This window comes from Musca vetustissima, unplaced genomic scaffold (assembly GCF_032173495.1).
Source record: "Musca vetustissima isolate MV318-11 ecotype Yass unplaced genomic scaffold, APGP_CSIRO_Mvet_v1 utg6094, whole genome shotgun sequence".
Lineage (NCBI taxonomy): Eukaryota > Metazoa > Arthropoda > Insecta > Diptera > Muscidae > Musca > Musca vetustissima.
In genome coordinates, this window is record NW_026877178.1 from 126,741 (window position 1) to 198,829 (window position 72,089).

The 72,089-nt window shown below is 33.6% G+C and overlaps 1 long non-coding RNA gene across 1 annotated transcript; it reads right to left on the reverse strand.

The window, feature by feature from the left end:
• Nucleotides 1-5,336: 5,336 nt before the first annotated feature.
• Nucleotides 5,337-49,076, reverse strand: LOC133321779 (uncharacterized). The gene is made up of 2 exons (XR_009754020.1): nucleotides 49,032-49,076; nucleotides 5,337-5,420 (listed from the first exon to the last, which is right to left on the reverse strand). It is a non-coding gene; the product is annotated as an uncharacterized LOC133321779 (long non-coding RNA).
• Between the last annotated feature and the right edge of the window lie 23,013 nt (nucleotides 49,077-72,089).

The window sequence follows — 72,089 nt, forward strand, 5'->3', positions numbered from 1 at the left end:
CAAAACTTGGCAGACATCATTCTCGATCTTATTCATAACTCTGTGTCAAATTTTGTGCACATCAAAAGATTTCCAGGGTCTTTAGTGGACTATTTACCTAAAATCGGGAGAAGTTACATATGGGAGCTATATCTAAATCATAACCGATTTTCACGAAACTTAACATACATCACTCTAGACTTCACTCAGTACGCTATACCAAATATCGTGCAAATCGAAAGATATTTAGGGACTTTGGTGCACCTTTTACCTAAAATCAGACGAAAAAATATATAGGAGCTATATCTAAATCTGAACCGATTTTCACGAAACTTAACATACATCACTCTAGACTTTACTCAGTACGCTATACCAAATATCGTGCAAAGCGAAAGATATTTAGGGACTTTGGTGCACCATTTACCTTAAATCGGACGAAAATATATATGGGAGCTATATATAAATCTGAACCGATTTTCATGAAACTTGGCGGACATCATTCTCGATCTTATTCATAACTCTGTGCCAAATTTTGTGCACATCAAAAGATTTACAGGGACTTTAGTGGACTATTTACCTAAAATCGGGAGAAGCTATATATGGGAGCTATATCTAAATCTGAAGCGATTTTCACGAAACTTTGCACACATCATTCTACACTTAATATAGTACGCTGTGCCAAATTTCGTGCAAATCGAAAGATATATAGGGACTTTGGTACACAATTAACCTTAAATCGGACGAAGATATATATGGGAGCTATATCTAAATCTGAACCGATTTTCACGAATCTTGGCAAACATCATTCTAGACTTAATTCAGTACACTATGCCGGACGGATGGACATTCATAAATCGACTTAAAAAGTGATTCTATGCATATTCTCATGGGTCTATCTCGATTATTTTTGCCTGTTACAAACATATGCACAAAGACATAATACCCTGTACCACAATGTGGTGAAGGGTATAAAAAGGAAATGTAACAGATTTTAGCGATTAAAAAAAATTCAGCCAATCCTGCTACTGAAAACATTTTTTGAGAGAAACAATCATAACCGTAATGCTAATGTCGATGATTATTGGTGGTACCTAAATGAAAAACTTATCAGTTTATGCAGTCGGTTAATTAAATATGCGAATAGCGAACTGCTTTCTCAAATACCAAAAGCTGTACCTGTATTTCATACAAATCACTGCGATATAACGTACTTTTTTATAGCGAACTAGTTTTTGTGACCCACACAGTGATTTTTGACTCATATTTCAAGGTTGATAACGGACTAAGAAAATACATTCATATTCTATATGTACAGTGATATTTTTGACTAGTTTATTACAAATGTATAATGAACTATTTTACATATAAAATGTATAGAAACGCAATGAAGTCCAAAACTATTTACCCTCATTATTTTTTACATATATAGGTTTGACAAATCTTCCTACTTGTCTATAACGGACTAAAATGTCCGGTCCCATAGAGTTCGTTATAACCGTGTTCGACTTTAAGCCAACAAAGTTGTAAACACCGCTATTTTTAAGAACTCCGCTGTTTAATAAATGCAACCCAGCCTGTCTGAGTTGTTCATGTTCACATCTACATCATCACGCAACACTAATACAAATGACTACTGCATTACAGTACAGACAAAGCCCGAAAGCAACAAAACCCCATCTTGTTTTGTCGTTAAGAGCTGAACACCGACAAACGGCAACGGAAAGAAGCCATTATTCAAAACTATTCCAAATGTAGACAGAACAACTTCTGTTTTGCTGCATTTCTAATTCAGCTCACCCTCCCTTCTGTCCGTCTGGCTGGCTGTCCATTCAACCAGTTTTGTAAACCCTACCATGTCCCCATTACCACGCCACATATCGCTATTTCGAATTTAAGATAGTTTCGACTACAACTTTGTGCCGAACAGGAAACGCAAGTATTTTTGCGCTTGGAATGCAATGAACTCGGCCTGTTAGATATTTGTTCAAATATTAGGGAAGATAGTTAACAAAGTGCGATAAGTTGTTGCTGTTGTGGTGCGTGTGTTTGCGTCAAGTGGTTTTAAACATAAATTCCATTTTAGCATTGTCTGGTTGTGAACAAAGAATTTTTGAGTTTTTCTTGTCATTAAAAAGGTTCTCTCGGGAAAATAATTAGATTTCAGATTTCTTTATTTTGAACAATAATTCTGCTGGTTTGTTTTCTTGGTGTTATAAAATGAAGAGCTCTTTGGGGTTAATGCAAAAATAACCTAAAAAGAAAAGTTAGACCTACCAATAATAGGCAGATAATTGTCAATTTATCTAGATAGAACCGACACGACCTAACTTCAGTTTATTGGAACACGTCTATTATTTTAGTCAATGAAAAAAGTGGCGTTCGGATAAAAAAACATCCAGTGGATTTTTAGTTGTCCGACAAGCTATATACGATGATTTAAAGTGTTAGTTATTGTTATCGTTGTTCTCCGGAATAGAAACGCTAAAAATATTTGTGGACGGTACTGTACGTTGGTTGGATAGTTACACTACTAGTGTCCAACTATCCAACCTTGGCGCTGTATCATTATGTTTACCATCGAACTCATTGAACAAGAAGATCTTGCTGAACGAGAGCCATTTTGAAATAAAGGTTGTAGCCTATGTTGATGAGGTGCGACTATTTTTCATATAATAATACATAATGCCTTAATAACTCTGCCAAATTTAGGCCAATTAAATGGTCTGGGGGAACTACACGAAGACATAAATGGTACTTGTCACTAGAAAACGGAAAATCCCGTGGAAAAGGAATGTTTAGGAGCGTACTAAGAAAGGTCTATTGCACTCTACTCATGCAAGAAATCCATAGAAAAGAGCTGGGGACTTACGCCTGAAATCGTGCACTGGCTGTACGTTGCGCTGGTACTCCCTATACTAATTTATGGATGTCTTGTGTGGTGGCATGGAACTGACAAACGAAGTCTCTTGGCCAAACTAAGCTGTACACAACGATCGGTCCTGATAGCAGGATAGTTCTAAATTTCCAACCACTGGATCTCCTTGCCAAATTCAAGGCGACGAAAAGTGCTCTGAGACTCAGAGAAACGGGAATATGGCGATCATCTCACTTTGGTCAAAATTGGTTTCTTATCTTTGCCATTTTGTCAATATATACAGGAAATAAATGGGAAAGAAATAGCTGATGAGATTGCTCGATGGGGGGTCGCAGTCATCCGATCACTGATTAAGGTATCTGTATGACCTCCTATTGACGCAATCCGCAAGAGCTACTTCGGAAGCAGCAAATTATCTGAGGAATCTGTATGCAGGATTTCAAAGCCTGAGTTCACGACGAAGAGCTACTTCGCTGCTGTTACAAATCAAAAGGGACATCAAACCAGATGTAGGGATCGTAACAGGTCAGCTATATACTCAGTAGATGTTCATGTTTAAATAGCAGAAGGCAATCTTCGTCGGAATAAATATCGTACAAATGTTTAGCTTTGTAAAACCTTCAAAATTTTGGTGAGCACTGAGGCCAATTGCAGGCCTAATTTTATAGAAATAATATTTTAAAAATAAAGGCCCAAAAGTGTTATTTTAAATGATAATAGACAGTATTTATTAAATTTAAAATTGTGTGTGTGTGTTTCTTTTAAAAATATGAGAACTCGAAATGGAACACGCTATATCTAGCAAACAATAAATTCATATTTTGTGAGATTTGAGGCACAATACAGACAACATTAAAATCAAATAACATGTGTATGTACAGTTTTGTTAACATGGATCTGATTAGCTCCCGTCTGAAATTAAGACATTTACAAGCCAGAATTAACAGAAGACTAACAAACTCTACAATAAATTTAAATGTCAACAACCCGTTTTGTGATGACCGCCAAATGTCAAACTTTCCAACATTCAATTAGGGTATTTGCAGTGACTTACATTTGGGCTATAATTACTGCGAACAGTGTACCGATGTCATTGTCTTATTCATGTCTTGTGGAAGAGATGCCTCAATTCATATCAACATTTCTGTGTACGTACTTGAATAAAATGTTTAGTTAATTCGTCTACCGCGCTGGAAATGCTAATTTCTAATATAAAGTGTCACTCATCATAATGTTAAGGACAGAGAGGAGGGATGCATGCAATTAAGGGTCAACATACGCAGAAGCCGTATATTTAAACATCTATTAGCATAGAGGAGGGCATTTAAAAGGATGCGGCGACCATGAACTCAGACAAAAAATGTAAATTTACATACATAAATATCTGTGTTGTTGTAGTGTGTTTTTTGTTTAACGCATATAAAATTCCTAAAGTAAAATGTGGTTAAAATGCACGCACGTACACACACACACACGCAGTCACTTAAACATAAGACCACTTAGTAGCGGCTTCATGGGCATTTGTAAAGTTCCACATACAAATGCAAATGAAACTATGGCGGTGTATAGCCTTGAGAAGGGTTCATTCCTTCATTCAAACCTACCAAAGAGGCAATTTATGACATTTTAAACGAACGTTGAACCATTTTTATTAACCGCAATATTTGGGAAGAAAAAACGAATGTTCCTTAAAACGAATAGACAGACCAATTGTAGACATTCGTACATAGTATATGTCTTTATGATAGCAATTTGTATGATTTATATTTAATAATAAAAAAAACAAAGAATATAGCTGCATGTGAGATATAAAGTATCGTATTTACGCACAAAGCAGAATTTCAAATGTTTCCAATTTTATTTTTCACTGAATATTTTGAAGCAATGTGGTTATTTGTATTATTTCTATTCGGTGAACAAGGTCAAGGACACTGCGAATTATGATGTTATCGAAACATTGTAAAATATTGGTATTTTTGAAATGCTGGAGCTTTGCTTATCAACAAAAACGTGTAAACTAAAAAGTAGAGTTTCTAATAAATTTGTTTTTTTTTTCGAAATATTCGTCGGAGATCGCATAGAATATACATATGAGAAATTACAAAATTCCTTTAAAATTCCATAAAAAAATGTTTTTAAAATTTTTTTGCGAGCACATTCATGATTTTTGGTACATTGGTTAAGGAAAATATGCTGATTCAAAATCTGTTCGCGTTCACAAATTCGGATGCTGCGCACAAAAGATACAAAAAATATAAATTAAATTAATTCCTATTTGTTGTAATTCGCAAATTTCTTGACAAATGGTTAAACGCATTTGCTTTCTTTGCATACTAGTCAAATCACATTGAAATACGGTTTAATAGTAGCGAAAAAACAAATCAAAGCATGAAAATATCTAAAAATAAAATTAATTAATTTTTGAATTGCCACAAAATGTTTTTTTTTTTTGTTTTTGCAAAATAGTCAGGCTGAATCCCAGTTTGTTGTTTTTAAAAAAAAAAAAAAAAAAAAAAAAAAAAAAAAAAAAAAAAACAAAAAAAAAAAAAAAAAAAAAAAAAAACAACTATTTATTAGTGGGGAATGTATGGCATTGTTTGCCGAGGGGTAAGGCAGGGAAGACTATAGTTTCGGATCACGCCACTGATCCTCATCAGTTCCCTTAGTTTTTTGTTGGGATATTCTCCCCAGAAGCTATTGCTTCTATACAAAAAAACCTTTCATACCCAAATGTCTCTTGTAACAAAGCGAAGTACTTAGCTGACCAACGACATAAACTGCATGAGAATTTCGCTGGAGCCTCACTTCGAGGTTAACAAGGCATTTACAAACAATACCACACCTTTCCCACTGTTGTGTGTTGTCACATCGCGACAAATGCACACAACGACTTTGTTGGTGTTGCTAGTGTACAGCAACAAACCAAACAGTTTAACCGTGCCTGCGTCTACAACTTCAGTAGTGTTGGCGGTTTATTTGGGATACCATTTGTATTTTGTTTTTGCAAAATAGTCAGGCTGAATCCCAGTTTGTTGTTTTTATAAAAAAAAACAACTATTTATTAGTGGGGAATGTATGGCATTGTTTGCCGAGGGGTAAGGCAGGGAAGACTATAGTTTCGGATCACGCCACTGATCCTCATCAGTTCCCTTAGTTTTTTGTTGGGATATTCTCCCCAGAAGCTATTGCTTCTATACAAAAAACCTTTCATACCCAAATGTCTCTTGTAACAAAGCGAAGTACTTAGCTGACCAACGACATAAACTGCATGAGAATTTCGCTGGAGCCTCACTTCGAGGTTAACAAGGCATTTACAAACAATACCACACCTTTCCCACTGTTGTGTGTTGTCACATCGCGACAAATGCACACAACGACTTTGTTGGTGTTGCTAGTGTACAGCAACAAACCAAACAGTTTAACCGTGCCTGCGTCTACAACTTCAGTAGTGTTGGCGGTTTATTTGGGATACCATTTGTATTTTGTTTTTGCAAAATAGTCAGGCTGAATCCCAGTTTGTTGTTTTTATAAAAAAAAAAAAAAAAAAAAAAAAACTATTTATTAGTGGGGAATGTATGGCATTGTTTGCCGAGGGGTAAGGCAGGGAAGACTATAGTTTCGGATCACGCCACTGATCCTCATCAGTTCCCTTAGTTTTTTGTTGGGATATTCTCCCCAGAAGCTATTGCTTCTATACAAAAAAACCTTTCATACCCAAATGTCTCTTGTAACAAAGCGAAGTACTTAGCTGACCAACGACATAAACTGCATGAGAATTTCGCTGGAGCCTCACTTCGAGGTTAACAAGGCATTTACAAACAATACCACACCTTTCCCACTGTTGTGTGTTGTCACATCGCGACAAATGCACACAACGACTTTGTTGGTGTTGCTAGTGTACAGCAACAAACCAAACAGTTTAACCGTGCCTGCGTCTACAACTTCAGTAGTGTTGGCGGTTTATTTGGGATACCATTTGTATTTTGTTTTTGCAAAATAATCAGGCTGAATCCCAGTTTGTTGTTTTTATAAAAAACAACTATTTATTAGTGGGGAATGTATGGCATTGTTTGCCGAGGGGTAAGGCAGGGAAGACTATAGTTTCGGATCACGCCACTGATCCTCATCAGTTCCCTTAGTTTTTTGTTGGGATATTCTCCCCAGAAGCTATTGCTTCTATACAAAAAAACCTTTCATACCCAAATGTCTCTTGTAACAAAGCGAAGTACTTAGCTGACCAACGACATAAACTGCATGAGAATTTCGCTGGAGCCTCACTTCGAGGTTAACAAGGCATTTACAAACAATACCACACCTTTCCCACTGTTGTGTGTTGTCACATCGCGACAAATGCACACAACGACTTTGTTGGTGTTGCTAGTGTACAGCAACAAACCAAACAGTTTAACCGTGCCTGCGTCTACAACTTCAGTAGTGTTGGCGGTTTATTTGGGATACCATTTGTATTTTGTTTTTGCAAAATAGTCAGGCTGAATCCCAGTTTGTTGTTTTTATAAAAAAAAAAACAACTATTTATTAGTGGGGAATGTATGGCATTGTTTGCCGAGGGGTAAGGCAGGGAAGACTATAGTTTCGGATCACGCCACTGATCCTCATCAGTTCCCTTAGTTTTTTGTTGGGATATTCTCCCCAGAAGCTATTGCTTCTATACAAAAAAACCTTTCATACCCAAATGTCTCTTGTAACAAAGCGAAGTACTTATTTTTTTTTTTATAAAAACAACAAACTGGGATTCAGCCTGACTATTTTGCAAAAACAAAATACAAATGGTATCCCAAATAAACCGCCAACACTACTGAAGTTGTAGACGCAGGCACGGTTAAACTGTTTGGTTTGTTGCTGTACACTAGCAACACCAACAAAGTCGTTGTGTGCATTTGTCGCGATGTGACAACACACAACAGTGGGAAAGGTGTGGTATTGTTTGTAAATGCCTTGTTAACCTCGAAGTGAGGCTCCAGCGAAATTCTCATGCAGTTTATGTCGTTGGTCAGCTAAGTACTTCGCTTTGTTACAAGAGACATTTGGGTATGAAAGGTTTTTTTGTATAGAAGCAATAGCTTCTGGGGAGAATATCCCAACAAAAAACTAAGGGAACTGATGAGGATCAGTGGCGTGATCCGAAACTATAGTCTTCCCTGCCTTACCCCTCGGCAAACAATGCCATACATTCCCCACTAATAAATAGTTGTTTTTTTTTTTTTTTTTTATAAAAACAACAAACTGGGATTCAGCCTGACTATTTTGCAAAAACAAAATACAAATGGTATCCCAAATAAACCGCCAACACTACTGAAGTTGTAGACGCAGGCACGGTTAAACTGTTTGGTTTGTTGCTGTACACTAGCAACACCAACAAAGTCGTTGTGTGCATTTGTCGCGATGTGACAACACACAACAGTGGGAAAGGTGTGGTATTGTTTGTAAATGCCTTGTTAACCTCGAAGTGAGGCTCCAGCGAAATTCTCATGCAGTTTATGTCGTTGGTCAGCTAAGTACTTCGCTTTGTTACAAGAGACATTTGGGTATGAAAGGTTTTTTTGTATAGAAGCAATAGCTTCTGGGGAGAATATCCCAACAAAAAACTAAGGGAACTGATGAGGATCAGTGGCGTGATCCGAAACTATAGTCTTCCCTGCCTTACCCCTCGGCAAACAATGCCATACATTCCCCACTAATAAATAGTTGTTTTTTTTTTTTTTTTTTTTTTTATAAAAACAACAAACTGGGATTCAGCCTGACTATTTTGCAAAAACAAAATACAAATGGTATCCCAAATAAACCGCCAACACTACTGAAGTTTTTTTTTTTTTAATTTTTGATTTTTTAGTATGGTTAAGATAATACGGTTTAGTCTAGATCTTCTACAACACCTTGACGATTTCTTCTACAAATTCTTTTAGATGATTGTTAAATATCGGTAGATTCCTCTGCTAAGAGTTTTGACTTTAAAAATGACCAAATATATTGCAGTCTCAGTATATGACAATTATCAACATTAAAAAACATACATTTCGCGTATTAGTTGAAATCAGTTGACGCGAATGCGGTTTCGTATAAACCGAATAAATCTCTTCCAATAATTATACAGTTTTCGAGGTTTCATTAATCGGCCAAAGTGTGCCGCTCGATGCACTTTACTATGCAAAAACCCTAAAAATGACTAAAAATGGCGCAACGTGCATACGATTTTTATGCGCATCCGATTTCAGTAATCTCCTATGAAAATACAAAAAAGGACACCTTTTTAAAAAAGGATCGGTTAAGAACCGCGGATCGATTTTGGATAAAATACGCATATTATTCGCGTATCGATGTATTTTTGACCTATTTTCACACAGATTCGCGAATATGATAACACAAGAATGAATGTATGTGAAATCAATTCGAAGAAAAATGCGATTATATACGTGAATTAGTCAAAATAAGTTTTTGCAGTTTTTCCTCAATTCAAGGTACCTATATCCGCCGTTTTATTGGGCGGAATTGAACATGGATGGGCTCATTGGATCCGGCACGTAAAAAAACTAAAATCACACGGGGTTCCACGGAATTTGAATGGACTTTCTTAACTTTAGGTTAAAAAAATATGTTTTTTAAATAATTTACGTACCAAATTTTCGTCTTTCGAATCCAATTGCAAAGAAACTACGGTGAACACATTCACGGTACACTAAACGAAGCAAAATCACGAGTTCTACAATCCTATAATTATTTTAGTCCATTATCTAGATGTGCGTCCTAATTATAAGAAAAATTCAAAAAACACCAAAAATCCGGCTTAAAAATGTCAGCATCCATTTTGGGTGGATGCAGTGATTATATCGAAAAACCATTCATTAGAATCCTATTGCCCATGGGGTATTCTTCAACTAAGTCACTGATCACATGTGCGTGCGTTGAGTAGTTTAGCCACAAATCAGGAATGAACACAAAAAACGTGTTGGCTTCAGCACATTTTCACCCATTTTTTTACATTACCACCATCACAGCTTCTACGCAACTTATTATTTATTACCAATATTTTAAGATTTTGACAAGAACATTTCATTTTATAGAAATAAATTTAAATTATATGCAATATGTTCAAGGAATTAGGAATTAGTTTCAAGGAATTTAAAAGATTTTTGTAATTTCCCATATACCGTCTGGGCATACTATTTAAAATATTGACTATTTGATTTTGGACATTTTTGGGGGACATTTTGGGCGGAAAAATTGTTCGAACGGCAACAGTGGTCCCGAAGCCTTATTTAACGCTGGCCCGAAATGAAAAGCTAAATTTTTGCCTCCTTTAATATAATATGAGTACATGACAATGTTAAAAAAACAATGTTTTATTTTAATATAGATCATTTGCACGCATGTTAAATATATTTATTAGAAAATATATGAAAAGTTAGTAATACCTTTCACGATTAAATATATTAAAACTGAAGACAATATTTTATATTCGCTAATGTCACAAATATATATAACTTCATTACTCTCAATGTATTGTTTAAATATTAAATGTTTTGCATATTTAAAATAAACTGTATTTCAAATCGCGATTTTTTAGTTATGTGATCAGTATTAACTTCAAATTTATGCATAGACATAAGAACATAAATGATTTCTGATTTAAATTAAATTAACGTTTTATAATTCTCTCTTACCATTTTCCCCTATTTCTTCTAATAATTATACTATATCTTCTATATATTTATTTGCTTCTCGAAATTAGTAGCAGACCTTTTTAGATTTTCTAAAGAATGAGCAGATGCCCAAAATTGTAGAAAATATTTTTCGAATTTCTCGAATCTTCGAAGCTGCATTTAATCTTAATTTTAAAATATGAAAAGGACAATGAGTGTATAAACAGGAATGAATTTCGATTTTATAATGGTCTGCAAACTGATTACTGTGTTTATTATGCCGGTCGAAAATTATTTTCCTGTTATTATTTTTATCAGATTGGGTGTGAGTATATAAAAAGAGAATGACAACAATATATCTGTATTACATAATAATTAACGAATGGTGAATACTCTGTGATAAAATTTTACAAATATTTTCAATAAACATAGATTTAGTGCAACTTTCGGCTATAAAGATCCATCATCATTGGTACATCCCATAAAAACTGACACAATTTCGAAAAGTTATAAATTGAAGATAATCATTAAACAATAAGGACCACAAGTAAGGCCGACTATATGATACCCTTCACCACTTTGGGTATATGCACAAGACATAATACCCTGTACCACAGTGTGGTGAAGGGTATACAAAATGGTATCCGCACTGTGGTACAGGGTATTATGTCTTGTGCATATGTTTGTAACAGGCTAAAGGAAACGAGATAGGCACATGGTTCCTTTTGAGAATATGCATAGAATCACTTTCTAAGTCGATTTGTGCATGTCCGTCCGTCCGTCCGTATGTCTGTCCATGTTAAATTGTGAACAAAGTACAGGTTGCATTTATGATCCGAATTGGATGAAATTTGGCATAGGTCACTTATTCGGCCCAAGGACGAACCCTATTGAAATTGGGAAAAATCGGTCCAGATTTAGATATAGCTCCCATATATATGGGAAATTACAAAAATCTTTTAGATTCCTTGAAACTGAGGTTTGTAAGGTTATAACTCGCAAAATATGAACATATTGCATTTAATTTAAATTCATTTCTATAAAATGAAGTGTTCTTGTCAAAATCTTAAAATATTGGCAATAAATAATAAGTTTGGTGGAAGCTGTGATGGTGGTAATGTAGAAAAATGGGTGAAATTTTGTTGAAGCCAACGAGTTTTTTTGTGTTTGTTCCTGATTTGTGGTTAAACTACGCAAAGCACGCACATGTGATCAGTGACTAAGTTGCAGAATACCCCATGGACAATATGGTTCTAATGTATGATTTTTCGATATAATCACTGCATCCACCCAAAAAGGATGCTGACATTTTGAAGCCGGATTTTCGGTGTTTTTTGAATTTTTCTTATAATCAGGACGCGCAACCAGATAATGAGCTAAACTGATTATAGGATTGTAGAACTCGTGATTTTGCTTCGTTTAGTGTATATCTTATGAATGTGCTCACCGTAGCTTCTTTGCAATTGGGTTCCAAAGACGAACATTTGGTGCGTACATTTTTATAAAAAACATATTTTTTGAGTCTAAAATTAAGAAAGTCCATTCAAATTCCGTGGAACCCCGTGTGATTTTAGTTTTTTTGCGTGTCGAATCTAATGAGCCCATCCATGTTGAATTCCGCCCAATAAAACGGCGGATATAGGTACCTTGAATGTGGGAAAAACTGCAAAAACTTATTTTGACAAATTCGCTTATATAATCACATTTTTCTTCGAATTGATTTCACATACATGCATTCTTGTGTTATCATATTCGCGAATCTGTGTGGAAATAGGTCAAAAATATACCGATACGCGAATAATATGCGTATTTTATACAAAATCGATTGTGGAGGCACATCCGCGGTTCTTAACCGATCCTTTTAAAATAGGTGTCCTTTTGTGTATTTTTATAGGAGATTACTGAAATCGGATGCGCAGAAAAATACTATGCACGTTGCGTGATTTTTAACCATTTTTAGGGTTTTTGCATAGTAAAGTGCATCGAGCGGCACACATTGACCGCTAAATTAAACATCGAAAAATGCATAATTATTGAAAGACATTGATACGGTTTATACGAAAAGCGCATGGGCGTGTGAAAATAGGTCAAAAATATACCGATACGCGAATAATTTGGATATTTTATACAAAATCGATTGTGGAGGCATATCCGCGGTTCTTAACCGATCCTTTTAAAATAGGTGTCCTTTTGTGTGTTTTCATAGGAGATTACTGAAATCGGATGCGCATAAAAATCGTATGCACGTTGCGCCATTTTTAGGGTTTTTGCATAGTAAAGTGCATCGAGCGGCACACATTGACCGCTAAATTAAACATCGAAAAGTGCATAATTATTGAAAGACATTGATACGGTTTATACGAAAAGCGCATGCGCATCAACTAATTTCAATTATTACGGGAATTCCGTGCTTTTAAATATTGATAATTTTTATGTATTGTAACTGAAATATATTTAGTCATTTTTACAGTCGAAATCAGATGAAAATACCGCATATTTTAGAAGATTAAGGCAAAACCGTATTCCCTTAACCATACTAAAGAAATCGAAAATTTAAAAAACATTTCGATTTAATTAAAAAATTACTTTATTTTCAGATATCTTCATGCTTCTATTTGTTATTCGGGACAATTTTTTCTTTTCATATTAGTCAAATCACATTGAATTACGGTTAAAGTCAATGTGATTTGACTAGTATGCAAAGAAAACAAATGTGTTTAAACATTTGTGAAGAAATTCGCGAATTACAACAAATAGAAATTCATTTAATTTATGTTTGAAATACAAGATTTAAAACCGCTATAACTTTTGTGCGCAGCATCCGAATTTGTGAACGCGAACATATTTCGAATCAGCATATTTTTCTTAACCTACGAAGAAAAATCGTGAATGTGCTCGCAAAAAAATTTTTAAATTTTTTTTATGGAATTTTAAAAGAATTTTGTAATTTCCCATATATTTGTCCGATTTAATTAATGTAAACGGTCCCTATATATCTTAGGATTTGCACGAAATTTGGTACAGTCTAATGATTTAGGTCTACAATATTGTGTGTTAAGTTACAATAATGTGTGTTAAGTTTCATGAAAATCGGTTCAGATTTATATATAGCTTCCAAATATATTTTCGTCCGATTTAAGGTAAATGGTGCACCAAAGTCCCTAAATATCTTTCGATTTGCACGAAATTTGCTACAGAGTACTGAGTAAAGTCTAGAGTGATATGCGTTAAGTTTCGTGAAAATCGGTTCCGATTTAGATACAGCTCCCATATATATATTTTCGTCCGACCTAAGGAAAATGGTGTACCAAAGTCCTTAAATGTCTTTCGATTTGCACGAAATTTGGCACAGCATAATGAATTGGGTCTAGAATGATGTGTGTTAAGTTTCCTGAAAATCGGTTCAGATTTAGAATATAGCTTCCATATATATTTTCGTCCGATTTAAGGAAAATGGTGTACCAAAGTCCTTAAATATTTTTCGATTTGCTCGAAATTTGGTATAGCGTACTGAGTAAAGTCTAGAGTGATGTGTGTTAAGTTTCGTGAAAATCGGTTCCGATTTAGATACAGCTCCCATATATATATTTTCGTCCGACCTAAGGAAAATGGTGTACCAAAGTCCTTAAATGTCTTTCGATTTGCACGAAATTTGGCACAGCATAATGAATTGGGTTTAGAATGATGTGTGTTAAGTTTCCTGAAAATCGGTTCAGATTTAGAATATAGCTTCCATATTTTTTTTCGTCCGATTTAAGGAAAATGGTGCATCAAAGTCCCTATATATATATATATATATATATATTGAATACAGTCTACAATGATATGTGTTAAGTTTCGTGAAAATCGGTTCAGATTTAGATATAGCTCCCATATATATTTTCGTCCGATTAAAGGTAAATGGTGCATCAAAGTCCCTATATATCTTTCGATTTCCACGAAATTTGGTACAGCGTACTGAATAAAGTCTTCAATGATGTGTGTTAAGTTTCGTGAATATCGGATCAGATTTAGATATAGCTCCCATATATATTTTCGTCCGATTTTAGGTAAATGGTGCACCAGAGTCCCTATACAGCTTTCGATTTGCACGAAATTTGGCATATCGTACTGAATGAAGTATAGAATGATGTTTGTTAAGTTTCCTGAAAATCGGTCCACATTTAGATATAGCTCGTACGATTTAATGTAAATGGTGCACCAAAGTCCACATATATCTTTCGTAATGAACTTAGTATAACCTATATGTTCGATATAAATGCTGCACCGAATTCCCCATGTGGGTCCGATTGGCACAAACAACAACTTATTGAAGTTATTATGAGATAACGTGTGGCAAGTTTTGTTGAAATTGGTTCAGATTTAGATATAGTTCATAAATAGTTTCGTCAGATTTTAAGTAGAATGTGCACCAAAGACCCAAAGTTATATAGTTTATATAACCTAGAATGTGGAAAGTTTTATTTGGATAGATAGCCATACATATTTTCTCCCGATTTTAACTAAATGATGCACCAAGAACTGAAAGTGTGGCCGATATTCTGTGACGAGTTTCGATGAAATCGGCTTAGATTTCGATATAGCTTTTACAAATATTTTCGTCCGATTTAAAGTAAATGGTGCACCAAACTCCTCATGTTAATCAGATATGTATCCAAATAATCAACGGGTATCCGACTGATATATGCTTTAAATTGATTTACATAATTTTGTCACATTGCAAAAAGCAATTCTATATCTGACCAAATGAAAAAATTAGTATAGGTTGCAGAAAGATATGTTTATGGGTCCAATTTCATTTTACTGATCCTTGAAAAATGGGACGTTTGTGGTGAAGGGTATCATATAGTCGGCCCGTCCGACTTTACTACTTTCCCTACTGGTTTCCTTCACCAAGTTGTTATAGACAATGGATGATATATATAAATATCACATCATAAGTCTATATGAATTATTTTACGAAAAATAAAACACTTTTTGATCTCTGTCAATAATAATAACTTGGTTTACATTTCTAATTTCAAATTGTGTTTTGTGTATGGTATAATTTGAAATTTTCATAACCCCATTGAAAGGTAATCGACTCTAAAAAGAGTTCATTTTAAAATATTGTTATGAAAAGTGGTTCATGATAATAGAATGCAAATTGACAAAAGTATTAGAGGACATTAAGGAAGACTCATTGTATTTTTTTTTGTTGTTTATGGACAGAACAATGGACCGACCCCGCTGTACTTTTTTAAAGAATAATCCTTGAAGAGGAAACACAAACAACAACAACGTAACGTTCATCATGATGATGGTGATGACTATGGACTATAAGTGAATGTGATTTAAGTAATAGCCCATTGTCAGAATGCAACAGCGAGCAGTAACGAAAACAATTGCAAATTTGCTGCTGCATTAAAAACATCCATCAGCGATATACAAAATTAGCATAATACATAATGAGCTGTATCCATCCACTCGCCGCCAATTAGAGATTCCGCTTTCCGTTGCTGCACAGTGTCTTCGGACAAATAGTTAGGTAACTATTCAATAAATATATATTTTAGAAACAGTGTGCAGAAAAATATACCACTGTGCAGATTTCATATTTTGCAGTCACCCTTGGAAAATTACAACTGAATGCCTAAATGAAAGGATGAATGAGTAGATGGATAAATAAAGCTTGAATTGTTGGCTCAGATAATGAAGGGATGGTGAATTTATTAAATGGTTGAAATATGAATGGATGCAGAATAGTTGGCTAGGAGCCATCATATCCTGTTGATGCTTTCATTAAAATTACATTAATGTCGGTGCAAAAGAGCACCCCACTATAAAAACAAAAGTAACATCAAGTGAGGGAAGGCGTGGGTCGGCTGGATGGATGGCTGTTGCGATGCAATTAGCACTGCCTAGTGGGGGTCTTGTATGACGTGTTAACATTAACACGTTGCATGCCCGCAATTTTCTTCTCGACGAGTGTCCTTCACTGAGATTCGTTGACATGAAGTGGTGTGCAGTAAGTTTGCTCTTTCTATGGGGATTCGCTTCAGCGGTGCACTGTTAATGATGCATATTATGTAGATCAAATCTGATACAATGTTGTTATTTTATTTTCTGATTTTTTTGTGGGGTTGGTACCAATTACCAATTATTTTTAGATTAATTAGTAAAAAGTTGAATGTCATTCATGTCACCGAATTCTATAAATACAGAATGTAATATTGCCAATACTCTGGATGAGACAAAAAACAAAACTGATTACATTCGATGGAGTTCAACACATTACATGACATGTAAACAAATTACATAAAATAATTTCTTAATGGAAAAAGTTCTTAAGCTAAATTTGTTCGTAGTTTTTCTAATGCAGATAAGTGATTTGGTCATTATAATAATAAATAATTACTCTATTTGTGTGCACATAATAAATAAATGTCATTCCTTAAATTGTATTAGAAGATCCGTCGAGGTCCTCGGGAGGGCAACATTGAAGACCTGTGTATAGTGGTGTGATGATGAATTGAAATATCATTAATATTTTTAAAAAACCAACTATTCGCCTCATTTACTTCACCCGGGCACTGTCACTATATATTTAAGATTTCCAGATTTTACCGGTTTTTGTGTTGTAATTATCATCGTACTAATTATTCATCAAACGAACCAATTAGCAGGATGTGTAATGCATTTAATAACCTTTTTTGTTGCATTGATTTTGACATGGATGGTCGTACTGTTAACTCGAAATTAATTTCTTATTTGAATAATTAATAATTTTCTACATTATTCTACTAAAAATAAAATTTTGCAAGACTACTTTAGTAACTTTAATTATTAGGACTATCTATATGCGAGCTGTGGTGCGTACGCGCTTCCTACGTATGATGGTGCGAAATGAAAAAAGTTAAATTTTGCCTTAAACAAATGTATTATTTTAATATACATCGTTTGTACGCAAGTTAAATTTGTATATGTTTAATAGAAAATATATGGAAATGCATTTCTAATCGTGAAAATGTTTTAAAACTAAAGACAGATTTATGCATAGACAGAAAAACGTGGTTTTTATATTTGATTTTCATCTACCTTTTTACTCGACGTGGGGTAGGAAACGTTCTTTAAGCTGATGAACCACAGCTATTAAAATCTGAAAAAATATATTTATATTTGGAAATTGATTTTCGTCACATACTACAATCGTATGAAGTGGATTAAATTAATTTAATTTTAATTTTCCAGAAATCTGCTTGTTATATTTACAATTAGTTCGTTCAAACATGGTACAAGTAATGTAATTCTATAAAATATTCGGAGTTCGAATTCATTACATTTGACCTGAAACTTCTACTTCTTAGAAATAAATCCAAATTAAATCTTACCATTTTCCCCTATTTCTTCCAAAAATTCCACTACCTCTTCTATATTAGTACACAATCATGCTACTCAATCTACGGTGTTTCATAAAATGAATGTAATCATTTGAAAGGTTTATTTGCTTCTCGAAATAATCTACATAAAGTAGCAGACCTTTTGGAAATTTCCAAAATTGTAGTAAATATACTTCAGTTGCATTTTAACTTAATTTTAAAATCTGAAAAGAATAATGAATGTATACTGCCGATATGAATTTTAGTATGTAGTGTAAGGTTCAAAAAATATTCCTCACTCGATTATAGCAAATTTATCCTTTTGATTTCTTAATATACTTACCAAGGACTTTCATCCTCATAAGGATTTTTCTACCACTCAAAATGTTGTTAGAAAATGTTCGAGTAAAAATTGATAACATAGAACCTGACCCTCTTTGTTATATTTTCGCAGCGTATAGTTTCAGAAATGTAAAGTTTATTAAACGTCCACTTAATATGATAATACAGATAAGAAATTATTTTTGAAATAAATGCTTTTCTCCATAATTCAAATTTTTGATAAATTTACAACTTTGGGTTTTTATAAAACTTGCAGCTGCCGACTGCTGCATGGTGTCACAATTAAAATTATTTTATGTCAGCAATATCTGTGCTCTCACACCTGCAAAAAATGGACAAACATATTAAATTTATCGATATGTTTTTGTAAGCGTTGTATTTAAATCGTTTTATAATAATTGAGCGTTGAATTCTTTTGTTACTGTAGGTCATTATTAGCATTAAATGATAAATTTTGCTCAAGATAATATAGTAGAACATAATCTCCTTAACCCTGGAAAATATCAAGTGTTTCCTAAAACTTTTGTTCCAAACAAAAGCTTTTAATTGAAATATTTTTAATGCTGAACACAATTGTACAATTTAATAGATTTATTAGCATAATTATATATTAATCCGCTTAAATTATTCGCATGGTATATTATTTGTACCCTAATTTTATGCCTTTCATAGTTGTGGGAGTTTCTTGTCATGAAAATAGAATATTGATTGTTGAATATTTGATATTTCCTGCAAATTAATGTAAAATAATTTAAAAAAAAATGTTTTTCCTTGCATCAGTATTAAATATCGAATGTTTTCACCTATTAAAATATGAAATTTATAACGTAATATCACAACCACACAAACGAATACGAGGCATTTCTTACATTTACTTTGAAACTTTATTATTTTAACTTTAAGAAATGTCAAACGCCCTCAAACAACTGTGTACCGCCAATGATTATGCTATTGTAGAATAAAAAAAGTAACAACAACAGCAATGTCAACAAATTCTGCAAGTTAAGGATGTTGAACTTATGCAACAGCTAACAGCTGAGGTAGGTAGACAAGCATAATATTTGCTTTGATGTTAACCCACTGACAACAAACTACTAGCAACATAAACAACATCACCAACAACCACTGCAACAACAACAACAGTAGTAGAGGCAGCAGCAACAGCATGTCAACAACAATATTTGAATGCATAATGATCCTGCTGTTTGCCAAAAAGGAAGTTGACGATAAAGTCAAAGATGTTCGTATGAACAACAACATCAACAGCAACAACGGATGAGTATCCGTTCATCCACATCGCCGTTGCGATTATCATCAACAGCATTAGAATTTCTTCTTCAACATCCTTGTTGTTGTCGTTCGTTCGTTCGTTGCCTTTGTCTTGGCTGATTCACTGAGATAAGCTTTTGTAGCACCGGGTGGCGGATACTAAACACTCAGCATTATAAAGAACTCTCTTCAATTGGAAATTCGCCCAGCATGGCAACGCGACAACATAAATAGTTAAAAACGTCTAGTGGTCATGAGATGTCGTCCGGTTTTTAGGAAATTTATGGCTGCTGCATCATCTTGTGCAACAATGTCTTTGTTTTCATCGACTATGGTTTGTTTGTTTGCTCGCTTGCGTTACTTCCGTTTCGTTTTGTACGCCAGACGAAAGGACAATTCGAATTGTGCACCCAAGGAATCTATTTTTATTCAATCCCACCCAATGACATGAAATTATGTTTTAAGTCAAAACAATTTCCCATGATATTGCGAAAAAAAGGGAAAAAATAAAGAAAACAACTTGATTATGTCCAATCATGATTATCACAGAGACAGAAAACATTATAAACAATATTGCGAAGAACAGACACGTCATTTTTGTTTTACACTGTTATATGACGAGTGTATATTTGCAATATATGATAACATATAACTAATAAGTTTGTGCAGTACTGGAATTATTCTTTTGAGGATGAAATTTCTCGGTGGGGATAATAAGAACCCCGACTGCCAACTCCGCCATATGTCAAAATTTTTAAAAATTGTGTGATGCATTTTATGCTGGGCACCAAAGAATTCATTACGATATTGTATGTTTTATTAAAAAACATCAATACAATCCCAACATTCTACTAAAAAATTTTCTAAAGATATAAACTAAAGTATTTCCCGTTTATAAGCAACTCAGATGATTAATTTCACGGGAAAGTATGCAAAGCTGACTTCTGGTTCAAAATACTGCTTTATGCATTACCGCATATTACTTACTTAGCTGGCTTGTGACTTTCATTCTTTTGCGCAGCTTTTCCAATGCTCGACTCATTACGTCGATGTCATCGGCGTAGGCGAGTAACATATGATGATGGTTTACAGAGTGTGTTTTCGGTTCACATTTGCATCTCGTTTGACCTTTTCTAGCAGGATGTTAAAGAGGTCACACGACAAACTTTCACCTTGTCTGAATCCTCGTTCGGTATTGAAGAGAGAGAGGTCCTTTCCGACTTTAACTGCTGATCTTGTGCTAGTTAAAGTTATCCGGCATAGCCGTATTAATTTTGCAGGAATGCCAAATGAAGAACGGATAGGGCTGTCGAATGCGGCTTTATAGTTGACAAATAGGTGGAATGTTGTTTTCGTGGGTCTTTTCCAGGAAATGACGCAGAGTGAAAAACTGGTCAATGGTGGATTTGCCAGGCCTGAAGCCGCATTGGTATGGTAAAATAATGTCATTGGCCATTAGCTTCAGTCGTTCACACAGAACTATGGATATCACTTTATATTCGATGGGAAGGATACTTATTCCACTATATTTGGCACATATCGCCTCCTTTTCTCCTTTTTTGTGCACGGGACACAGGATTCTAAAGTTGCAATCATTGGGCATGCATTCTTCTGGCCAAATTGTACTAATCAGCTGGAGCATGCTTCTGGTCCAGCATCTGACCGGTCTTGAATAATTCGACTGTTAATCCATTGGCACCTGCTGTTTTATTGTTCTTCAGCCGATTAATTGCTACTCTGACCTACATCTGACCTCATCTTGGTTCTCGGTTATCTTCTTCACCGCCACTATTTGATACCAGAAGCTTTTCTGTCAGCAGATTTCCATCTTCATATCTACAAGAGGATGTGCCAAAGCCTTCGATTTGTTGTTTTAATCGTTGGTAAAATTTCCGGACTTCATTCTGACTCCTGTACATCTCGATTTGCTTCCGCTCACGTTTTTCTTGTTCTTTCTTCTTTTTTCTGAAAATACGTTTCTCCACTCTCCTTTTCTTCCGATAATTCTCCTTCACATTTCGTGTTGCTACTGTCTGCAGGGATGCCTTATACGCTGCGTTTTTCACATCAGTAGCATTATGGTGGTATTTGAAGTGGGAAATTCTTTGTCATTGTGCTTCTATATTATTATCGGGTCATGGAGTGCTTTCGTCAAGCAAGTAGGTAAGTTAAGCGGAGTAGGCTTCTGCTACTTGTTGTGTTTGCAGCTTTTCGTCGTCGAGTATCCGTGTTGTGTTAGATCACATCTTTGCAGCTACATTAAGACTAGTGCGAACCTTGGCTTCTACAAGGTTGTGGTCCGAATCGATATTGACTCCTCGGATCATTCGAACCTCTAAAACACTGGATGAATGACTTCCGTCCATCACACCACGATCGATTTTATTTCTCGATGCTTGAATCTGGTGCTGCTAACTATGCTGCCGCGAAGTCAATCAACCTCATGCCGTTGTCGGATGTTTCTTCATGGGCCAAAAATATTATGCCTACCGAGTTTTGCATTAAAATTTCCTATCAGAATTTTAATGTTATGGCCAGGCAGCGGCCATATGTCTTTGGTCTGTTCGTCTTTGTCTTCGGTCGGAGCATGGGCCCAAATGAGATTGATGTAGAAGAACTTCGATTTTATACCGATTATAGCCAAATTCATGTCTAGTTTCATGGCAGCTATAATACAGGGCGTAATCATCTGATTTACTTACGCCAGTCACTTTCCGTCAAAGCGAAAAATTTTCTGAACAACGTGCGCACATTCCAAGTGCAGATTGTTGGTCCTTTATACGTTTACGTGGGTCGTCAACATTGTGAGGTTTGGTTTTCTTTTTCGTTGCTTTACGTCTAAAATTTTCAAATAAGTATTTTATTCGCCAAGAGCCCCGTGAAGTGTTTACAAGCGTCAAAAATCTCTAAAATGTGACGAGAACCATAATATTAACGAATTTTCGGCAACTATATTTTCCACACTACAATAACCTGAATTTGGAAATACCAACTAATTCGATAGGAAAATGTGTTTACTTCCATGGATATTCCCAAAATTAGGAGGAATCCGTATATGGGTATATGTTAAATCATGGATCTACATTGAACATTTTTCTCAAATATGCTTTTCACTTTCTACGTTGAAGCTCTAAATGAGTGCTAATTCTATAGTGAAATCAACAGACCTACAGATAGATAGAAGCACATGTCTGAATCGACAAAAATTTCTGATGGGATTCCGTGTGAATATTTCGAGGTGTTGCAAATGAAAAGAAAACGTTTAATATACAATATTATAAATATACGATATTTGTGCTTAGTTTGTGACATTATTCATTTTTATAAAATTAATATATTTAGTATTTTTATACAATTACTTCGACATAATTACATATACATATAATGTGCATATGTGCTTGCATATTACATTTTCCTACAAGTTTCTTAAATAGTTTAGAAGTCACGGGATATGAACGACATTCTTAAATCATCCGTTGTACAATGGAATGCGAAAACTATAACGACATTTTTTTGTATTTTAATATATGCATAGTAAACATTGGAAAATACAGAAGAGCAAACCAAACATTTGCAAGATACTCACGCAACCACCATGACATTGCATAAAACAGGGTCGTAGATGTAGCGGCAATGCAATGTCAATATTTATGTTACAAATTATTGGGAAATGTGTCATGGAAAAACTTAATATTAATTTTTTTCGGGTATAGAAAAAGAAATAAGCTAAGTGTTGAGTGAAAGCAACAAAAGTAAAAATTATTCCCAATTACTACACCTATACATAATTTTACTCGTCATTGCATTCATATGGCTCGCTACTGTATATGGCTACCAATTTAGCTTTTTTTTTGTGTAAAAATTAAACTCTCTCTCTAATATAAAAAAAGAAATCTTTATTCACACTTCTTGAATTATTTAAAATCTTTAGGGAATTATTAATTATGCAAAATTGTATAGTTCCTCCTTTATATTAGTTTAATCCGCTCCTGCAAATATGTACAAGTACACTAACAACGACAACAATGACAACAACGGGTATACAACAACCAACGATGAGAACCAACAGAAACGGCAACTATAATAAATAATTTCTGTTGCCTTTTCTGGTCGTTGGACAGAATTTTAAATGAAACAAAGAAAGCATAACTAAGTATACCCTTATATTCATTAAACAAAACCTAAGGAAGTTATAAAAGGCTGATGTTGCCGGTTGTTTTCTTTTTTATTTGGTTCTTCCTACTACGGTCGTTGCTGCTCCGACTATCCGAATGTTTTTGTCATTGTCGTATTTAATGAAATACAAGTAAGTAATGCTCGAACAACGACATAGGCTTCATCAAGGATGATGGTCTGGGCACACATTCGTAGTTGTGCAAAACTTATGCTACAGATCCGAACTGACACCTACTATGCCTATAGACAACTGAAGAGGAGAATGACGGAAATTCCGAGAGACAAGCTTGAAATATTTGATTAAAATTTTAACGTCAAATGTCGACAAAAGCAACAACAACGCTTCTCCGAACATAGAAATAGTACCCACTCGAAGACATTACGACGATTTGGGGAGCATTGCCATGGGAATTATGTTTGAAACCAACTTCTTGCGTGGAAGGATGGTATTTGGTGTTTGTGTGTTCGTTGGCGACATAAGTGAAATATTGGTCAAAAGTTATGTAGTCAACGACCTCTTGCTGCATCATTGGACGACAAACATGACAGTGTGTGTAAATATGTGTGCGAGAGTCGGAGTGTGACTGACTTTGAGAAGGATAACTGTGGCAGCATCAGCATCAACATGACGTTCACTCACCACTCAGTCGTCGGATTAACAGAGACGAATTATATTTCAAACGAAACGTAACGAACTGTCATGTTCATTTAAAAACAACAAAATGTAACGAAAAACATTAATAACAACAAACTACAGATACAGTCAGCAGTCGTCCGTCATTCATGCAAAGTGGACGATTTGAGGAGTGGGATAGTGTGACACACAAGAGTCTATATGTTTATACACGCTCACACGTACACACACATATTCAAACAAAATATACAAAGATGTGTACGTAATCACGTGTTTTTGTATTTGTGTAACAAAATACCGAAATACAAACCATTTTATTATACATTCACATAGGGATTGGCAGATCAGCTAAGAGGCATAAAATAGCAGGGCAGGCAAATAATTGAAAAAATTACCAATTTAATGTAATTTTCACATCAAAAGTAGCAAATATTTATTATTATTATATGACAATCTTTTTAGAATCGGCAATAAAATAGATTTTTGCAGTCCATCCGTCTTCTTCTTCGACATTTAGAGAATATTGAGAAATTTTGTATCTTTGCATTTATGTGTATAAGAGCTTCAGCTATGTAGCCCCATAAATATGTCAAATCAAGGTGTCAAATCGCATGATGTCGCCACGATGAGAAATTACGAGGCCTGGAAATGTCTCTTGTAATAAACCTATGTCCGCACGATTTTAGTTTTTCAATTCTCGATTTTAGTTTTTCAAGATTTTCAATGAAGATTTAAAAAAGGGGAACATTATTTACAAAAAATTGTGTAGTTGTTTTGTTGTTGTTTTTTGCAATTAAAGAAAAATCCTTATTTTTGATGGCGGGCATGATAACTCCTCACTGGAACATCGGAATCTGAAAATTCCAACGGTGTTAGAAAGAGTACATGTCCGGCTCTTGTATGAACTAGGATTATTGACTTCGCTCTAAAATTAACAAAATGACGGACCTTTGAAAAAAATATTTGTGGAAAATCACCGATTTTTGTCCTAAACCCAAGTTAAAAAATAAGGAAGATATTCACCAATTGGGTTTATCCTAGTTCATACGATAGCTATACACTCACAGAGAAACGTGTAAAAAATTGAAATCGATTGGGTTATTAGTTTTTGAGTTATCGTGCCCGCCATTCACAAAAGAGAAAAACGCGTCTAAAGTTTGAGAAACCCTTTAGCCGTCACTTGATGCTGACACAATTAATCGGCTATATCTTCAATAGTTCTTGATATTTTTACTTAAAATTTTGTAGAAACATTCTTGAATTAGTGTAGATTCGAATTAAATAGGAAAAAAAAAAAATAAAATGACCCCGAGAATGTGAGGGGGGGGGGGGAGGGGTGTCCCCTTAAAGTACCTGTAATAATTCAACATCTTTATGTATGTCGTAGGCTGTCATGGGAATTTTTTAGTAGAAGATTTGACACTCGATGCCATACACGGGTCATAATCCTCAAAATACCTCAGTGTATGATGATGAATATTGATAATTATATCACCTAGCTGACCCGGCAAACGTTGTTTTGCCTTATCAACATTGCATCAATATAAGGTTGGTAAAAAACATTTGCCACTAAGTTTATGTCAATAAAAATAATTAGTTGGAACCCCAATGCAGGTCCATAACAGTTTCTAATTTGGTAGAACTTATTTCACCAAATGTTTTTTTTTTCAATAGAATTTTTTAAAGAAATTGTTAATTAGTTTTCAGATTGCCTTTGGAGATTTGTATATGTTTTCTATATATTCAATAAATAGTTTTTTACAGTTAAGGGGGAAGAGTTTGGCCAATGTTGACGCCGTATACCTTCTTTTAATCGTAAATGCCTGTTTTTGATTTTAATTTAACATTTGAATAAGTTGTTGTTTAAGGTTACATAGGTCCACATCCAAATTTCAAGTTGTCGCCATTAAAAAAAAAACTTTGCCAAAGAATAATACACTTTTTTGACAAATATGAAAATGAGATTTCATATCCAAAAGCTTGGGCTCTATAGAATATAAGACAAAACTTCAAATATCTGACGGGAATACTAATAATGCTATCATTACTATTATTTTCGTCGATGTTAATGATCGCATTATTTGTATTAGAACATACACATATTTTATGAAATTAGAAATTCTGATCTAACTAACTCAAAAGACCATATGTCTTAAAAAACAACAATTTATTTCAACATTAAAGCTCGATACAAAACTTTAGGGATTGTAAATATTACTTAATATGCTCGTTTTGGCGGAATCTCAAAATTAGTTTGCATAATTTCCTATTCTGACCACATACGATTTATAAGTCCTTTGAATAGCCATTTAATTGTCTTTAATTCGGTATACCCCAATGAGGTAAGAAACTTCCCTCATAATTGCCGGTATAGTTTTTGGTATAGGCTCCACATAATGCAACCGCTTATTCCTTACTTTACCATGTCTTACTGTCTGTAAATTTCTTCACATAACATAACTTATATTTTCAAACTAAATAAATCTTGATTTTATGGAAAACGTGAGCAAATAATGATAGCGATTAATCTTACTCTCTCTTTTCGATTTCCTATTATTTAATTTAACTCTAATGAAAATATAAATTTATTTTCCTATACAACAGTTTTTTCAAGGCAATGTCAATCCAATTAATTGTAGAAAATTAACATATTTTGAGAATTTTCCATAATTGACAATTACTTAAAGATATACCCTGCCGATTTTCGCCCAAAATATGGTCAAAAAGAACTACAAAGAGATGAAACCATAAAGGTTCGATATAAAATGTGTGGAAATGCTAATATCTTTCAAAATATATTTTGCAACATTTTCGCGGATTTTTCTAAAAATGTTCTTTCGTTTAAATATTTCCACTTCAATTACAGACTACTAACAGAAATTTTGGAACAAATGCACTTTACGGACACCTCTCAGATAATTTTGAAATTTTTACCATAGGTAGCTCTTCTGATGCTGATTACAGCAACATAATTTCTTTCGGGGGGAAATCAGTACTTCCCGAGATATGGGGTTCCACTGCGAAACGTTTAAATTTTTACAGCACATAGTCCTTTTGGAGCTGATTACAACCACATAATTTTTTGGGGAGAACTTCGTACTTCCGGAAATATGGGGTATCAAAATGTAATAAAACCTACATTTTATACCCTTATTTGTTATCCGACAACAAATTGTGATATGAGAACAAAATTTTCTTTTAAATACAATTTTTCGGATTAGCCGGCCTTCGGGCGGGGATTTAAGACTTTCCTCTATGGACAGGTGGAAAATTGGGATACGCGAGCAGAATTCTCTTTTAATTCCAATTTTTTCTATACATACCTCTGCTGATCCAGAACAATCCGAGTGTCCCTAAAGGAAAAAAATCCTTAAATCAAACAAATAACCATATAAGCTTATTATGTGGTTGTAATCCGCTCCAAAAGGACTATGTGCTGTAAAAAAATTAAACGTTTCGGAGTGGTATTTTTAAATCTGTTTAAGAAAAAGTAGGGGTATTTTTTTAATTTTGGAACCCCATATCTCGGGAAGTACTGACTTCCCCCCGAAAAAACGTATGTTGCTGTAATCAGCATCAGAAGGGCTACCTATGATAAAAATTTCAAAATGATCGGAGAGGTGTCCGTAAAGTGCATTTAAGCCAATACCGAATAAATGAACCAATATTGAAAATTTTTGGGAGGATAATGTGTAACCTAATGACAACCCAAAATATCACATTACAGCCAATTCGGTTAAAAACCATGCCAACAATTTTTAAAAACCACAAAATACCGAATAAATGAACCAATATTGAAAATTTTTGGGAGGATAATGTGTAACCTAATGACAACCCAAAATATCACATTACAGCCAATTCGGTTAAAAACCATGCCAACAATTTTTAAAATACCGAATATTTAACGTGGGGCCTATATAGCTAATACCAAACATCCTATTAGTAGTAACAAGGTATGTGAACAATTTCAAAGCTCTATCTTCAATATAGCAAGCTCTATCGTGATTACAACGGACAGACGGAGATGCACAAATCGAAATAAATTTTTTTTCTGATCTTCAGTGAATATTTCACCTTATGGTATAGAAAAACGGTTATTATATGATAATAAATAACAGTGACATTTTCTGGATGTAATTGCCTCTCTTCAACTACTTGGGGTTTCTCCGAACAAATACACCAAATACGACAAATTTATTTATTAACATACCTACCGAGAGAGAAATGTGCTTAATTATTGAAAAAATGTTGGAAATATTGGCGTCCACCACATATAGTTCAAGGAGGAAGACGAGGAATCGGCAAAAAGCACTTACAGAAGTGATATTTTCAGCGAAACGAACGAACAGGCTTACAATATTTGCAAACGTTCCAGTCTCTTCAAATCCATAATCTCCTCTTAACTCACAATATATGGTTGTGGCAGAATCTAAATTTTTGTAGAAATGCTAAAATATTACCCAAAACATTTCGATTGCTATAATTATGCTCACGACTGTTCAACTGGCCGAGTATTACATTTGTGCAATGGTTTAAGAATAAATTTAAACCTTCATAAATCATTATGCGGCATTGTTGGGTTTCTCTTTTGTTGTAACGCTCAAATCCAAATGTGGGCGTGTGTCTGTGACTGTGTGCGTTTTGTATATTTACAATTGCAAACAAGCGAGATAGCAAAAAAATACAGTAAACAAATGTGGGGATACTTGGCAAAAACAAAAGAGATACACAAACACACGCTCACATGTAAATTCCATTTGCACACACCCACACATACGCACACTCACATGTATGCGTTGACAACAAAAGATGTAAATTAAAGTTATGTCGTCGGAATCGTGCTTTGCAGAAACTGTTTTGTCATTGATGTCTCTCGTCCTGGTTCCGTTTCAAATGGCATTCTTTCCAAACCATTGCTGGCGGTTGATGTGGTTCGTCTTCCATTTGGATTTTGACATGTTTGGTATGTTTTTATTGAAATGCTAATCATGTGTGTTGATGCGCTGCTAAATTGTTATATCATTATATTTAATATGCATATGTGAGTGTATGTGTTTGTTTGTGTTTTAGGGGGAAGACTTTACAGTGATCTGCAGAAATATGTGTTGAGTGGAAATATAATTTAGGTTTAGGAAGATTTGGAAACAAGATTCCTAATACTTACATGTTTGGTATTAGATGCGGCTAATTTCAAATAGACTGACTAAAATGCTAAAAAAATGAGGGACTTTGCCAATTATTACAGTAATCGTATATGGAATAACAATGCGAGGCGTAATATTGCGTGCATATACTGCTCAGAATATGCAAATCAAAGCCACATGCTTTGGTTGTGTAATAAACGATGTGAAAAAAAACTTTTCAGAGCGAGAAGTAGAGAACTAATTTTTGTCTTAAATGAGAGTTGTGGATAATATTATGATTTGACTAGGGATTTCTGAAGTGTTTTTTATTCATCGTTATATTATCTTTTTTATGTGTATATGGGTGGTTTTTGGGGTCGAGAAATTCATTTCTGATCTTTACTTTTACCTATGACCACCGACAGAGGGCGTTTCATACATATTTTAACTATTTTCTGGGAAAAATTGCAAGTTTTTCGGCAAAATGGATCAAAAACATCGTTGCTTAAAAATAATAAAAAAATCGAATTTGGAATCAAAATGATGTTATAGGGAAAAATATTTTTTTTTTGAAAAGTGAGAGACTCGAAAATCGAGATAGACCTATGGTTCCTTTACCAAAGATGAGCCCATAAAATCATCCTAGGGCCTGGATTTAATGGAATTTAATGGAATCGGCTCCATACAACGATTGTTTCTATACAACGAGTATGTTGTATAGAAACAGCTCGTCACGCAATAATACAAAGTATGTATCTTCGGGTAAGAAAATTTCCATTGAATGACTCCTGGCGTATTCGTTACATATTACAATCCGTTTATATATTTATCATACGCTCCAAAGAACCGTTAATGGTTGATTACAAAACAGATTTTGAAGAAGAAGATTTTGACTCCTGGCGTATTCGTTACATATTACAATGCGTTTATATATTTATCATACGCTTCAAAGAACCGTTATTGGATGGTTGCAAAACAGATTTTAAAGTAGTTTAGAATTCAAAAATTGTTTTTATTTTTTTCTCCTAAGATATGTATTATTCAAATTGTAATTATATTTTTGCATCAATCTTATCCCATTCTCGATGTTAAATTTTCATGATTTTCAATGGGCTAGTAAATGGATACCAATGCTTGTTAAGGTTTGTAACTTCGCACATATATATAATTTACAATTTTTTTGTGATTCAAGAAAAGTTTTTGATGGGGGGGCATGATAATTCTTAACTGGAACATCGGAATGCCAAAATTCCAACTGTGTTAGAAAGAAATAATGAAATAAGATTATTAACTTCGCTCAAAAATTAACAAAATGGCGGACGTTTGAAAAAAGTTTTTTTGCAGGGACCGTAACGGTTATAACTTATATCAAATCAGGTAAAAAATAACTGTTATTATGTGACCTAAATAAAAAAAATCCACTTTAATTAATTATTTTTTAACGGAAAAAATAAACGTTGATTTTTAACTGTTAAAAATGATTTTTATTTTTTCCGTCAAAAATAAAAGTCTTTTTGGGATTTTTATTTTTTCCGTCAAAAATAAAAGTCTTTTTGGGACTTTTATTTTTTCCGTCAAAAATAACAGTCTTTTTGGGACTTTTATTTTTTCCGTCAAAAATAAAAGTCTTTTTGGGACTTTTATTTTTTCCGTCAATAATAAAAGTCTTTTTGTAATTTTTATTTTTTCCGTCAGAAAATAAAAGTCTTTTTACGTAAATACACATATAGAGTTTGGTACCAGTTATATAACCTTTGACCTAATAGTCAGGGGAATGATTCTTTAATTTATATTCATGATTTGGTACACTAGACTATTTTTTAAAAATTTATAACAAATATTTTTTACCTTTGATCTTGATTACTTATGTGTACACTTATTGTAATAAGGACAGAGATTTATAAATTGTAATTTTATAACTGATTACAAGTTGTATAAACTTCTTTACATAAAAAGAGTTTTATTTCCTGACGGAAAAAATAAAAATCCCAAAAGGACTTTCATTTTCTGACGGAAAAAATAAAAATCCCAAAAAGACTTTTATTTTTGACGGAAAAAATAAAAGTCCCAAAAAGACTGTTATTTTTGACGGAAAAAATAAAAGTCCCAAAAAGACTTTTATTTTTGACGGAAAAAATAAAAATCGCAAAACGACTTTTATTTTTGACGGAAAAAATAAAAATCATTTTTAACAGTTAAAATCAACGTTTGTTTTTTCCGTTAAAAAATAATCCTTAACATGGGAACTGAGAGTGTTTTCTCAAGATCACTCAATATCCTCAATGGGCTCCTCAGTACGAATCTGTTGGTATATGACACTATTAGTGTCCCATGTCTCTAACATGAAGATTTTTTTGTTCGCATTTTAAAAAATAACTGTTATTTTCGGTCCCTGTTTTTTTTGGAAAATAGTCTATTTTTGACCACAAACTAAGTTAAAAAATGAAGAAGATCTTCACCGATTGGCTTTATCCTTGTCCATACGATAGCCATAAACTCACAGAGAAACGTTCAAAAAGTTGCTTCCCTTCAGATAAGATTCATGTTTTTGTTAAAAAAAAAGATTTCTTTAATTTTAAATAAATTGTTCAGTATCTTAAGACTTAAATCATTTGACTTAAATCATTTTTCTTAAAGCATAGAATATAATTCATGTTTTACTTTTATTGGACACTGTACAACGGTCGCCGTTGGACTCATTTATTATTTTAGGCCACACCACAACACCATTTGTGACAATACAAAATTGCATAATTACTGTCAGACGTGACATATACAAATAGATTTCCATTTGTATTTAATGGCAATTCAAGCGTTTCTTGTTAACATCATCATTGGGTGAGGATTGAGAAAGACTAATGCAAAAATGAGTTGTAGTTAAAAGTTAATTGGTAATTATGATTTACATTAGTACAAGTCTGCCCAAATTGTTCACAAATATTGTTATCCTATCTAAATAATAGCTCAGCATAAGTACGGTATATGCAATTTATTTTGATAATCAAAAAATGTTTTCTTCTAAAACTTATCAATATTGGTCCATGTTTTTAGTACCTCCGAAATCATGGTATTTTGGAGAGTATATATACGTTTTAGAATAGGATTTTTTTATTTGAAATTTTGGATTCTCATTGGTTAAGAAATTTTCCTATAAAAAATTATCAACGTTGATCCATATTTCGGGGATTCTATAGAGTGGTACTCCCCATTATTCGATATTTTGGGGACTATGGACATGTTTTTCGAACGAATTTGATATTATTGACTCTCACTGGGCGTCAAATCGTCCCAGTAAAAATTCTAATTCCGATCCACGCCATGATATAGTTCCTGTTTAAAGGATCTCCACATTTTGTCGGGGTTTTAATCACATTTTCCCACCAATGTAATTATAATTTCGATTTAGGGGGCTCTGAAGGCTGACATGCATATATGAAGAAAATTAACTGTTAGTGTCATACTCGGTATTTTTAAGATATTAACCACCTTCTTCCCTTGAATTGGCTTTACTGTGGCATTCGGGTCATTGCAGGTCTATGTTTGGACTTCATATTATGATTAGCATAATTTTAAGGTTATAGAAAGTTGATGTTTTCTGAAGTGGCTGTAATTTGTCATTCCAGATTGCTGGTGAATAATAAACTTCCTTCCAGAAAGTTTTCAAAATAGGTTGACGATCTTCATATCGGTCTCATAAAAGGATTCAACTAATTTTCGTTACGATTTCTAAGCTGAATATAAGTAATTTGGTTTTTAATTTTCCAAATAAATATCCTACTAGCAGACAAATTACAATGACATGTCACCATATGAAGTTCTCGACCTTTTTCGGCTTTCGGCTCTGGTGGATGTTTTTCTCGGAAGGTCAAGAAATACTAAATTCAGTACATGAGGAATTCTGTAGACGTATAAAGCTAATATCTTGACATTTCGGATGGAGATTGGTGTATAGGTATGTGGTAACGATGTGGTCTTTGAATTTCGTATTTGAGGTGTACGAGAAGTTTTAAAAATTAGTGCAGTTGTTATTTGGTGAACGAAAAGACGTATATGAGGTAAAAATAGTTTTTCGAAAATCAAAATGTTAGTAAAAGATAAGTACTAATTGTTGATAAAATTCTAAAAGAGTTCAAAAATGTATACAAAATTCTGCGGTATGCGACCTCTGCATATTTTATGTATTGGCTATCGTGATCATAAAAGACGGATGTGCAGGAATGGCAAAATAAACGTAGAATTGTATTCAAATCGGCGAGTTTTTTTTACTTTGTGGAATATATGGCAATTTTTAAAACAATATTACACTAAAATCATATTTAACACTTTCAGTGTTAAAAAAAATCTTGTCGGAATAAAAATGTAAAATTTTGTTTTTAAGATCATATAAAGACATAGAGTTTAGAAAAAATAGCAATTTTCATTTTAAACCTCGGACAGGCTCGACTGTCTTTCAGCTGTCTTAGTAACGGTAGAATAACCGAAAAATCGCAAAGAAAGAGATTACTTTTAAATGTCGAATATATTCGACAAAAACGCTGAAAGGATTAAATTTAAGAGTTTATTTATGTGATTTTATGACTTTTATGTGCATTTACAAACATTTTAATTATCGGATTTGTATAATTATTCAGTAGATGTGCAACGGAAATTTATTCGAAAAGTAAATCTTATTCTGAATTTAAATCCGTTTAAAATAATTTTTAAGGTATTAACTGTGCTTTCAACGTTGATTCGCCACCCTTACGTTGCAGTGTACGAGTGTGTATGTAAGTTCATGATTAAGTTGAATATTCCACTGTTTGACAGTCACTGACCCTCAGAATAATATCTGTATCTACAAAAATAACAAGATGTGTACACGAATTCACAGATTGCCACAAGGACACAAATTAATCAATTTAATCGCATTTAAAGCTTATTACCTTAAATTGAAACATTTGTGATGTTTAAATCTTTTTTCTGGTGCGAAAAAAATCACAGTTTTACTTTTCCCAAAAAAAAAACCCTCGTGAATCTCAAATGTCTCTGTCGCTAAGTATTAATCAGTACGTAATCTGTGTAAAAAAAGCTTGCCCATGGGATTCATTTTGACACAAATAAGTCGCACTGTGCTTAATTACTTCTGGCATGTGGACAAACACATACGCATACAAACCCCCGGAACAGATGTTTCGGGTGGTTGGCGGACGAAGTTTGACAAAAAACTGCTACAATAATTACGTTGACCGAGCGAGCAAAACCTAAATCCCTTTTTTTCCACAATACGAAAATACGGAATTGGTTGGAAACGCGCAAAACACGAAACAAAATAACATAATATACATTAATTTTCCTTAAATACATATTAATGAGAATGATGGCGATTACGATGGAAAGTGGTATTATGCCGAAAAAGGAAAATAAAAACAAATTCAAGGTCATTAAAAGCAGCGATAGGGAAGTTCTTAAAATTGTTGTGTCAACGTTACATCCTGTATGCATAACGTTTTTGGCTACACAAAAAAAAAATTACATCCTCAACTATGTTATTAGGGCGCAAAGTACGGATATAAATCCTTTTATAACGCTTGTGTAGTTTGGTGGTTATTGCTCCGAACCAATATGGCAGAGAACGTAATCCTTCCCCCAACCAAATCTTTCACCAGGCATTCCAACTAAATTACCAACTTTCTGGAAGTATACTTGGTATTTACACAGACATTGCTGAAGAGGAATTGTATTATTCCAATATATTTGATATTCCAATTATCAGAATAAATAGTTTTACGAATACACATGTGATTGAAATATTTGAACATATCACAATATTTTAAAATTTATGAGTATCACAGGAAAGAAATAAAACATTAAACTAATTTGGTAGTTAGGTGTGCTGCTACCAGGAGCTTACGGTGACTTTGAGCACGAATAATATTAAATAGAATTTTTTATATTGATATAACAACAAATTTGTATCAGTAAATTAACAGTTTAAAACATGTAGCTTTACTTAATGCCTGAGGGAGACAGATTTGATGATACCAAATAATAACGTGTGAACCATTTCAACTCAACAACACCCACTCAGCCATAAATCTCACTTTCCTCTATAGTATGAGTCAGTACAGACTTTGAAACACTAATTCTTTTCAAAGCCGACCAAATGATATCCTACTCAACGGATCTATATTATATGTTTAACAGTTCATCTGCAGTACCTATCCGTATCATTTTTCCCGGAGTAAAAATTTCAAGACAGCCATTCGAATTTGTTGATCAGATGACCTTTCCCTTGCGTAGAGTCTAGAGTGACTAGATAATGAGACAAAAAAATGTATTCGGTTCATTTCATCCCCGAAGTATCATCTAATAATCACTGTAGATTCTGAGATTCCATAACTGGAATCTCTTGCATAATTTCCTAGCCATCATCGCTACATTCTCGCTCACTGGTGTGGTAATGGTAATACTAATCCATATCATAAAATATAGACCTCTGTCTGTATTTACTTTTAACTCCCATATGCGAGGACACACATGAGCATAGCCACTCGTCTTGGATATATTATCAACTTCTCCGGTCTATGTCCTTCAGGAGTAAATATGTATATACGCCATAGAATATAATTTTGTAATTTTTCACACAAAAGTGTGGGTGCATTTGACCGGCTAAGATTAAACGATCTTCATCAAAATAGTCATGCCTATCTTGTAATTAATCTCTGTTTAGCAATTAAAAAAATATCACAAAAAAATAAATAAATCTAACTAAACATTAGAAATGTCTGACCTTGTGGCATAAAAGATATGATTAAGAACATACCACTAAAAACATAAACCTTTTTCAAATTCGCTAGAAAATGTCTCCACCTGAAACTGTTAGAGCAATAAATTGAATCTTAAACTTTTTTGATATTTCGTTCCACAATTCCAAACGAAAATATTACAAATGTTTAAATTTCGCATTTCTCTAGAAACTGTCGTTTCAAATTAAATGACCCGTCTGCCATGAAATGTTATCTTTTCAGCCATAATACTGTTAACCGCTCAATTTATGTATTTGCGAATGTTTCATTTCATCGCAAGTCTGGATGTAATTATCGTTTTGTATTGTGTTTCTGATGATACACCACGTTTCTCCAAATCAGTTCCAAGTAAATTCAGTATTCATCAGAGATTTCGTATTAGAAGATGAACATGAAAAATCGATTAACCCTTGGCGTTGTTAACAACCTCAGTTAGGGATTGAATTTAAATTCAGCTATGAAATTCCATGAAATGTTTTGGTATTCCTGAAAGGACGAGAATGGTATAAATAATTCACCAAAGATATAAATCAGAAGCATAATCAATTGTTGACATATTCGTAGGAACATTATCAATAATTTACCAAAAAAATAGCTCTTGCCTTAAATATTTTCATAATACCTTTGCAGGCTGTTCATTTGATTGTATGACAATAAATCCATTTGAAGACATTACACATTCTGTAATAATAAGGCAATCGTTTTTCTCTTTCGCGTTGAGCTTAATGATCAAGTTTAGCAATGAAAAGGAAAGTCAGTGAGAACCAACATGGCCACATTATGCGGCCAAGCAAAGGTCACCAGATCTTGGAAATGAAAATGAATGACATCAAGAAAAATTAAACAATTTACATTGATTCAAAATTTTTTACATATTTTACAGAAAAATGTAGTATATGGGTAATATTGCCAATTTTTTAATATTCCATTTTCAAAAAATCGGCTTTTTTGTCTTTGTGGCACATCAATGATTTTTGGTACACATATAGAGAAAAATGTTCCGAATCCGAAACCGTTCGCGATCAAATTTTTGATTGATGCGCGCAAAAGTTATCGAGGTTTTAATTTTGGGCATAAGAAAAAAATCTTAAAATTACGCCGTTTATTACATTGGCCAAAAACGTTGATATAGATCTTCCTCCGTAAAATAAGAATATGAATATATTATAATAATCGCGATAAAGTTGCACATCTTCGCAAAATATGAGAAAAATAAAAAAATGTAGCGGATTACATCAATATTTTCATTACATTAATGACATACACACACCTAAAAATTAATTTAAAAATATCTACATAATCTAAACACCATGATGAATCAAATGATATCAAAATCACACAAGTCCGTGTAGCGGTTTGTAAATCACAGCGACAACAAAACAAGATATTGAGGAAAAATATTTGTTTTTGGTTTGAAAAAATAATGTCATGTTTCAGAAAAAAATGTTTGAGTTATTTTGCTATTTTACCCGAATTTCGCCGAAAAATTGACATATATAATAATAATAATTGCGGATTATATAAAGACCCTTCCGATAAATCTTAGAATTCTATAAATAGGAATAAATCTTAAAATAATGCTATGAAATATACATTTTAAATTGCGTGTAAATCGCGTAATTCTCAAAATCATTTGATGCGCATGCGGTTTCCAGGAAGCACTGAAATTTATCTTCCAATCCATATATATTTTGCGAAAATTCATTTGACGGCTAAGATGTGCCACACGTTGCATTGAAGTACCCAAAAAATCGTAAAACGCGAACAATTTCCGAAAAATCCATTTGCCATTAACGCGCATCCGATTTCGGTGTGCACCCTAAAAAAATACATCCATCTATACCGATTTCAATGTGGTCCATTAGGAACCATGGATGTGCCACCTCACACTATTTTTGAGATAAACTGCGTACATCTCTCTTTCGGCTGAAGTTTTTAAAGTTCTCTTTTCGAAAAAGATCAAAATTCGTATGAGGTCATTTATTGAAGCGGAAATGATACACAGAAAACGCAAATAAATCCGCGATATTTTCAAAAACATTTTTTTGTCAAATTTCGTGTTTTTGGAAAGCCAGTTCCCGCCGTTCTAGTAGATGGATTTTCACGAAGAAGATTTTATATCATCCGAAACGTAAAAAACTTTATTGATCGCGGGTACCCATATCATTCAGTTGAAAGATCTAAAAATTTGGCCCGAAAAATAGGTTTTTTAGAAATTTGATCGCACAAAATTCGCACCTTCGGATGAGTATTACTCTGAAGCTGTTCATACTACATACACAAAATACATATCAAATTACGCAGATTCGCGACTACAATAATCTTATAATCGATTTTTATAAATTCCTGTTTGCGTATTAAAGCTAGAAGTAAAATTAAAAACACACTCAAAATCGAGCTTCAATTAAATTTAAAAAATTTAATTAAAATTTTGAAAATTAAAATTTTGAAAAATGATACATAAGGGGCGTATTCCCCATTTTGTTGGTTTCAAGTTTTATTTTGACACGAAGACCGTGCGATGAGTGGCTTAGTCACAAATCGATAGAGAACATAAAAAACTGGTTCGCCTCAACCTGTTTTTACACATTTTTTTACATTAAAGTAGACACAGCTTCCACCAAAATAAAGATTGGAGGTCAATATCATGAACAGTTTGCAACGACAGATCAATTAACCCAAAACTATTTTTCATACACTTTAGTAGTTCCCGAGTTATAAAGGGGTGAACCTCCGCTTCAGCTATGTTAAAAATTGGCAATATTGCCCATATATGAAAAATAAATAAAAATAATAATAATAGTAAGACTGTTTCAAAACTTGCAAGAATGTTCAAAATTCGAAATTGTTTTCGATTTTTCCTTTATACTTACAAAACATACATTTAGATTTACTAATAAATATGTAACTCTTTTTTACAAATAACGACATTTTAAAATTTAGTATAAGTTCACACACTTAAAATTGCTCCTTTATAATAGGATTCGAACTATTTATTCACCCCATTTATTTATGCACTATAGATAAAGAGGAATGAGTATAGCTAAATCGACACCAACTGGTCTGAAATGGATTTATTCACATCCGACATAAGCTTTGTTAATTTTAAAAATCCTAGGTTACATCGTATTTCACATTTCAATTTTGCATTACAAGTTATGACGCAATTATTCAAGGTTATGAATGTTGTTGTTGGCTTTTTAGGTTTCTTAACCAAATGTTGTTTTTGTTGTCCTCCCTTTTTGTGTAACTGTTGCGTGTTGTTCACACATTTGTTTTTAGTAAAATTGCAAAGGCCAGAACAAAACGAGTAATTCAAGGTTAGCGGACTACTCCTTTAACTTTTTATTTATAAAATATTTTAAATTATAAAATATTTTAATTTATTGGACTAATATATTTTTTAGAATTTAATATAACAGTTACAATTGCACGACAGTGTTAAGTGAAATTTAAGATTTTTAATCAACGCTGGTTATGGAAGTATGCGATATTTTTAACAAGCGAAACAATCGTTAAGTTCGGCCTGGCCGAACTATGCATAACTTCCACCATAGGAATACTGACAATTACGAGAAGTAAAAATATAGGGAACATACCAAAAAGTGGACATGTAACGACAATTCTACCAATCGTTCAAACCATAATGTAAACGAAATACAAATTTCAACAATTTTAATGGGAGTTTTTCCTAAAAATTCAAAACCCCAAAATGTGGATGAAATTTGGCACAGCTCATTTTTTTAACAAAGTATGGCCTAACGTGTGTAAGTTTTGTTGAAATCGGTTCAGATTTGGATATATCTCCCAATGATACACCAATAACCCAAAATATGGTCGATAGCAACAACACGTACTGAAATTAGTATAACCAAACCTGTGACAAGTTTCGTTGAAATCGGTTCATATTTGGATATAGCTTCCATATATATTTTCCTCCGGGTTTAACACTAGAAAGACGGAAATTTTGTATATATTTATATTGCCTAAAATCGGTCAAAATGACCTCATTCTGAAAGAATTTTTATTGTGTAATGAAATCTTTTTAAACTATTTTTATAATATTTTTTACATTATTTTTACATGTTTTCGGTGGTAGGGCTCTCGAGTTTCCCCGTTTGAAAAATAAGAGCGCTGACAAAATGTTGGAAAATGAGGAAGTCTTTACTCTAAGAGTGAAAACGACTGGAAATATAAAATTTATTTTTCCCGATTTGTATGTTCGTTTGTGTTTCTAGAGTAGCAAACGGGTTTCGATGTTGTTGTACTGATCCGGTCATATAAGAAATTTACTTTATACAATAATAAAAGTAGTTTGATTATTTAATATTTCACAAAAGGTCAAAATGACCGCTTTTAGGCAATATAGGTATAGCAAATGTGAATACGGGGAATGAAAGAGGGGAGGAAGCAGCTACTATGATTAATAAACGTAGTTCTATGTGGTACAAAAAGTCACCAAATTTTAAAAAGCTGGGTCATAATATACACAATTGTTTTTGTACTTGAAATTGAAAAACGGTCAAAATGACTGCCTTCGGCAATCTAGTGTTAAGTAAATGGTGAACCAAACTCCTCATGTTTGTCAGATTGACATGCAATTCTTTAAAACGTACAAAATTGAGCGTAGTTGCGTTTTGTATCAGTACATACATAACCCGACTGATATTTGCTTGAAATTGATTTACATAAGTTTGTTCCATTGTAACAGACGAATGACATGTATAGGGATTGATCTATGTTGGTTCACATTTAGATAAATATCACATATTCTAATTCATCCAATTTTATGTTAATGGTCCTTCAATAATGTGACGTCTGTTAGGATGCATCTGTTTAATATACCCATTGCGGTAAAGGGTATGATATTTGTTGACTCGTCCGACGTTACTACTTTCGTTACAGGTTTAGTTTTGTATTTCAATAACTTCATTCACGCTAAGTGCTAAATCAGTATATATAGGAGCTAGGCCTAAATGCGGGCCGATATAGTACATTCTCGAACATGACCTTCTAGTTTTTTATCTTGATATCCTCCAACGGATGAATGCTAAATCGTCTTAGAATTCCATACAGGATATAAACGGAAAAGAAAGGGAGACTTGTTAACAAATATGAATACAAAATAACACATTTCAGCGAATTGGTTTTAAAATGCGCTCGAGAACTTCAAAATACCGAAAATTGGTGGTACCGTTATTTGGGGTGCTACCAGAAAAAGTGGACCTATATTTATAATTTATAGTGGGGAAATTTGTTATCCACTAATAACACAAGGTTCTAAAATAGATTTTTTTCAAATTAAAGAGTACTTTTATAGGAAACTCAAAACAAACATTTTATGTCTTGAAATTATTGAAGTCATCACGAATGCTGTAGATGTTACAGAAATAAGGCATTTATATGTTTCATCATTCTGTCTACCTCAGGAGATAGCACAGAAAATGCAGCAAAGAATGCCAAAGTGAATATTGGACAAATATACGTATATTAAAACTGAAAATTTTAATTGTAATAGCAGACAGAACTCTAAAAGTGGTAAAAAGAAAAAATCGAAGACATTTTCGATAGGTAGAAGATCCTTGCAGAGCATTAATAAACTTTTTGTATTTTCCATTATAACACAAAAGTTTTCATACGTAAATACCATAATTTTGTCAAAATTAATATTGCAATCACATCATTATTTTTGCCGGTCAAATCCATAATAGAATCTTATCAAAAAATTATCATGGATCAATAAGCGATACATTTACGCCCTCTATTGACGTATAACTCACACATTCGACTACATAAAACAATATAATTGGTATCAATTACCACTCCTCCTCCTTAATATACTGTCAACTTTTTTGGTCTATGTTTTTCGGGAGTAAATATATACGCCATAGAATGCAAATTTTGCCGTTTTTCAGTCTGGGTCCATTTGACCCGATTGATGTTATGTATTTTTGTCTATTGCTCAGAGTCTATTGTTCAGAGCTGAACTCCTACATTATACCAAGTGTGATTCTCATTAATTTCTATTTCCTTTTACATTTTACCGCTTTGTCGTCGTTAATTTCCATTGCAAACGTTGACTTTGTAATCTGGAATATCCTCCAATTGTTGGTGTTACTTCCACACTAGAAGTGCATTCCATTGATATTTTCAACGAAAAGAACTTATACAGGCATACAGACTGTTGCATAACTGCCTGGTTACCAAATGCAAAAATCCGTGAAAGTAAAATTTGAATGTATTTGAATGCAGCATTATGGCCAAGTATGCAAAAATGTAGCTCAAACGACATTACAGATGAAATCATATCAAATGATCGACCCAACGACCTGTAGAAGGTGACAGGACATTGTTGGTGTGCATGTGGTCGCATTATACTTTCGAAGTAGGTCATTAAAAATCATTTGAAATTTGTATCCAGTTGTCGTGTTAGGGTATTTCAAAGTGTGATGCCTGAGTGAGTATAATTGGATGATTTTGCAATGACATTACGATGACCCTCATAGTAAGTTTGCCAAGACAAAATCACTGTTTGAAGAATGGATTCAACGAAAGTGAATGCAGTAGCCTGGTTTTGCATACGAAAAATCCAGACGGCACACAGTGGGCGAAATTCAAATAAATAACTTTAAAACGAATATATATATATATACAATGTGTACAGTTATCATCCTGTTGAATATAATTTATATAAGTCCACGTTTTGATATAGACCTATATAACTCTACCTCGGATCTAATGTAATTTAATGATTTTTAGCATTTGTATACCCTTCACCACACTGTGGTACAGGGTATTATGTCTTTGTGTATATGTTTGTAACAGGCAAAAGGAAATGAGATAGACACATAGTTCCTTTTGAGAATATGCATATAATCACTTTCTGAGTCGATTTACGCATGTCCGTCTGTCCGTCCGTCCATGTGAACAGAGTACAGGTCTCATTATGATCCGATTTGAATGAAATTTGGCATAGGTCACTTATTTGGCCCAAGGACGAACCCTATTGAATTTGGGAAAAATCTGTTCACATTTAGATATAGCTCCTATATATATTATTGTCCGATTTAAGGTAAATGGTGCACCGAAGTAACTCTATATCTCTCGATTTGCACGAAATTTGACACACCGTAATGAATTAGGTTTAGAATGATGTGTGTTAAGTTTCCTTAAAATCGGTTCAGATTTAGATATAGGTCCCATATATACTTTGGTCCGATTTAATGTAATTGGTGCACAAAAGTCCCTATATATCTTTCGATTTGCACGAAATTTGGCACAGCGTAATGAATTAGGTCTAGAATAATTTTTGTTAAGTTTCCTGAAAATCGGTTCAGATTTAGATATAGCTCCCATATATATTTTCGTCCGATTTAATGTAAATAGTCCACCAAATATATATCCAAATTGGTGAAGTGTATCATATAGTCGGCCCCGTCCGACTTTACTTGTTTTTGGAATTTTTTTGGGCACCAGCTTTTTTAATGCAGAGCTTACCATTATTTTTTAATAAGTCGCATATAATAATATATGAATTATTATAGTCCTTTTTCCTATAGTACTTGGCATTAAAATATATAAAAAAACATTTTCTGAGACTTTTAGAGAATTCTCAAACAGAGCGTTCTCCAAAAGTACTTAGTCTTTACGTTGTGGATGTAACAAAATTGGGGAAGAAGGGTTTTTTGTTTAGTGGAGTGATACATGACTCCCTGGGACAATATCCCAAGCAAAAAACTAAGAGAACTGATGAGGATTTGTGGCGAAATCCGAAACTATAGTCTCTGCCTTTCCCGAAAGTAATCAATGTGACCATAACCCACTTTAAAAATAATTTTGTTTTGTTTTTATTTTTAAAACAACAAGAAAGTGATCAAGCTGGCTTACCTAAAAAGTAAAAAAAAAACCGTTATAATGGTCAAGAGAAATAAATTATATATTGTTTTTAGAGTCTACCAATATGTTTACAAAAATACTGGAAGAATGTTTTTTTTTATAAAATATGTGATTTCATTGAATTTAAACTATGGAAAATGGATATAGTATAAAAGATAATTTAAAATCAATTCTTTAGTAAAATTAGAGATGACGATGAAATAGTTTTAATTTGCTTATAACATTTGTATACCATCCACCAGGTGTATGGTGGGTATTTCAACTCCGTTATTTCATACCCAACTCTACTACGCTTTTTTTGCTTTTTTAACGTGTTAGGTATCATTTCTGGAATTTTGTAGTCGTTTTAGTTTTTCCCTAGATATGACATATCGCTCATTTGCTGCAACACCGATATAAATAAAAAACTGGTTTGTAGAAGATGAGTTTTAAGTTTTCAATTGTCGCACAGGTAATAGAGGAACTTCTACAGCTTTCAATCAGAGTGCCTAAGCATGAAGTTACGATTTTTCATTTATGCCGGTCTTGCAGCCAATGAGCCGTATATCCTTATTCTACCGATTCCTCATGGAGGGACATTGTCTAGAATGCGGAAAAAAATAAATATATAGTCTATATAGGAAAATTAACCGAAGGTATTCTGCAATCTATCCAACATTTCATATCAATCGGACACACTTAGCGTATTTTGTGTACTTAAAACATGTCATTCTAAACTCAAACAGTATGCAGCATTTCGTGTACATCGAATAAACATAGGATCTATTGTGTGCCATTTTCATCAAATCGGATGAAAATATATGTGGGAGACTTATACTTTGTTGACAGACAGACTGAGAAGCATAAATCGTATCAAAGTGATTCTAGACACTCTATTCTCAAAAGTCTATCTCATTTTTTTGGCTGTTACAAATGGGGTAAGTGCATCAATAGTCGGCACTTTAAGGATTTTCGCATTTTAAACGTTTCACCATTTAGTTAAACAAAAATTATTTATTTAATTAATTTTTCTGATATTTTCATTAATAAATTATTAGCATCGGACGTTTCTATCAATGTTGTTTAAAAAAAATTATTTCAAATAATTTTATTTATTAAAATATTACAATTATAAAACAGGGAGCCGACTTCGGGAACCTTTTATCCAATTCTCGGTATAGGTATATATTGACAGGTACTTGAAATTAAAATATAGGGAACATACCAAAAGGTGAACCTATACCGACAATTCTACAAATAGATAGATGTACACAAAATTCAAATTTCAGCAATTTATAATGGAATATTTTCCTAAAACCCCCAAAAAGTGGTCCGATATTGGCGACGCATGATAGGTTGGAACATACCCAAAATACTGCAATTCAGAGGTTATAGGAAACCATCACCAACGTATCCAATTTTTACTTCGGGGGACTGAGTGGAAGCTGCTGATTAAATATGAAAATTATCATTGTAGAAAAAGAATGCATCGTACGTCCCTGGAGGCTATACCTAAAGCGGGAAAAAATATTGATTTCATCGTGCATCAAATTACCGAACATGTATAGTTATCAGGTTGTAAGGACTTATAGCTCAAGCTCAAATTTCTTTACGCTGAATATTAAAATACCGAAAATCGGTAGGTATCATTATATGGGGGATAGGCCTAAATGCGGAATATTGTTAATATATAGTTAATTCTCGAACCTTGCGTTCTATCTCGATATCCTCCCCAGGTGGAATGATTACAACAGAGCCTTAGAACCAAACCTAAAACGCGGAACAAATCAGATAACTATTTTAATATAAATAAAAAGATGAACTACCTCAAAAAGGGGGCGAATATTAATATTTTTGGGAGGGAGATTTGTTACCATATACGACTACAAAATACCAAATTACAGGGAATTTGGTTGAAAAACGCACTCGAAAATCCCAAAATAACGAAAATGGGGGTACTCTTATATGGGGGCTACCCGAAAGATTTGCCACCCAATAGGAACTCAAAGTAAAATTAAAATTAAATTACAGCCAATTGAAAACTACGCTAAAAATCCCCAAAATACTGTAAATTGGGAGTACCGTTATATACCAAAAATGGAAATTTGCCTACCCAATAATAACCCATTGTACCAAATTTCAGCGAATTCAATTGAAAACCGCCCTCAAGAACCCCAAAATAGAATTTTACGCCGATCAGGAATATATATATATATATATATATATAGGGTCTGAAATGATCATTTCGATGAATTACAAAATTCATATGGGAAATTACAAAATTCTTTTAAAATTCCATTAAAAAAAATTTGAAAAATTTTTTTGCGAGCACATTTATGATTTTTGGTACATAGGTTAAGAAAAATATGCTGATTCGAAATATGTTCGCGTTCACAAATTCGGATGCTGCGCACAAAAGTTATAGCGGTTTTAAATCTTGTATTTCAAATATAAATTAAATGAATTCCTATTCGTTGAAATTCGCGAATTTCTTAACAAATGCTTAAACACCATTGTCTTCTTTGCATACTAGTCAAATCACACTGAAATGCGGTTTAATAGACGCGAAAAACAAATAGAAACATGAAGATATCGGAAAATAAAGTAAATTAATTTTTGAATTAAAACAAATTTTTTTTTGAATTTTCGATTTTTTTGTATGGTTATGATGATACGGTTTTGCCTTAATCTTCTAAAATATACGACGCTTTCTTCTGCAAATTCTTTTAGATGATTGTTAAATATCGGCAGATTCATCTGATAAGAGTTTCGACGTCATTAATGGCTAAATATATTGCACTTACAATACATATAAATGATCAGTATTGAAAAGCTTGCAATTCGCGAATTAGTTGAAATCAGTTGATGCGCATGCGATTTTCGTATAAACCGAAACAATGTCTTTCAATATTTATTAATTTTTCGATGTTTAATTTAGCGGTCAAAGTGTGCCACTCGATGCACTTTACTATGCAAAAACCCTAAAAATGGCTAAAAATCCCGCAACATGCATACGATTTTTATGCGCATTCGATTTCAGTAATCTCCTATGAAAATACGCAAAAGGACACCTATTTTAAAAGGATCGGTTAAGAACCGCGGATGTGCCTCCACAATCAATTTTGGATAAAATATGCATATTATTCGCGTATCGATGTATTTTTGACCTATTTCCACACAGATTCGCGAATTTGACAATACAAGCATAAATGCATGTAAAATTAATTCGAAGAAAACCGCGATTATTTACGCGAATTTGTCAAAATAAGTTTTTGCAGTTTTTCCCACATTCAAGGTACCTATATCCGCCGTTTTATTAGACGGAATTCAACATGGATGGGCTCATTAGATCCGGCACGTAAAAAAACTAAAATCACGCGGGGTTCCACGGAATTTGAATGGACTTTCTTAATTTTAGACTCAAAAAATATGTTTTTTATAAAAATTTACGCACCAAATTTTCGTTTTTGGAACCCAATTGCAAAGAAGCTACAGTGAGCACATTCATGAGATATAGACTAAACGAAGCAGAATCACGAGTTCTACGATCCTATAATTAGTTTAGTCCATTATCTGGATGCGCATCCTAATTATAAGAAAAATTCAAAAAACACCGAAAATCCGGCTTCAAAATGTCAGCATCCATTTTGGGTGGATGCAGTGATTATATCGAAAAATCATACATTAGAACCATATTGTCCATGGGGTATTCTGCAACTTAGTCACTGATCACATGTGCGTGCATTGTGTAGTTTAGCCACAAATCGGGAACGAACACAAAAAAACTCGTTGGCTTCAACACATTTTTACCCATTTTTTTACATTACCAGCATCACAGCTTCCACGCAACTTATTATTTATTACCAAAATTTCAAGATTTTGACAAGAACACTTCATTTTATAGAATGGAATTTAAATTATATGCAATATGTTCATATTTCGCGAGTTATAACCTTGCAAACCTCAGCTTCAAGGAATTTAAAAGATTTTTGTAATTTCCCATATACCCTCCATACTATGGTGGAGGCTTTTAAAAAAAGCGTATCATGTAGTTGATGAAATCTAACGTTGTTCAATGAAATACACAATTGATGGAGTATTTAAATTATCAATAAGTTTTACGCTTTGGTTCTTTAAATATTCCATGCCAACAATTGAAAAAAAACCCTTTATTGGCCAAAACTAGCCTTCCACATTTTCTTAACACTTTTCAGACATTTATATTCAAATATTTATGGAATGGTATTTGAGTATTTAAATTTTGTATAACCCAAAAAACGAACAGTCCTAACGTGCAGTAAAAAAACAAAGAAATATGAAAATCTAAGAACATAACACATATCAGACTTGAATATGATAATCATAAAATAAAATGTGTTAACAGTTATGAATTTATTACAAACCAAACCAAAGAAAACACCTAGACAAACTGCCCGAAACCGAATTCTTGGTTCTACTTTCATTGAAGGCATTCATTGTAGTTGGTAACAGTTGTGTGTCGACAGGACGAGGAAAGGCAGGAGTTATTAAAAATTGGCATTATATAGTTTTACTATTCATAGCACGCTTGGGTATAGAACATTGGATGGACCAAATGTTTGGGGATGAACCATTTGAATAGATTGTTGCAAGTCTTTCTACGAAGGCCAACATTGGTACACAGACTCAACCGAAAGTGTATCTGTATGAGTGTGAAACTTATTCGGATGCCAAACAATTATGTGGCAATCTTCTCATTTTTTTCCTTTTTTGCTTCTCGAGAAAAGTCAAAAGTCTTTTTAAAAGTTTTACATTTCCCCAGAGATGTTTGTGTTCGGAATAATTGGTCAATTCATTTGTGTGCCTTTTGGTCAAAATCCTTATGAACTATTATGGCAAGTATGTCCTTGTTGTTGGTTAGGCTACTAATCTTCTTTAATTTGACTCAATAGAGTTTTCCCATAACAAGAGTATTTACAAAAAAAAAAAAAAAAAAAAAAAAAAAAAAAAAAAAATATTTTAAATATCATGTTATTTATATGAATATTAATACATTTGTAAATTTGTAATACAATCATACAGTGGTAAGAACGGAAAGAGCTATTTATATACAAAGGGTAATAAAAATATATATAAACATATATATATATACATATATATATGAATGTAAAAAATAATGGTAATTACATTACATAGAAATTCACAAATTAATATTTTTTTTGTGTCTATTGTAGGTTTTTTGGAATATATCATTTTTTTCTATCTCGACTCTTTGAATGTATTTTTCGTCCTTATTTCGTAAATCGCACAATCGAATCCAAATCAACTATTCTAAGATTTTAGTTAGGATACTCAAAGACAAGAAATCCATATTGCTATGCTTTCATCGTTTTTTCCACGTTTACCCGAACCGTGATCAGAAAACCTTATGTAAAAGTGCACTAATAAATTTCGTGTAAGATGAAGATCACAAAAAACTTTCGGATTCTTTTGAAATATTGTTTGCTTTCTCTGATTCATCATATTACTTCGTCATTGGTTTTGTTAAAAATGGACATGAAGTTAAAATAGGTTTTATTATTCGCTTTTATGTTGACCAAATTGGTTATTCAATTCGCTTCAAATTAAATTTACAACTTTATAAAATACTAGCGAAGAGCCCGCTACTTCGTAAGCGGAAATGGAATACAAAACAAATAAATAATATTTGAATTGAAATCGTGAAACCGTGTAGAATTTGTTGTGCTATAATTCCGAATTACACCTTTATTCATACATCTAATATCAAGTTTATTACCATTAGTGCTCTTCATACACATAAGCATTAATTTCCGAAATCTGTTTCTTAAATAAAATTTAAAACTTTTGTACCCATAAATGCGAATTTCCATGACTACTTAAATCGAAACCTCAACAGTAATATTTATTTCAAATCTTTTACATTTCAGCTCTATCCATTCACCAGACTGTACCGTATTCGTGTTCATAAGTACGAATTTCCAAAACTACATGAATACTATACTCCAATATTAATTATAATTCCAAATTTCAACATTCCATCTCTATTCGTTCAACCAAATCAAAATAATACCAATGTTTGTACCGTTTGTTACTTTTCGTACATACACGAATGCATTTCCAGAACTACTTTATATTTCAATAAGACACTCCAACAGTAATTTTAATTATAATTTGAGCTCAATCTAATCTAAATTATAGCAAGCTTAGTACCATTTTGTACACATTATTACGAATTCAAATCAAATACAACAGTAATTTTAATCCCAAATTTAAGAATTCCAGCCCTATCAGTTCACCCAAAAACAAATTGTACAATATTTGGTACCATTTAGTAATTGTTGTTCCCATAAGAACGAATTAATTAACTACCTCAATCCTACTCCTATTCTAACTACTTCAAATCTACGCTCCAACCAGTGAGCGGAGCAGTATAGTCGGACGGGGCCGACCATACGATACCCTACACAACTACCACGAACTCTAACTTTCTGAGGATGTTTATTCCGAGTTTGAGTAATATTTCGTGATATTGGCCCCCTCTTGTCCGATTAGAGGTCAACAACACCTCTTCCTTACTTTCTTCGAATATTCAGTACAGTCCTTCTAATTACTTGTCCAGATTACCTTCACGGTGGGTTGTGTTGTGATTTTCGGATTATACTCTACTCGAAAACACACAAAAAATTATGTTTTCGGTCAATTTTATCCCAAAATTTTAATCTGATTATCACCGAAAATTTTAGGCGTTGTTCTTGACCATAACTGGAACTTCAAGAAAAATTTCAAAGCCATCAGCGCTATATTTCTCCCTCTAATGTGGTAATGGGTTACTAAATAATATCTGAATACGTAAGCACTCCCACATCTGAGTAGATACATCACTATATTTGGTATCAATTTAAAGGCCAACCACTCCTCTTGGATATGCTATCAACTCTTGGGGTCTACATCCTCCAGGAGTAAATATATATGCCATAGAATACAAATTTTGTCATTTTTCACACAAAAGTCAGGGTCCATTTGACCCGCTAAACATTGACCGATCTTTATCAAAACATGCATGCTTATTCTCTGGCCCGATCCCCTTCTCCATGCAAAAATTCGCGGTGTTTGGGCCATAATTGCGGCCTCTGGAGCGATCAGAAAAACCGACAAAAATTTAGTATTTGGTATTTCATCCCCTAAATATTAACCGATCTTTTCCAAAAATAATAGGGGTCTTCATTTGAATTAAAACCCATCCTACATGCAAAATTTCGTGAAGATTGGTCCATAACTGTGGCCTGTATCGTGTTTACAAATTATAATGGACAGACGGACGGACGGACACACATTTTTTAGATCGACTCAGCTAGTCGAAAGATATGACGATCGGTATACTTAATGGTGGGTCTAGGACCAATATTTCGCGGCGTTACATACATTTGGGGCTGCACAAAGCTATAATCCCTGACAACATAGTTGTGTAGGGTATAACAATAACTATAATTTCCTATTTCAAGATTCTAACTCTCTGTTCACCTATAACCAACTTGTACCAAATTTAGTACTTTTCGTACCCACAAGTAACAAAATTTAAGAGCCAAGCTCCATCCGTTCACACAAAATCAAAACGTACCAAATTTAGTACCGTACCAAATATAAATTTTCCATCACTCAAATCTAACATACACATAATTACGAATTTTCCAAACTACCTCTATTTATCAATCCCACTCTCCAAAAGTAATTTAAATTTCAAATTCTTGAGACCAGCTCAATCCGTTCACACATAATCAAGTTTTTTAGTACCATTCAGTGTACATAGGTACTATACTTCCATATCTCCATTCTATACTACAACAGCAACCATTATTAAAAATTTTAGATTTCTAGCTCTCTCCGTTCACCCAATACCAAATTGTACCAAATCTAGTGCCATTCAGTACTTCGAGTACACATAATCATCAACAGTAATCTTAATAACAAATTTCAGGTTTTCAGCTCTAACCGTACTAAATCCAAATTTAGTATCAGTAAGTACACATTAATATATGCCTCTATAACTAGCTGATTTAACAATCATAAGTAATAATTTTCAAAACTTCCCACTTTCCCCAATCTTAATTGCCAAATTCAGGATTCCAACAAATTTCCAAAATACCTACATATCCCAATCCTTCATCCCAACAGGAATCCTAATTCTCAGTTTCAGATTTCTACCTCCATTGGTTCTCCGAAAATTTAAATTGTACCAAATTTAGTACACATGAGTACGAATTTCTCAAACTTCCAACAAACTTCAATTCATTTGTAATCCAAATCGTTTTAAATTTAGTACCATTTAGTACACATTAGTAGACATTTCCTAAACTTCGTAGAAATTTCCGAAAAAATCTTACACCCCAACATTGACCCTACCTCCAAATTTCAGGGTTCCAGCTCAATTGGTGCGCCCAAAATTCAAATTGTACAAAATTTAGTACCCATAAGTATGAATTTCCAAAACTACATCCATGCCCCAATCCTACACTCCAACAGTAATCATATTTTAAAATCTCAGTGTTCCAGTTCTATCAGTTCATCCAAATCCATTTTTTACCAATTATAGTACAATTTAGTACTTCTTGTACACATAAGTAAAAAATGTCCAAAACTATGCACATATCCCAATCCTACAACTCATTCGTTCCTCCAAATTCAAATTGTACCAAATTTTGTACTGTTTAGTACTTTTCGTATACATGAGTACACACTTCCAAAACTACATCCTTATATCGACCCTACTTCTCAACCTTAGCTCTATCCATTCACATGTCAAAACCCCAAAACCCCATTCAAATGTCTGACACCTTTGGTGAGTGATCCCCACCCCAAATTTCAAGATTCTAGCATTAACCATTTCGTTTGGGCATTGATGAATCGTTAAGTCGGTCTGTCACTCAATTTTCTATTTTTTTAGTATAGATTGACCCTTTGTGGGGGAAGTATCAGAAACAGAGGGCCGACGGCTCCTACCTTCGGACTTGATATAGGCTTGCTAAGTTTGGTTAAAATCGAACATTCCTTTCGTCTAAATTTATTTATGGAATGCATTGAAAAATTTACCCCTTTGTGAGGGAGGTATCAGAAGGAGTGGACCAATGGGCCCATCTTCGGTAGTAATCTAGGCTTGGTAAAGATAGGTTGTGCAAAGTTTGGTTTAAATCGGACATTTCATTCACCCGATATCGGATTTTTTAAATACTGAAATTTGTGGGGAAGGTACCAAAAGGTGTGGACCAATGGAACCCATCTTCGACTTAATTTAGTTTTGGTAATGATAATAGCTTATATAAAAATTTTGTTGTATTCCATGAAAGAATATATTTTGGGTTGTAGGGAAAAAGTCATGTTCTAGATTGAATCTTGATACGGTGGAATTTTAGTCGTAAATGCAATTTCACAATAAATCTATACTAATAAAAGAGTAAAGTGATTGACTGACTGATTTAACGATTCATCAACACACAGACGAAACGGCTCTTGGTTCAAAGATGACAGATAAGCCTGGGTTTTTGGAAATTCGTACTAGAACGGTACGAAAAATAAAAAAAAAAAAAAAAAAAAAACATACTACATGTGAAACTAAACGCGAACCGGTAGAGCTAGAACTCTTCAATTTTAAATGAGGTTCACTAATGGAGTTTAGAATAGATATAGCAAAGGGTTATTTGGAAAATTTGGTACAATTTCTTAGCATGTGAATGGATAGAGCTATAAACTTAAACTTTGGAATGCGAATTTGGGTTGAGATGTAGGGTCTATTTAAGGAGATGGTTTTGAAAGCGTGTACTCATGTGTACGAAAAGTACTAAATGGTACTATATTTGTTACAAATTTAATTCGGAGGTACAAATCGCGCTGGAATCCTGAAATTTGAAATTAACATTAACATCGGAGTTTAGGAGGTGTAGGTGTTGGTTTGGGGTATGTAGGAAGTTTTGGAAATTGGTACTATTGTGTACTAAATTTGGTACAATTTGAATTGTGGGTGAAACGATAGAGTTGGAATCCTGAAATTTTGATTAAATAGGTGCAGTATTGGGGTATATAGAAAGTTTTAGAAATTTGTACTACTGTGTACTAAATTTGGTCCAATTTGAATTGTGGGTGAACCTATGGAGTTGGAATCCTGAAACTTGGATTTAGGATCACTGTCGGGGTGTAGGTTTGGGTAAAGTATGATGTTTTGGAAATTCGTGTACTAAATTTGGTACAATTTGAATTGTGGGTGAACCTATGTAGTTGGAATTATTGTGGAGGTGCAGGATAGGGGTATGCAGAAGTTTTGTTAGATGGTTGAGGAGGGTATTTATAGAAATAATGTGTGCTAAATAAAAAAATTGTAAAATTTGGATTTGGGTGAACCTTTAGACCTCGAATCATGAAATTTGGTACTAAATGGTACTCAAATTTAATTTATTGTCGATATTAATGTGTGTATTGTTTTTTCTGACATATACAGATTTCTGTGAAGATAAAATAATATGTTAATACATGTTTAAATATTTCCTACATTCGCTAACGAAGTTGCGGGCATATGCTAGTTCCATATAAAATGACCTTTGTAAGTCACATTGCTCAATATGCCTGATGATGGTGGGAATGCAGTATCTTCTGGCTTTCATTTTCATTATAACGTCGATCATCTCAAAAAAGATGAGATGTATGGATTCGACATTGAAAGCAAAAACCAAAATCTAAAATTTCACAAGGTATACTCTTATGTATAATTCTGATTTCAAATTATCTATCAGTTGAGGCTTCTATTTTCTTTGCAACGATTTTTAAAATAATAGAAAATAGTATTTTTAAGGTAATTTCCAATTTCAGAAAGCCGTTGAATTTTACATTTTCATTTAGGTATTAGGGTCAAATCATTTAGTAACTGCCAGAGTTTGCCAACTTTTAAGTGAAACCCCCCATTCTCGATTTTTTTATTTTTAAGATTTTAAATGGGCTGGTAAATGAATGCCAATGCTTGTTAAGGTTTGTAACTTTGCACATATATTTTTGATGATTTTAAAAGGAAGAAAAATAATTTACAAACAATTTTTGTTGTTGTTTATAGTGATCACAGAAATGTCCTTATTTTTGATGGCGGGCATGGTAACTTCTCACTGGAACATCAGAATCCGAAAATTCCAACGCACAACAATGAACAAAATGGCGGAACTTTTAAAACAAATTTTGGAAAATCGCCTATTTTTGACCACAAACTAAGTTAAAAAATAAGAAAGATCTTCATCGATTGGCCATAGGGACATTCTTGAATTAGTGTATGTTCGATTTAAATCAAAATACAAAATTTATTTTTTTGAAACCGAGAATGGGGGGACGGTCCCCTTTACAATGACGATGCCGTGCTTTGAGAAGTCATTGGCATCTAATAATTCTGCAACAAGAAACAATCTTAACAACATGATAAACTTTGTGATTTGAAATGGATATTTGACAATACTCTCGAAGCCTGAGGGAAATCAGAAACCATTTGTAATGGGAAAGAACAAAAGAATGAAGTTGGAATAAAGAAGAAGTAACAAAACAACAACAGCTACAAAATAAACATAAACACAAAGCTTAGCATATCCTTTTTCTGGCTCTAATTTACAATTGTATGTTGGTTACACGTGTACGAGTGTGCCCAGCTGCAGCCATGCAAACACATACACACGTACGTCCGATATGTATTTATGTATACATGGATACTTTTTCTTCGTTAGTATATGCGTACGTTTGATATTTTGTTCTAATAAAAATTTACATACATAAAAGAGCATACAAGTGTGCCTTTTTCTCATCTAACAACGACAAATACAACGTCCAACACATGCACGTAAACACACATGTTTACACCGGAAATTGTATTTGTGTATTGTGTGTGAGTGAGTGCGTGCGTGCGTTTGTGAGAACACAGGTTTTTGCGGCCAAATCAATAAAAGAAGGGTGAAGTAGGGTAACCAACCATATGAATATGTAAGTAGAGACACGTGTGTATGTGTTTGTGGGATCATGAATGCAAGCAAGCAATACAGCAAACAAGCAAAAGTTTAGAATATTTACTTTTTTCACAAACTTTATTGATACCACAGGGAATCTGTTGCGTACCTTAGTATATGTAAGTATATATGTATGTATTTACAATAACGAGAGCGCCATAAAAAGTTTCAATTGAACCAGAATAATTTGTGTTCGATTCTTTGGAAATTAAATGATATGCATATATGTATATTTGCATATATAACCCTCAGCTGAGAAGAATGTAGATAGCCACTTTCATCGAAGATATTGCATTAACCACAATCTATATTGGATTTCAAATCATAAATATGTGGAATTTCTTAGAATTCTAAATATTTAGAACTTCTGTATTTACCAGGACGAAACTTCAGGTGAGAGTGAAAATCTGTTCATGTATTAAAATAGGTTACTATGGTGTTCGTGCCAAAGGATTAAAGTGATAACTATCACATGTTCTACATATATGTCTGTGTGTGTGAGTGTAATGAAGAACAAGTTTTTCCAGTAACCTTAAGAAAAGATGATGTTATTAAATTGAAGGTTTCATATCTGTAAAGTTGTTAGTTTGTAATTGAAAATTTGATAGAGTAAATAGTAGTTAAACTTTGTTGAACACAATAAATTTTATTAAATATTGAATGAATGAAACAGACAGTTGAACTGCTAACATATAAAATTTAAAAGGCTTCAGTTTTACTGGTGTTGCAGTCGTCAACCATAAGGCCACAGCCTCCTCAGATGATGTTTAAATTAATTTAGTAACTGAGCGGTTGCTCGATTTTATCGTCTGTGGACGACATTTCAACATTAGCTAGACGTTGAAACAATCTTCCCATTTTACCGTATATTTAAGCATATCTTTTGGCTGTTTCCATTTACTGTTTCTTCAGCATAAGGTGCAATTTTTAAAGGGACAAAAACAAATAGAAACAAAATATAGGCATACAACATATAACCTGTATTTTACTATAAACATAAAAATTTATGATTGGCATCAAATATTTAATTTTAGATACACTGTTTGGGGATATATTTTACCCATTTGGATTTAAAAAAAAAAAAACTATGTTTTTGACCTGTAAGGTTCGTTAGGATCTCCACCCGTTATACCTTGATACGGTAAAAATGTGCCTCATGGAAATATTCTTTTTAGATCCCATGTTTCTCTGGACCGAATCCGTTTCAGACAATTTGCAGTTGATCTACAAAACTCCCTCCGTCTGTCTGTTTGGCCGGCTGGTGGTACCTCCACCGCAAAGAGCTAACATTTTCAATATTTATAAAACCAATATTAGGCGAATCCGATTTGAATCAAACTTTGCACAACCTATTTTCTTTACCAAGCCGAGATCAAGTTCAAAGGTGGAAGCCGTCTGTCTTCTCCTGATACTTTCAATTCAATACTTTATCATCTTTTAATTTGAAGCGAATTGAATAAACGATTTGATAAACAAGAAATACGTTATATAAAGGGAATAATAAAACCTGTGTGTAATTGCAATGACCTCCGAATTTTGGTAGTATTTTCAAAGTTTCAGGGACAGAGTTTTGGTGCATGATGTAGGTAGGGCAACTGTATATTGGAGCTATATCAAAATCTGAACCGATTTTAGACAAACTTTATATAAGTCATTCAAATTCAAGTTAGTCTCCAGTGTGAAAATATTGCCTGTCAAATATAATTTCATACACAAAAGTAGTAGGATTTTTGAATTTAACAAAGTTCATTGACCAGCATGGTTATACCTTTGGGGCATCGCCATAACATATAAAAACGATAAGAAAATGTGACTGCGACTTAAGCAAGTTTTTATCTATATTTTCTTTTTCTTTTTTCTTATTTGTTTAACACTACACAAATGTTATTTATTTCCTAATTTGTGCAACAACTTGATTCCATTTGACGAGTACAATTGAACACGTTTACAGATGAAATCTAGTTATGACAGACATTTTTGTATCCACTTCTTTTCGCGACAATATTCGTATGCCGAGAACCAAAGTACCAAAATATGAAAGACAATTTGACATCTGAGTGAGTTACAAAAAGTGCGATAGATGAAAGATATTGTGTGCTCTGAATATGGATGCAGATGAATGTATTCGGAAAAGTTGGTTGAAGATGCGTTTCTGGATTGTGGTTGCACTACACCACTTGATATACATTTTTTTATTTTATTGGCATTTCCGATACAGAGGAAGCGGAAGTTTTATTCGCTTCGTTGGATTTTTCGAATGTAAATATAAATTGTACACGAACGAATTATTTTAATGGAAATATTTTGTATTAAAAAAATGGGAAGATGTTACAAAAAATTATGAAAAACATATATAGATAAGAATGAGAATTCGAGAGTAAACTATGAAGATATTCAGGTTTAAATTTGCATCAGAAAAATAACAACATCATTGAAATTTAATTGTCATCTAACGAAATTTCATTGGCCTGCTATGAAATATGGAATTAACGGATTCATCGCCAGTTGCGTTCGAGAATATACTCTTAATTTATAGCCTTTTTGCCAAAACTTGTTGACAATTATGTTTCAGATGTTTAGTGCAATTTTCTAGTAGTATATTGCTAATTAATTTGACACTGGCGCCAACGGACATTTATATTGGAAAGTTTGGCTTTGCCATTTTATATCATCATTGATTGTGACACAAAAGATTGGTGCCGTGTCTTAACTGATATTGCAAGATTGTCTGGTGACGTACCGTGAGATATAGACAGCCTTGAGTATTTCTTCTTCCAGTATACATTCGATATTTGTATGGAAAGATTTCTTTTCAATGAATGACTCAATAGCTTAAACAGGATTGTGTCGATTGGTGCAAAGAAATTAAGAAAAGAAAATTTACTTCAAAAGACTTTTGAGTGAGTTATTTATACTCTTTCGAGTCGAGCGTAATGATCGAAGTTTTGCAATGAAAAGGAAAGCCAGGAGAAGAACATTCGTACCCACCATTATGCGACGCGTTTCGCCGTTGATTAAGTGGATCATCAGGCATATTGGGCTATGTGGCTTTACTTTTTCTAGAATGAAGACAAATGTCTTCATTCTGGTGGGTACATAGGTTCTTCTCCTGGATTTCCTTTTCATTGCAAAACTTCGATCATTAAGCTCGACTCGAAAGAGTATAAATAACTCACTTAAAATTACTTTCAAATGATCACTGCCCTTACAAGGCAAAATTTAAATAACAAAAAGCTTCAAAAGACTTTAAGTAGATAGTCACAGATGACGAATCACGGATTTTTACGTACGAGCCCGAAACAAAAAGGAAATCAAATCCTGTGGGTCTTCGAAATGAATGTTAATTCAACAAAACAGGTAATGTAGAAACAAGAGGATGACAAGCGCGTTTTCCAACCAGCGTAAATTTTTACTTGTCAAAACGTGGAATTTATGGGTCATTCGCCGTACAACCCTGACATGGAACTCTATGACTTATTTTTATTCAGAGTGAATTATGCAGAAATTCGTTTCGTTTTTATTTAATTTCTTGATTCACTTCACACTTCGAATAACATCAGTTGGGATACTTTAAACATCTTTCAGGTAAATTTCTGTTGTCTCGGCAAGGTTGTTCTCGAGTTCTTGTATGGCTGGACAAGGAATATCCATAGTCTAATGAAAATATACTCGGTTTGAAAAGAACTCAACGAACTTCATTCAAGTCTTAGCCCCATCCAAGATCAATTAGACGGATGTAGTGTCCATTTATATAATATCGAAGCGATATATAAAACTGATCCGATTTAAACAAACTTTATCCGCTCCAATCTAGAATCAATTCAGTTTGCTGTGCAAAATGCCATTTAAACCGGACACATGGGGTCTTTGTTGCACCATTTCTGTGAAATCTGAAGAAAATATATACGGTATCTGTAAATATTCTCGACTTCGCACTGAATCGAATTGGATTGTAAATGTAATCTGAGTTTAAGCTGAAAATCTTAACATAGTATTTCCTTTATTCTTATATAGGCTTTTCAGGTACATACTGCCGATGTAATATTAACCCTTTGTGCCCCGAATTTTCCGTTTATTTCCATAATCATAGAACAATTTTCTTTTCGCAGATTTAATGCAACTATTCTAAATAGGGTAGAACATCCTTGCATTCGGGATATACAGTATATTCTTTCTGAAAAATAAAAGTCCAATATCAAGAAAACTAAATGCAAAATCTACAGAAAAATCATTTTAAATTATTCTCTATATTATTTTTTAAAATAATTCGTACAATTCGAATACGAAGCGATTTAAATAATTTGGACTGTATACCAAAATTAATATTGTACACATGTATGCCTTCTTCTCAGTATTGAAAAGCTCAGAACTCAGAACAAAAATTTTATATTTTAGATTTTTTTCATTATGTGTCGTCTATAATCAGGTCTTCACATAATAATATAGCTGCATATTAAATATAAACTCTACACATTTTGGGCAATATTGAGCCACAAATTGTTAAAAACTAAAAATATAAAAAAGTAATTTTTAATCAGCGAAACCCTTGTAGTTTTATTCTTCCGACAATAATTTACTATATAATTATCTATTCTTGTAGCAATCGAGGATTCATCTTGACGAACATTGACTATGGCTTAAAGAAAAATACAAATACATTGTAATTTTTTATTTATCGCTGCAGTAAGTTTCTGTGAGTGTGGGTTGTGTGTTATAAATATTTTAATGAAATCTGTATTGGAGTGATACTCTGTAAACTCATCTTCTTGTTTTTTTTTTTATAATAGATAAAAATTTGCTATGCCAAACAATAAATATGAAGAAAAAAGCATCCTGCGAATGCACAAATAAAGATAGTGGTAGTACCTCTATTCCCATTATTCGCCAAGGAAAAACGAAGACAAATGCAACAGCATAACCACATAACATACAATTACCCTCACATCCGTTATAAGGTTGTAATTCATCGTCAATACGTGGATAGTTACGAAATTTTTAGCACTCATCGTTTTTCTTTTTCATTTTTTTTTGAGTTAAAAAAAAATTGAAACAAATTTCTGCTGACTAATAGGAATATCCCATCAAATTGTATAATTGGCATTTAATATTACTCAGAAACTGCGTTTTGAATAGGCAGAGGTAAAAAATGGGACAAATTGTTAAGTATGATATTTGCTGGACTCGTGTCATCGCTATTTTCAAGCTTCAAAACATATAAAATATAATTTTTTGTTGTCCAATTTCATCGACGACTCAGTTGCGGTTAACAACATATTAAAGCTTTTTTATGATGGTTGGTTCACATGGTGGTTATAAGCTTTTAAATACCGGTTTGAAAAACCACACCACCCGGTTGCCCCTAGTATTTCAATTTTATTTGTATCCATCCTGATTTAACAAGGTCACCAAGATCTATTCGCTTGCCTTATATAGGCGTAGAACTTCAAGTTCTCTTAAGATGGCACTGCGATATAACTTGACAAGTCCTGTCGTATAGAGTGTATATTGAATGACATTGACATCTAGTTAACAAAAGCTAGAAAAATTTTGGAGATCCTATAACTGATTAGCAATATTTTAAATAGTATCAATAACTTCCATATAACGACATATTTTATACGAAAGGGTTGCAGTTTGACATTCCATGCATTTTAGTAAACTTGTTTGCAGAAAATATTCGACATAGGTCTCGATGTTTCGACAAACATCTATGCACAAATTTTTCAATATAGGTGCATGTTTTGCCATGCGTCCAAAACATTAAACATATCCAATATTTTTGGTATTTTGAATGTTCGGATTACAAATTACAGCCACGTGAGAAAATACGTGGCTGTAATTTCGAATTTCGTATTCTTGGAGAGCGTAAAAATATTTTCAGAACATTTCCCATTCCATTGTTGGTATATTGAAAAATTACAAAAACAGCGGAAATTTCCATCGAAGTAGCTGCAATTTGGCTTTTCGGATTCCATACGAACAAAAAAGTTTTTTTATCACAGAAATTTTGGAATATAGGTCAATTAAACTTCATACAAAAGTCCTGCTTATTTTTGGTATTTAATATGGCTATTCACAATGACACAATGTCGTGTTTCCCACTTTCAGGTTCGCCTTGTCCGTGCAACAATGGGAGTCTAGATCCACACCTATTGGACCTACATTATGCCAATTTCTAAAATCATTTCTTCATTTTCAACAAAAACTTTCACAGCCAACAGGATTCTTTTGAAATGTAGACCATCCGACGCATTATTCTGTGCAGTGAAGACAAAGCATACAAACATCCTTCAATGAGATTTAGTCCTATGGTGATGTTAGCGGTACAAATAAAACCAACAACAGCAATATCACATAAATTATTCCATTTTCACTAACCCATATTTTCTTCTAACTACCACAGCCACCACATTCATACAATTGCAACGCAGTTATGTGGGGCTGTGTGTGTGTGTAATGCCATGTAACCAGGATACAACCAAAGGTAGTGACTTGTTTTTTTCATCGCCAAGTTTCTTTCTGATGTATTTGTTGTTGTCGTTCAGGTTTTCCATTTGGAGTAACTTCCGTTAAGATCTCATAAAACGTATGTAAGGGTTTGTATATCCTCGCTGTTTTCATAGTTGAATGTTAAGTTTTACTTGCAGTTGCCAACAATAACAACAACAACAACAACGAAAACAACATCTACAAGGAGCGTCTAACACTCAGGTGTCATTTATGTGAAAAACTCGAACAGACCAAGTGAAGCATAAGAACTTTCCACGGCCATAAATGGAGTAAGTAAAGGAAATGCAGCAAATCCCCTCCTAAATGTGAACACGGGAATAACAACCGTAAGGTAATAAACAATTGTCCTCGTATGGGGAGGGGACAGCGCGAAAAGTAGTTGGAGACCCGAGGTGGTGGAAAGTCTCACTACTTTAAAATCACTATTCAACTTAGTGTCTTCAGTTAGTTTCTTTTTTTATACCCTTCACCACACTGTGGTACAGGGTATTATGTCTTTGTGCATATGTTTGTAACAGGCAAAAATAATCGAGATAGACCCATGGTTCCTTTTGAGAATATGCATAGAATCACTTTCTGAGTCGATTTATGCATGTCCGTCTGTCTGTGCGTCCGTCCATGTATTTTTGTTAACAAAGTACAGGTCGCATTTATGATCCAATTTGGATGAAATTTGGCACAGGTCACTTAATTGGCCCAAGGACGAAACCTATTGAAATTGGAGAAAATCGGTCCACGTTTAGGCATAGCTCCCATATAAGGGTACCCCAAAATTTTCGGTATTTTGAGGTTCTTGAGCGCGTTTTTTAACTGAATTCGCTGAAATTTGGTACTTTAAGTTCTTATTGGGTAGCAAATCTCTCTACCAAAAATTATAAATAAAGGTAAATTTTTTCGGATAGCCCCCATATAAGGGTACCCCAAAATTTTCGGTATTTTGAGGTTCTTGAGCGCGTTTTTTAACTGAATTCACTGAAATTTGGTACATTGAGTTCTTATTGGGTAGCAAATCTCCCTACCAAAAATTATAAATAAAGGTCCATTTTTTCGGATAGCCCCCATATAAGGGTACCCCCAAAATTTCGGTATTTTGAGGTTCTTGAGCGCGTTTTTTAACTGAATTCGCTGAAATTTGGTACATTGAGTTCTTATTGGGTAGCAAATCTCCCTACCAAAAATTATAAATAAAGGTCCATTTTTTCGGATAGCCCCCATATAAGGGTACCCCCAATTTTCGGTATTTTCGGGTTCTTGGATTTGTTTTATAACTGAATTCTCTGAAATTTTGTACATTGGGTTCTTATTGGGTACCAAATTACTCCACTAAAAATTATAAATATAGGTCTAGTTTTTCTGGTAGTCCCCATATAACGGTACCCCAAATTTTTGGTATTTTGGGGGTTCTGATCGTATTTTTCAACCAAATTGACTGTAGTTTAGTACGTCGAGTTCTTATTAGGTAGCACATCTCTACACTATAAATATTGGTCAATTTCTTCTGGTAGCCCCCAGGTTTTGAGGTTCTTGAACCAATTTTTTTTTTCTGGCACAGGATATTATGTTTTTGTGCATATGTTTGTAACAGGCAGAAGGAAACGAGACTGACACATACGACTTCTGTTAGGATTCATTTGTTGAATATACTCAAAGTGGTGAAGGGTATCATATAGTCGGCCCCGTCCGACTTTACTACTTTCCTTACTGGTTTTTTTTGTTGTTGTTGCTGTTATTTCATTTTGCTTGTTTTCTTTTCTTCGCTAAAGTGCACCAGAAACGAAACGAAAACTGGGGAAAGAAACACAAAACTTTTTATGTACGCCAGAGATTTAAGTACTGTATTTAAGAACATTAAAGTGCATGGAATCTGGTTGTAAAACAAAAACACAAACGAGAAAAGTTACCGCTCGTATTACCACGTCCATTAGATTTATACAAAGGTGTATGCTTTAAGAGTGAATTTGCTGATGAATGAAAATAAAATGTTATATGAAATGTAAAATGTTTTATATTTTGGTCTCTTTTTAACAATTTTAATATTTGTCATTTTTGAGAGATTTTTGTTTGGCTTTTAAAGTTGTGTTAATTTTTTATTTCAACGTGGGTTGGGAGAAATGTGTAGGGCATAAAATGTGTTATTAAAAATATAATTTGAATCGGAAATGCATTTATAATAGACGCATGAAAAGACTTCTTTTGGTTTCGAGTAATTGGAAGATATGTCAAAACTCAATAATGAATAAATACTGCATTTACAATATTTGAAATTAATTTTACTGTTACAGACGCTATATGGGGAATATATCTAAATGTTTTTTGTGTTGTCGGAAGTTATTGTTTCTATATGTTACAAATGAAATAACATAATTAATATATTAATATTAATTATGCCAATAGGCTTCGTATTATATTTACACATTTTAAATAATTTTGGAGCTTTACATTAGGAGGTACTACAATGTGTAGGCCTACAAATCCAATTTTCGGTTTCAAAGATATTACAATGTGCAGAGTTTCTACCAAATCGGATACTCCATACGCCTTATAAGAAATGTCCAACATGAATTCTTTGTGTGGCAGTTACTAGAAGGAGTTGACCAAATATTCCCACCTTTGAAAACGAGTATTAGTAAAAATAGTAGGTTTTGCTATATTTGGATCAAAATGAATAATCCTTTTCATCGAAAATGTCCATAAAATCTGAGAAATGATCAAAATTGACCGACATTTTAGCAGTCGTAACATCGCCCAGGAGCTAAAAATCGACCATAAAACTGTTTTAAACCATTTAGAAAAAGCTGGATTCAAAAAGAAGTACGATGTTTGGGTGCCACACCAATTAACAATAAAAAAAAATGGTATGGATTGAATTTCCATCTGCGAAGCCTTGACCAAACGGAATGAGATAGATAGGCCCATTTTTAAAACGGATGGTGACTGAAGATGAAAAATGGATCACATACGATAACCCTGTGCGAAAACGATCGTGGTCAAAGAGCGGTGAAGCAGCTCAAACGATGGCCAAACAAGGACTAACGACCAGGGAGGTTCTCCTATGCATTTGGTGGGACTGGAAGGGGATTATTTATTATGAGTTGCTTCCATAATTGCCAGATAACGACCTGGTGTCGTGTTACACCAGGACAACGCTAGGCCACACACATCTACAGTGACTCGCCAGAAACTTCGGGAGCATGGTTGGGAAGAAGACTTGACACCAAGAGATTATCATATTTTTCTTGCATTGTAAAATTTCTTAATGATAAAGAATTGGTATCTAGGGAGGATTGTGAAAATCGACTACTAGAGTTTTTTTTGTGCAAACAGAGAGCAGGACTTCTCTGAGAGAGGCATTATGAAGTTATCTTTAAAATGGAAACAAATAATACAACAAAACGGCGCATACTTGGCACATATCGTACATTCCGAAGCATGTTAAATAAAGTCCTAAGTTCATATATAAAAAAAATCCTCAACCTAATATTATAAATTTAATTTTCAGCAAAATTTTGACCATTTGTAGGGGAGGTACTTGAAGCAGTGATCAAATATTCTCCATCTTCCAACTTGATTTAGGTTTCAAAAAAATATTACGATGTCCAAAGATTGGATCATATCGGTGACTCCTTTTGTTGGTAGCAGCTCCCATGGAATACGATCATTAAGGATAGTTTGAATTTGGACAAAATATGTAATTTGGTATTCTTATATTCAAAATGTGGTATATTAAGCCACAACAACAATTTTAATTTAATTTCTTAAAACTATCCAAAATGTCTCAACGACTGCGAAGCAAATTGCCTCAAATAAAGTAAAATGTGAACTTAGTTTTCCTCCTCGCCGTTCGTTCGTTCAAGTGAAAAGTTTGTGTCAAATTTCAATACCAAAGGAAAAACAAACAATTGGAACTACACATCCGGTCTCTAACGATGCATACAATGAAAGTGAATGACATTTGCAATTCGGCAATGAACATTTGCCGTTCAAATCCAAAGCCCGTTAGGAACGGATGTCCTGAGTATGATGCTATTGCCACCACATACATATGCAAATGACTTGACGTCTTGATTACAGAACAACAAATTCCTAGCAAACTAGGCGCAAATTTCAGAAATACTCCCAGATGCATTTAAAGGTGACAGACAGTCAGACACACAGGCGGACAAACAAAGATATCATGTGCAAGCAGCCAGAAATGTGAATACATAGATGACTTTGAAGGGACTTTATAGCCGTAACAAACATTTTAATTTCGAAACAAGTAATTACTTCTGAAAAGCAAATAAAGAAGTGCACGGCTATAACTTCCTGCCAACATGCTCTGGATAATAGGGACAACTAGTAACACTGATCGGAAAAATACGAGTGACTGTGAATATATGTAAGAAAACTGAATGGGCCATTCTAAGAGAAAAACACCCAAACACACACACATTGACATAAGTCAAGGTAATGCAAAAAAAAAATCTACTAAAACAAGTGACTGCCCCTTGGTCGCCAGTATGACTCCTAAACTGACGTGTGGTTATGGTCACAAGATTGTGGTTTTATTTTAGATAGATGTCGTCCATACAGTCTAGTGTGAACAGAAAAGTATCAAAACTATTGGAAATGAGTTGGAAAACCTCATGTCAACACAAATGCAATATGTGCCGATCCAATTCACAAATGTTGTGGCTTAAGAGTTGTGTGTTTTTCAGTCTTGCCAATAGGCCATATCATTCAATGCTTAATGTGTAGTAGTGAAAGTAGTGAATTGTGCCACAACTTCATGGCTAATTTGCTGTGATTGTCATTAGCATTATAGTGTATTATGTAAATGACTACTTATATTCAATAAATTGTACACATTTTTTTAAATTAAATTTAGTTTACTCTTCTTTCGCATTTTAAAATTTTTTTGTTTCTTCTACTTCCTTGAATACGCTACTTACTTGCTGGAATTTAATTCACGTATAACTTTTCTTCTCACGATTGCACGTAAATTTATGCAATGGTTTTCGAAACTTTATTTCGTTACAAGTTCTGCCACAGTATCAGCCTATAAAGTAGGGAAGTTCTTCTTTTGCAGTTTCTTTGAGTTGATGTACTGTTCTTGAAGTGGATCCACTTGACATTTGGTTAAAGCGGGATTTCTAGCCAGTGTATACAGAGTTAAGCACACACTTCAACATAAAACAAATTCTAAATTGGCTTCCCTATCAAACAAACAAACAAACATTATGCAACTATTAAAAGTTTTGATGATGGAAGTTAGAATGTCACTGTTTTTTTCATTCTTCTTTTTATACCCTTCACCACGCTGTGGTACAGGGTATTATGTCTTTGTGCATATGTTTGTAACAGGCAAAAATAATTGAGATAGACCCATGGTTCCTTTTGAGAATATGCATAGAATCACTTTCTAAGTCGATTTATGCATGTCCGTCCGTCCGTCCGTCCGTCCGTCTGTCTGTCCATGTTAAATTGTAAACAAAGTACAGGTCGCATTTATGATCCGAATTGGATGAAATTTGGCATAGGTCACTTATTCGGCCCAAGGACGAACCCTATTGAAATTGGGAAAAATCGGTTCAGATTTAGATATAGCTCCCATATATATATTTAACCGATTTAATGTAAACGGTCCCTATATATCTTTCGATTTACACGAAATTTGGTACAGGCTAATCATTTAGGCCTATAATGATGTCTGCCAAAATCGGTCCAGATTTAGATATAGCTCCCATATATAGTTTCGTCCGATTTCATGTAAATGGTGCCCCAAAGTCCCTATATATCTTTTTATTTGCACGAAATTTGGCATAACGTACTGAATTAAGCCTAGAGTGTTGTCTGCCAAGTTTCGTGAAAATCGGTCCAGATTTAGATATAGCTCCCATATATAGTTTCGTCCGATTTCATATAAATGGTCCCCCAAAGTCCCTATATATCTTTTGATTTGCACGAAATTTGGCATAACGTACTGAATTAAGCCTAGAGTGATATCTGCCAATTTTCGTGAAAATCGGTCCAGATTTAGATATAGCTCCCATATATAGTTTCGTCCGATTTCATGTAAATGGTGCCCTAATGTTCTTATATATCTTTCGATTTGCACGAAATTTGGTATAACGTACTGAATTGAGCCTAGTATGACGTCTGCCAAGTTTCGTGAAAATCGGTCCAGATTTAGATATAGCTCCCATATATAGCTTCGTCCGATTACATGTAAATGGTGCACCAAAGCCCCTATATATCCTTCGATTTGCACGAAATTTGGCATAACGTACTTAATTGAGCCCAGAATGATGTCTGCCAAGTTTCGAGAAAATCGGTCCAGATTTAGATATAGCTCCCATATATAGTTTCGTCTGATTTCATGTAAATGGTGCCCTAATGTTCTTATATATCTTTCGATTTCCACGAAATTTGGTATAACGTACTGAACTGAGGCTAGAATGATGTCTGCCAAGTTTCGACAAAATCGGTCCAGATTTAGATATAGCTCCCATATATAGCTTCGTCCGATTACATGTAAATGGTGCACCAAAGTCCCTATATATCCTTCGATTTGCACGAAATTTGGCATAACGTACTTAATTGAGCCCAGAATGATGTCTGCCAAGTTTCGAGAAAATCGGTCCAGATTTAGATATAGCTCCCATATATAGTTTCGTCCGATTACATGTAAATGGTGCACCAAAGTCCCTATATATCCTTCGAGTTGCACGAAATGTGGCATAACGTACTTAATTGAGCCCAGAATGATGTCTGCCAAGTTTCATGAAAATCGGTCCTGATTTAGATATATCTTCCATATATAGTTTCGTCCGATTTCATGTAAATGGTGCCCCAAAGTCCCTATATATCTTTTGATTTGCACGAAATTTGGTACAGCCTAATCATTTAGGCCTAGAATGATGTCTGCCAAGTTTCGTGAAAATAGGTCAAGATTTACATATAGCTCCCATATATAGTTTCGTCCGATTTCATGTAAATGGTGCACCAAAGTCCCTATATATCCTTCGATTTGCACGAAATTTGGCATAACGTACTGAATTGAGTCTAGAATGATGTCTGCCAAGTTTCGAGAAAATCAGTCCAGATTTCTATATAGCTCCCACATATAGTTTCGTCCGATTTCATGTAAATGTTGCACCAAAGTCCCTATATATCTTTCGTTTTGCACAAAATTTGGCATAACGTACTGAATTGAGCCTAGAGTGATGTCTGCGTTGTTTCGTGAAAATCGGTCCAGATTTAGATATAGCTCCCTTTTATTATAGATTGATTTTAAGTAATTGACGCACCAAGAACCAATAGGAACAAAACGTTCTGAAATTAGTATAACCTATCCTGTCACTAGTTTGTTTGAAATCGCTCAATATTTGGATAGAGCTTCCATATATATTTTCGCCCGATTTCAAGTAAATTGGGCATCAAACTCCTCATGTAGCCAGATTGACATCAAATTTTGCACAATATACAAAATTGAGCATAGAATTATGTAGTTGCGTTTTCTAGAAGTACAGACATAGCCCAACGGATGACCCATTTATATTTGTTTGAAGTCGATTTACATACTTTATGGATAGATCTACGTAGATTAACATTTAGATAAATATCACATATTTTATTTCATCCAATTTCATGCTAATAGTCCTGTTTAATATACCCATAGTGGTGAAGGGTATCATATAGTCGGCCCCGTCCGACTTTACTACTTTCCTTAATGGTTTCTTACTGCTTTCAAAAATTTTAGGATACAATTTTGTCTTCTTGCATAGAAAAATTGTGTTGATGGTTGTGAAGGAACTAAAGAAAATACGGTGAAGGAAAATGTTAAAAATATTATCTTTTTTCATTAAAATAATTGTTTAATTGCAACATATATTAGAATATATCCATACTAATAAAATAATAAAGTGATTGACTGACTTACCGGTTCATCAACACCCAGAAGAAACGGCTGGAGTTAGAATCTTAAAATTTGCGTTGAGGGTCACCCTTGGTCCAAAGATGTCAGATAAGGCTGCTTTTTTGGAAATTCGTACTAGAACGGCACGAAAAGTTACTATTAAATTTAAAATGAGGATCGCTGATGGAATGTAGAGTAGATGTAACAAATGTTTTTTTTTGGATATTCGAACTATAAGTATCCGAAAAGTACTAAAATGTATTAAATTTTGTACAATTTCGTAGCATTTGAACGGATAGAGCTAAAAACTTGAAATTTGGAATGCGAATCAAGGTTGAGATATAAGAAGTTGATTTTGAAAGTGTGTAGTCATGTATACGAAAAGTACTAAACTGTACTAAATTTGGTACAACTTGAATTTGGAGAAACGGATGGAGTTGGAATCCTGAGTTTTTAAATTACATTAGCGTCCGATTCTAGTAATGTGTATCGATTAGTTCATATTGGAATTAAGATTACTTTTGGAGTGTAGAATTGTCATATGGTGGTAATTTGGAAAATTCGTAGTTAATGTTACAGGATTGATCCACTGTTTCAACCAATGTTATCAATATTCGTCCACGTTTCCTGGTAGCCCCCATATAGTGGAAAAGTTCGGTATTTTCTCATGTGGTCAAATCTTCCTACCAAAAATTAGTATATATATAGTATATAAATTAGTATATATCCATCCTCAGTGTAGTAGTTGTAATATATCATTCCGGTAAAACGCATTTTTGCGTAAACGTTTCTATTTAGGACCAAGTTTTGATATACCTCCTACATACAGGTCCCGCCCTATTTTCGGAGTTGTAAAGACTTTGACCATGTTGTGTTAGCAAAATGTATTAAAAAGGCGCCATACATATTTCCCGTTTAATTTTCGGTTTTCCAATCTAGTACCACATATTGTGTAACATTGTCCACATATAATATGAAAAATTCGATCCTAACAACATTTTTACATGTTATTAGATATCTTCATTTAATTCGGATTTAATTAAATGTTCTCAATATATTTTTAAGACTATCACATAACGGTAGCCCAATATTAAATTAGGTTTTTACACACTCTACGAATTCAGATAGAGCTTTGAAATATAGTGGTAACCCCTAATATTCTACATATTAAAGGGTAAAAGGTAAATTTGATTATTAGATGTCTTCATTTAATATATCGGTAGTTGACATATCGAGGTATTTGTAATTTCGTAGTGACGTGTTCAATACGAATGGTAAAATAATGAGATTTTTCGTTATAATAAATCATTTTGACGGATTTTTTTTAAATGTGCTGTTTTTGATAGTTGTTCACTTTCCATATGAGCCTAATGATAGAATTTTGGAAAGAAAATATGATCGTATATTAGTTGTCTCTGTGATACACATTTTTGGTATCGGATATATGCGAGGCGTTGTGTTTATAAGTTCAAAGGCATTGACCAACGATTAGGCATATAACCACCATATAATGGTACACCTGATTTTATATTTCCTGTGGCATAGCAACATTTTAGATACATTAAGGAACATGTTCGTATAGAACTAT